Below are 72,089 nucleotides of genomic sequence, written 5' to 3' on the forward strand. Positions count from 1 at the left end.
CTAACCAAAGGCTGCGTTTTATTGGCAGGACACTTAGAAAATGTAACAAACCTACTAAGCAGACTGCCTACAATACGCTTGTCCGTCCTCTTTTAGAATACTGCTGCGCTGTGTAGGATCCTTACCAGATAGGACTGACGGAGTACATCGAAGAAGTTCAAAGAAAGGCAGCACGTTTTGTATTATCGCGAAATATGGGACCGAGTGTCACAGAAATGATACAGGATTTGGGCTGGAAATCATTAAAAGAAAGGCGTTTTTCGTTGCGACGGAATCTTCTCACGAAATTACAATCACCAACTTTCTCCTCCGAATATGAAAATATTTTCTTGACACCGACCTACATAGGGCGGAACGATCACCACGATGAAATAAGGGAAATCAGAGCTCGTACGGAAAGATATAGGTGTTCATTCTATGCGCGCGCTGTACGGGTTTGGAATAATAGAGAATTGTGAAGGTAGTTCAATGAACCCTCTGCCAGGCACTTAAATGTGATTTGCAGAGTATCCATGTAGAAAATGTAACATTTAGAAATGTAACAGATGAGTCACAAAGCGTGAGGTCTGGAGACCTGGGAGGCCACAGGCGATGAAGTTTACTTTCTGCTCCTCCTCTTACAATCCAACGTCCAGCCTTGTGACTTATCTGTGGGGTTACGTAAAAGACCGTGTTTTCGTCAGCCCTTTGCCTGACACTCTTGAAAGTCTGCGACATCGCATTCATATAATGGAAAATATTTCAAACAGTTAAGGGGGGTAGGACGTCAAACGGGTCGACTTGGAGCAGGGGAGGCACCACAGGAAATTTTAATTTCACCTGCCTGTAGTTTTGTAAATAAATTCACAAAACGTTGTCAGCACTACCAGGAAAAATTCAGGATTCACACTCATAGCAGTGGGAGTTCAAAAGCATAATAAAATAATTTCTTTTACGTGTTAAATTTCATCGTTTTTTCACTTAGTATTGGATGCTTTGTTGCTGTAGGTACAGTTTTCTTCATGAGTAAGAGAGATTCTTCGATGAATTTTGCACAGTATTCAAACCATACATAAAGGTGTATGAAACACTACAACTTATGAAAAAATGAATGAGCTGTTACATTTTAAATTTCATGTTTGGAAAAAAAACTCAAATTTTATAGTTAATTGTCTCAATTTTTTACACAGTTTTTAATAGATTAGGAAAATGCTAGAGTTTAATACACCTGTAAGTATGGTTTGTATGCTGAGCAAAATACATCGAAAAATATCTCTTGCTTATGAACAAAAGTGTACCTATAGCTATAAATAAAGGCAATAAGTGAAAAATGATGAAATTTCACGCGTAAAAAATTTATTTTGTTATGTTTTTGAACTTGAATCCTTCCTCGTCATGCTGCTCCAAGACGGCCCGTTTGATGTCCTACTCCTTCCCCCCCCCCTCCCCCTCCATTAAAGTTATGCAACAGAACATACGCCACCCTGTAGTTCCTTGTGCCCAATCAAGGTCACGGAGGCATGGTTTCCATTGAATGTTGAGGAATGGGGATACGTAGGTGCACGAAGTTTTCCTTTGATGCGGTAGCGTGTATACGTCAGGGCTTGAGGATGCGCCAAAGCACAAGAAAGGAATAGAAAGGCAAACACTGCCTAGAGCAATTTTTATTTCTTTATTTTTGCATAACCGCTTTACACCAGTTTTTAGTTCATTCTCAGATCCGTTTCTGCGAAGCGTAAGTATTTAAACGTCAAAGAATCAGTTAACTGAGTTATTGTTTTTAACGGGACATTTGCCAACTGATTTGTGCTTTGCAGTAGCTCTGAAGATGACCTAGAAAAGCTCGAACACTGGTTGTCCAATAAAGTAAAGAAGTGAACTAGAATGTTATTCTCTTTCAGTACACCGGAAGTCGTCACGATTCTCTGCGGATATTGTGCATTCCATTGTATGACATGAAAGGGAACTTCAAAAATTCCAAGCTTTAGTTATACAGCGAGTGAGGTGACGCAGACGTTAAGACACGGACATTCATTCGGGAAGCATGCTGACCAACTGAAGCCTTTAATAAGAAGCAACGCATCAAAAACGTCTCGTGATCGAGTAGTGAAACTTACCGACACGTTCAGAGCTACTTAAATGTACCACAGGTGTCAAGCACACACACTATTTCCCCGTTTTTCTGACGCATTTCCGTTTATCTCTAATTACTTTTTAAGGAAATGATGGTTCAAATTACTCTAAGCCCTATGGAACTTACTGTCTGTGGTCATCAGTCCCCTAGACTTAGAAACTACTTAAACCCAACTAACCTAAGGACATCACACACATCCATGCCGGAGGCAGGATTCGAACCTGCGACCGTAGCAGTCGCGCGGTTCAGGACTGAAACCCCTAGAACCGCTCGGCCACAGCGGCGGTTAAGGAAATGAAACAAGCATTTTGAAACCGTCTAAAAAATTACTCCTGGTAATTTAGCCAGGTTGTTAATAAAATCTCCCAAATTTTCAGTTGATTCGAACCTATGAAAAGGAAACCAGTTCCTGAAATCTAAGACGAGCTGGATGCGACACCAGAACGGTATGGTGGGTGTCATCGTAATTTGATTCCCGCCTAAATTTTCAGCTGAATTTTCTTGATTATGTGGCTTCCGTGTCCAACGAGAGGAGGGAGATAAAAAATGATAGCTAATTTCTCCACTCTTCGTCTTTTTAATGGAAAAGCGATCAAATTTTCGTAAATATTGCTCAACTTATGTACTGTATTGTTATTGTTCGAAGTTTCATCAAGACCAGTTTCTTAACAAAAAGCGTTTTATGAACTGGTCACTGAAATAGGGTTATACATTATTCGAATCTGTAGAACTCTCTGAGATTAATGGAAAAGTGCGTTCGGGATGCATTACCAAAGTAAAACCTCTACTTCGTCTGCTGATATTTCCATAAAATGGAAACAAGGTGCATGACAGCTGCACTGATGTCAGGCACGACATCCATGGGCGTGGGTTCGAGTTCGTCGATGACTGTACATGTTTTTTTCTTTCACCGTTCTTTTCACGTCCGGTAGTATCTTGCGTAAGTGAAAGAAAAAAGAACATTATACTGCACGCTTGTTGTGTGAGACGATTCTGCGCGGTTGAGCTAATCTCGTCTTTAAGGGAGCTCCGTTAGGTAGAGAGCTGCATTCAACTTCCTGTTGTTTTGTACAAACTAGTTATTTCCGAACAATAAAATTCGAATCACTTCTTTGTTGATAATGTGTTTCTTTAGCTGGATGCTGTGGATACTGAAGGACGTCTGAAACGATACGAATGCAAACAGAGGTCTAGTAAAACTCTGTTTGCTCTAATCGTCAGTGACATACAGACCGGCGAAGGAAAAACGTTCCAGTTGATGCCGTATTTGTTGATTTCCAGACGGAATTCGACACAGTTCCGCACATTTGTATCGGACTAGATTTTTAATTTCATAAGGACGTCTTTGCAGTTAGAAGTCAACACCATTGTTTTTAACGGAGCAAAGCCGACAAACGTTAAGGTGTATTAGGGTGTACGTCAAGGAAGTATTATTGTATCACCGCATTCTAGTCCTGATGAGGCAATCGGGACCGTCCGACCACTGTGTCATCTTCTGCCAATACACGTTTTGAGGCTGTGATTTGACGTGGTGCGTGGTTGTCACACCGTAGTCCCGCTCGTTGTCGGCTTTTTTGACCCTGCAGTCGCTACTTCTCTCTCGAGTAGCTCTCAGTCGACATCACGAGGCTGAAGGCACCCTGGTCCTGACTTTCCACTTAGAAAGAATCCCTGGCAGTAGCGAGAATCGAACTCTGGTCCTCCGCTTAGGAGCCAGTCACGCTAACTACTGAGATACAGTGGAGGAAGCGTGTTATGGGGCCGCTTCTGATAACAGTTCATCATGATGAACTGGTGGATTAAGCTGTAGGCTCCATGAGACTATTTCCGTTGATGCTGTTTTCTGCAGGGAGGCTACAATTCCAGAAGTCTGTAGCTAAAAACAGAGACTTGCAGGCGATCGACGATTGGTGCAGAGATTTGCAGTTGACCCGAAGCGTATTGAGACGTAGCATGGAGCTTGTAGGTAGCTGAAGAGATTACTGTTAGATTACGCTAACTTTCGTAGAAAATGTAGGAGTAACCACTCGGAATGTTCTAAGCTCGAACGACCACATACAACAAATAATATAAAAAGTAGATACCAGGCTGACACTAATTGGGAGAATCTTAAGGAACTGTGCCTCATTCACAAAAGAAGGGGTTTGCAGAATAATCGTTCGGCTGATTCCTGAATACTGTTGATAAATCTGGGACTTTTGCCAAGGAGAACTAACGGAAGATAAGGAGATCCAACAAAGAGTAGCGTGTTTCGTCACGGGATCGGCGGAAGTGTGTTACAACAGACGCTCAACATATGTTCCCGTGGCAGGCGTTACAAGAGAGTCGTCGTGCGTCATTGTGAGATTTTTTGTTTAAATTTCGAAAGCGTACCTTCAAAGAAGAGCCGGACAACACATTACTTTCTTCCACATAGAACGCGCGAAATGACCACGGCGACAAAATTAGATGTCACACGGATCTCCAACGACAGTCGTTCTTCACATGCACCTTTCGTCAGTGGAATAGGGACGGGGGAGGAGAGAGAGAGAGAGAGAGAGAGAGAGAGAGAGAGAGATACTGGTAGCAGAATTATGCTTCTTCACACGCCGTAGTGTGACCTGCGGGGTATACACGTAGAGATAGACCGGTAAACAAACTATCGTGTTATTCAAACCATTCACAAAACCGGCACAATATTCTTATAAACTGATGAGGTTGATTATAATTCAAGAGTAATCGTCGATAATATGACTGTAGTTTTCGATTCGAAACAGCGTTTGGAGCTCCTTGTCTCACAGGCGAATTTTGCTCTCTGTTCTGTACCTGCAACAGATTCTGGAAATTAAAACACTGAACATACAATAGTGGTTCACAACAGTGAGCTATTGTGTCACCTTGGTACAGCAGGCAGTAGCTGGCGAATGACTTATTTCAACATGTCACAGCGTGCGTTCTTTTTTCGCTGTCGTAAGTAAATGCAAGAAAACCCAATCTAAGCCAAATGAATACTGCCTTGTTTTTCTAAGCGCTCCGATTAATCGGTTTAGGAGGGCTGAAAACGTTTTACCACATCATCTACACCGAAAATACACTCTAATATGGTCACAATGTGAACAGAGGTGTTCCTAAGTCTTGTTTCAGTGAGACTCGTATACATACCAAAATTATTTTTTTTTTTTTTTGCTAAACGAGAACGCTTGCTGTGCTCAGCACATTAAGAAATGCAACGAAAACATTTTCATTTTCAGTATCTTGTCACCAGTAAAAGCCGGCCAGTCAGAGATTACCCTTTTATAAGCTCTGAACAATTAAATACTACGAAATGTTACTGCTACCAAAACTACTCTCTGTCCCACACTGTAAGGTGGCCTGCTCGATAGAGACGCCGGTGCAGAGGCTCAAATGGCTCTGAGCACTATGGGACTCAACTGCTGTGGTCATAAGTCCCCTAGAACTTAGAACTACTTAAACCCAACTAACCTAAGGACATCACACACATCCATGCCCGAGGCAGGATTCGAACCTGCGACCGTAGCGGTCGTGCGGTTCCAGACTGTAGCGTCTTTAACCGCTCGGCCACTCCGGCCGGCACCGGTGCAGAGGTAGACCGATAAATGCAGTACTGGCCATTAAAATTGCTACACCAAGAAGAAATGCAGATGATAAACGGGTATTCAATGGACAAACATATTATACTAGAACAGACATGTGATTACATTTTCACGCAATTTGGGTGCATAGATCCTGAGAAATCAGTACCCAGAACAACCACCTCTGGCCGTACTAACGTCCTTGATACGCCTGGGCATTGAGTCAAACAGAGCTTGGATGGCGTGTACAGGTACAGCTGCCCATGCAGCTTCAACACGATACCAAAGTTCATCAAGAGCTGTGACTGGCGTATTGTGACGAGCCAGTTGCTCGGCCACCGTTGACCAGACGTTTTCAGTTGGTGAGAGATCTGCAGAATGTGATGGCCAGGGCAGCAGTAGAACATTTTCTGTATCCTGAAGGGCCCGTACAGGATCTGCAACATGCGGTAGTGCATTATTCTACTGAAATGTAGGGTTTCGTAGGGATCGAATGAAGGGTAGAGCCACGGGTTGTAACACATCTGAAATGTAACGTCCACTGTTCAAAGTGCCGTCAATGCGAACAAAAGGTGACCGAGACGTGTAATCAATGGCACCCCATACCGTCACGCCGTGTGATACGCCAGTATGGTGATGACGAATACACACTTCCAATGTGCGTTCACCGCGATGTCGCCAAGCACGGATGCGACCATCATGATGCTGTAAACAGAACCTGGATTCATCCGAAAAAAGTGACGTTATCATTTGTGCACCCGGGTTCGTCGTTGAGTACACCATCGCAGGCGCCTGTCTGTGATGCTGCGTCAAGGGTAAGTCCATGCTGCTGCAAACGTCGTCGACTGTTCGTGCAGATGGTTGTTGTCTTGCAAACGTTCCCATCTGTAGCCTCAGAGATCGAGACGATGCTGCACGATCCGTTACAGCCATGCGGATAAGATGCCTGTCATCTCGACTGCTAGTGATACGAGGCCGTTGGGATCCAGCACGGCGTTCCGTATTACCCTCCTGAACCCACCGATTCCATATTCTGCTAACAGTCATTGGATCTCGACCAATGCGTGCAGCAGTGTCGCGATACGATAAACAGCAATCGCGACAGGCTCCAATCCGACGTTTATCAAAGTCGGAAACGTGATGGTACGCATTTCTCCTCCTTACACGAGGTATCACAACAACGTTTCACCAGGCAACGCCGGTCAACTGCTGTCTGTGTATGAGAAATCGGTTGGAAACTGTCCTCATGTCCATCACGTGTAGGTGTCGCCACCGGCGCCAACCTTGAGTGAATGCTCTGAAAAGCCAATCATTTGCATATCACAGCATCTTTTTCCTGTCGCAGCATCTTTTTCCTGTCGGTTAAATTTCGCGTCTGCAGCACGTCATCTTCGTGGTGTAGCAATTTTAATGGCCAGTAGTGTAAATCTGGCCGCGCGGGGTAGCCGCGCGTTCTTAGGGCGTCTTGTCACGGTCTGTGCGGGTCTTCCCGTCGGAGGTTCGAGTCCTACGTCTGGCATGGGTGTGTGTGTGTTTTCGTTAGCCTAAGTTAAAGTAGTGCGTGACCTCCGCAATTTGGTCCCATAAGAACTTACCACAAATTACCAAATATCCAAATAAACATGTAGTATCAATTTTATGTGATAGGGACCGCAATCCAGTTCAATACAGTCCACAACACGGCGCTCTTATTCGATTCTATATACAGATTATTTCCTTACCTGGCAGGGCAAATATTCTGTAATTGAATACTAAAGTAGTTTCTCACGACAGTGAGCTCTTTTGCTCACCTTGGTATTGCACACAAGTAGCTGGCTACTCATTGTGTTTCACATGTCGCAGTATGCATTCTTTTGCTCCTCTGTCGTAAGTAAACGTAATACGCTTGCATAACAGAGTGCCATACTCAGAAAATGGACGTAGAGCGCAGACGAAGGAATCCTGTGTCGCCGTCCTGGACTAGCTTCTGGAGGCGGTGGTTCGCCAGCGCCTTCCTTCGACGTGTTATGAAGTGTCGTCTGGATGTCTGTGGTGAGTGCTTGTACAGAGTTGGGGGTTTGTTTTGTTATGGACGAACTGAAGGGAGAGTGTGAAGCCTGTTGTGGGCATATAGCTTGCTCCTATCGAATAGCGCCAGGGGAGCATTCGAGCTTGACGCCCACATATGGCGGATGGATCTCGATGAACAATGTCGCATGCCCCCATTTCGTGACAGACTGGGAAGAGCTTTGAAATTCAGGGACTTTGCTGCAAAGGATAGCGATCAGGAACTTCACAATGTCATCTCTCTTCTCCTGTCCGGGTAAATACTGGCAGTGTAAATTTTCCACCATCAGGATTCGAAGCGGCGCCTCCCCGAATCGAGAGCAGTCGCAGAAGCGTGTCTTGGCGACCTCTACTACAATGGCAGTGCAGTGTAGGAAAACGCTAAAGCCGACCGGAGTGGCCGTGCGGTTCTAGGCGCTACAGTCTGGAGCCGAGCGACCGCTACGGTCGCAGGTTCGAATCCTGCCTCGGGCATGGATGTATGTGATGTCCTTAGGTTAGTTAGGTTTAATTGGTTCTAAGTTCTAGGCGACTGATGACCACAGAAGTTGCATAGTGCTCAGAGCCCGCTAAGCTTTGTGATGTATGAATACGTTTTAGCACATCAGCTCTACCGAAAACAGTTTATGACGGTCCCAATGTAAACACTGTTGTACGTCCAGTTTGGTTCCGAAAGAATATACATGTTTGCTAAAATCTGTTACTGTAGCGTGTGCACGCACGAAAGTCGGAATGCCAGATTGCTGTAGTCCAGAGGCAACATTCGAAGCTTCCATGAACTCCAGCAGAATATTAAGGAAAGGTTTCTCTGAAAAATCTAAGAAAACGAAAGGATAAGAAAACGAAAGGATAATCAGGCAGCGTTGTATCGCTTCTCTCTCTCTCTCTCTCTCTCTCTCTCTCTCTCTCTCTCTCTCTCTCTCTCTCTCTCTCTCTCTCTCTCTCTGTGTGTGTGTGTGTGTGTGTGTGTGTGTGTGTGTGTGTGTGTGTGTGTGTGTGTGTGTTTCTCAAAGCTTCCTGCAGTACAGTCAGATAGCTATACACCTATTACATGTGCTGTAAAAGGGATTGTCACTTAATACTCAATTCATTCATATTAAATAAAAGACAAAGAAATGTAAGATTCTAGCATTTATTTTCCGCTGTCTTCTTTACATGAGTTATCTCTGTATCGATGGGAGGAGGTAGACAGTTCCGGCATTCGCCTTACAACCAAGGAAAACCTCCCGAAAACCTTGGTCGGAACTGAGGGGCCGGCTGCCCGTAGACACCTCGACGAACTGCAGGGGGACCACGACGCTTGGTACTGGTCACGTAGAGTCGTCGGCCAACGGTGAGTGTCAGACGCGAGGAGATGGTGGAGTCTCTCAGCTGTCGCGTAGAGCGGCCGACACGTAGCAGACTATCGCCGACCGGCAGGGTGTGTCGTGTCGCCCAGAAATTCAGTCCAATACAGTCCAGTTCAGTCCAGCAGAAGAGGGCAACACGGGGCAGCTTTACACATCTGAGATTCACACGCCTGCACGCCTGCACGCCTGCACGCCTGCACGCCTGCACGCCTGCACGCCTACCGGGTTGGGACTCATGTATTTAGGACTACTCGTCTAGCCCTCCCACGTATCTGTACTCTACACCTCTGCGTCTCAATTCGTCGGGGACCGTTACGGTGTGTCAGAGAATCTTCGCTGTGAGTCCGCGTTCTGAGAGTCTGTGCTATGCATCCACGAGGTTAAGTATCTGGTACCCTCCAAATCCACGAATCTACGCTATGCTGTCTACGCTACACATTCACGAGACTACGCTTTCTTGTCCACTCACCGACGGTCAGCCCCGACAGTCTGAAGCACTAACCGTGAAGACCCTCCTGCGAAAGACCGACGAACGGTCCAGCAAGGCGACGCATGGCCTAGAAGGTCCAGCGTAAGGTCTTCTGGGTGTTACACGTGGTAGCAACAGGACTGGCATCGCGCTATAAGGCGTTTGCCATTGCCCTTGCAGTGTTCTTCTCCTGACCGAAGCATCACGTAAGCTCGCAGACACACAGTGCAGGCTCGTGGACGGTTAGTTTAGACAATTGGATGCTTAGCATATACTCACGGATGCGTATGTAAGAGTAGCAGATGCGTAGACTCGTGGGTAAATAGCACAGACTACCAGACGGCGGACTGCTGACAGATTCTCAGACGCGCAGCTTGGAGTCCCGAACGACTTAATTCACAGACATGTAGAATATAGAATCATGCTGCTTAGATATGGAGTCCTAAATACGTCCAAGTCACACCGCTGTAGCTCAAATGGTAGAATCCTAGACGTAGCACTGCCCTAGTAAACAGGAGTCACAGAAGAGCAGTCCCAGACAGATGTGTTGAACCACAGACGCGTGAAGTCACGAACGTGTTGTCGTGTAGGTGTGTCAGTCGTAGATGTGAAGAGCCGCAGATGTGATGAACAGCGAACTCGTATCCACCGACGAACCTGTAGACACAGACGAAGCTGCAGCCACGTGAAAACTCGCAGTTGCCGTCACCCCATGTTGCCCTCAACTGCTTCTGAACTGGACTGAATTCCAGGGGTAGCGTGTCTCCTTATATAGCCATCGCGCCTTTGTTGAGCGGCCGTTTCCGCGGAAACCGGGTGCGATATTGTTGCTTAACCGCCCTGGTACTAATATTACAATAATCAGTAATATTTTTCACATCTATCCTCCTTATAACACCTGTACGCCACAGCTGATTAAAACATTTCAGAGGACGTAAACTTTCAGCTGTTCCGATCTATTTAACTGCTGATAGCGATTTGCAACCTGTAAGCAACTGCAGAAACATATTCTCTAATCTTGATCCTCATAATAATTTTGCAACATCTGCTCGGATTTTCACGTCGAAAGCAGCAGACATTCGTCTGCGCTTCTAAAGTCCTTGTCGTCTGTATGTTCTGGATGAAAAAGAAATACGCCACTAGATTCGTAACCTGTGTGAAATGAAATACCTTATCGTTCATAAGAAAATTCACACCTGCTTTCATTTCATAACATCCATAAAATGGAGATTACTTCTGTAGACACTGAGAAGTTGATACTACAGTACATTGAGAACGCATAACCAACATAAACACGGATTTTTGTTTAATCTTTCATTACGTTTGTAGAAATTTCGGTGTGTGAAATGAGGTGTAATGAGTCAGAACACGAAGTCCAACGCTGTACCACTGAAACAAATTCGTGTAGATAATACACAGGCAATATCACCTAATACAATGAGATTATAACAACACTAGAGGTGCAGACCAGTCATTAGTCATACTACCTGAACAGAGAAAGAAGAAATTTGTTGTTTTTCGTTACATCTGTCAGTCAGGTCGTCCTGATTTACGAACTCTAAAAGAGTATCACAAAAATTGTGAGGAGTGCCAAATACTGTAAGCCGTTTCCTGTAGTGTCTTACGAAAGTCGCAGTCAGGCTCTGAAATAGTTAACTTGGAAAAATGTTAGATGTCCACAACCCAATCCCCGAAAATAGATGTCATAGTTGTGATCGTTGCATGAAGCAGAATGCGTAGCAACATGAGGCAGAACTGACAGAGAATTATAGTGATCGAGACAGCAAAAGCGATTTGGAATAGTGAATACGTTATATCACGTAACTGGCCGAATAAGAATTCCAAGTCTTCCACGAGGACACCTATTCGATAAACGTATCATGGGGCAGGCGCAGATGGCTATAGTATTACCGTGTGGGAACATTGAAATCCGATACGTTCACAAGGCATGAATATTACCTCTAACGTTCTGAATCCCTCAATCAATTATGTCGTTCCTACAGGGCGCTACATTTTTCAACCACTGCAATCAGTGTTCTGGCATCCGAGTCTGATGAGCTTCTACGCTACCCAAACATATAGAATGGCATAAAACGCCATCACCACAGAAATCACAAACCATCACTTAGTAACCTATGAGAAATGACCGTTCTGTTTGTACGTTTATGGCGCCATGTATCTCCCAATACATTCTGGACCATTCCATACCAGACAGCTTGCTGTTATTTTGAACACCAGACGCTGGGCAACATGCTCATAATATTGTGGCATAACACTATACAGAGTTTATCAGTTTACGGCAAGTAGCGCGACGTTAGATCAGCATTCCGATATTAATCCACAGGGGCAGAATAACCTTAGTCTTATTCTGAACAGTTATGAAAATTAGTGGAGAAAATTTGCAGAAATGAAGTTGTGGGGCTTGTTGTGAAAGGTGTCTAGTTGCTTAATTCGGGAAGAACATAGTCCGTCAAAATCAAGATTCCGGTTAGAGTCGCGGGAGTTTCATAGCAGTGTGCTGAAGTGTAGAGATGTTTTCTAGGGTTCCAAGACAGGTGTCACAGTAAGTAACAGGTAACAAAGGGTCGTAAATTACAGTGTACACCTGAGAAATGTCCTAAACCTTAATTTGCAACTCGTACACGTCAGCAAATGTTCCAACTTCAACAAGAACAGGCGTTACATCACTTGATCTTATCAACGGTATCATACAGGGGCAGGTGACGTTCTAAATTAACACAGAAACGAAAAAAACAGATTTCAGCAGTTGGATATATAGACCCAGCAGCTACTAATGCCATGTACAGTCATGCTCAAAAGTATCCGAACGAACTGAATTGAATTTCGCCTGATTCACATGCAACCCACATAACGCAGCTGTCTAGCAGGTCCTCTAATCGCTCCATGGTACGGTCGTTTGTCTATCGAAAATGGCTCCAACAAGTCACCACTAGAAAACTCTGCTCTGTATCGCAATAACTCAAGATGTAAAGTAATACCACGATACTAGAAGTATCAGGGAACACCTTATCACCGATAAGACTGTCCTTAAGGCTTGTAAGCTCACATTTATTGCAATAAATGAAGTACCTGAAATGTTACAACTCTCATTATTTCGTCAGCTAGGTAATGCACGTAGTAAGTTCGTTGTATTCATAATTTCATCTTCAAAGTAACATACCGTACTAGTTATTCAACACAGGGTGACACTAAAAATTTAACTTATTCACGAGCAGCTAGTTGAGAATATGTATGAACTCCAAATGACACGACGAACCGTCTCGATCTGCATATGGATTCAAACCCAGGTCATGCAGACTAAGATTTCGTGACTAACGGAAACTAATAGTCATCCCTGATTAGGCATACAGAGAGTGATATACCTCGATTTTAGACAGTATCAGTTAGTAAATATCAACGTTAAATTACACAACGTAAACATTTTTTACGGACGCGAATTCCTACCCAGCATCTATTGTCCCTGTTAACGAACCACGAGAGATGTTACGTATTGCTTCTTCACAAGTAACTTACTTGAAATGCCGAAATGCCATCAGGTAAAGCTTTGAGTTGGACTGGGATTCTAACCCAGAACCTAATTGGATTGCTATCGAAGCACAATCAACTGTGACATATCGGATTTTCTCGGCAGTAGCTAGATGTTTTAACTGAAACGACGCGACAAAACATTAATTTTTTCCTTCCCAGGACTCGAACCCGGAACCTATCACTGTTATATTCTAGAGATAACGAACGTTAAATATGGATTTGTTACATCAGCAGCGACATGTGGGCATGTTTGAACTAGAAATAATATGACGAAGAGTTCAGTGCTGACTGGGAATCAAACCCAACTCATACCATTGTTGACTACATACAAAGAGACGTCAGGTACCGAATTTTTCTCCACCAGCAGCTCGGAATAACATCCTTGAACTTACAGTGATCTCTCAAATAGTTCTGTGTCTCACTGGGAGTCAAATACGTCACATATCGTTAGTGTTGACAACGAATGAAAATGCATTAAAAATCGAAAATATTATCCACCAGCATGTAGGTGTTCTCATGCTGGAGCTTGATAATACATAATGAAACCTTTGGTGCCGGGCCAGCATTCGAACTCATTCAAGCGCAATATGTTGAGGAATCTGCAGTTTGGAAGAAACAACAAATTGCAGTCTAGCTGTATTGTCACGAAGGGATCAAATTCCGCATTAAGGGCTGTCAGAGTTGCATTCCAAGTTCAGATCCAGATTTATCAACATAAAGAAGCTCAAGTAAAAGATGGAATGAGGGTCCTGTGCCCCTACATAGCGTTTTTTACGTCAGTAGAAATAAATAACTAGTATAAGAAAGGTTACTGGTGATAGAGTTCCCACATTTCGCCACTCCTGACTTTATTGTGGTTCAGCCTAACGTCTACTTGGTAGAGAAAGATTATCATGTTTAATGTGAATTTCAGACCACAATGCCATTATACCTTCTTCACTTGGCGTAGCCAGAAGGGAATAGAACCTGTCTCTCACTATTAAAAGCCATCGGCAGAAGTTGGAATCAAATCCAGAGCATCATCACAGGAACCTATCATCAATCCAACAGACCACCAAATCCTCTTCTGTTTGAATCATTTTTCTATCATAACACCGTTGCGACATACTCGATGAGAATTCCGACAGACAGGCTCCCTGTAGTGGTTTGCAGCATGTTCAGTACATTCATTTACATGGTTGACCGAATCGCCATGAACTAGCTTCCTCGGCTACCCAGTGCATACATTCGACTCTATTTCGTAATCACCGAAATAAAATCACGTAACTGCCACCTACACAGAACTGCCAACAGCGTAGGATGCAGAAATTTAAATAGGAAGTGTTTCTTTCCAATTGAGCTACGCTATTGCGCTATCTGTTTGTTGAAAACGTCCTGCAGTGCAAAAGAAAAGCTGTAACTGTCTGTCTCCTAGAAGTCTAGATCTGGCCGTATGCATTATCTCACAGCACTGTCGAACGCGGAAATTCTGGAGGAACTGTTGTTGACTTCTGGAGGTGCTGCAGCTGGATGACAGGTAGGAGCGTCACGGAAGTTTTCGCGCATCGTAGATAAGACGTCGCGAGTTCTATTACATTCAATGCTACTTTTCTAACCAAGCAATTCTGCTGTTTGCTGAAGTACAAATTTAATGGAACTTTGAACATAATTCCCTTCACTTCTCAGTCCAAAATTGCCGCATGTGGAAAAAGGGCTAATTTCTGCGACATTTTGTTCTTTTCAGGTTTAATAGACGCCAGGCAGGAGATGCATCTCGAAGCATTTGTATTATGTATGGGGAGAGCGCATCGCGCCAAAGTAGTCAGAAAAGTATTTTCTACATTGTCTGTCGTCTGGTAGAGGCATTTTATTCTTCTTCATACCTTGTTTGAGAGATTTAACTCAGAACAAGTTTTCTACATGCATGCAATCAATAAACTGCATGTGCATTGTCCGACTGTTATAGATCTGTTTTGATAAAATTGAGTATCTGTAGACGAGCGTGCCTCTATCGGTACGAATTAGTAAAATACTACTCAATTAGATTTCGATTGGGTCTGTGTTTAATTGGTATGCTGTTTCATATTCAACAGGTATGCAAATGTGGCAATTCATATATAAAGTTATGTATTCCTAGAAACCCAAAATTTGCTTGTCAGCAACGGAAAGAGGCGTTGCCTGTTGTGCAGCAATGTAAGTTTTTCACCTTTGTACTAAGAGCTAAAAGTATTTGCTTGCATTTCCTATCGATGTTTGATCTGACTGCATTTAGCTCTTTCACAGAGGGGTTAAAAGAGTTGCATTCAGGGAGACTGGAACCGCGAACCATAACAGACGCTTTATCACAGTTAAGCGCGTCACCACAAAGCTAGCGAAGAGGTATGTGACGTGCTTTCCTCTTACGAGGCTAATAGTCGCTAGAACTCGTAAACCGCTATTTAAAGGACGAGGTTAATTTGCGATTTCCACATGCTACGACTTTCCTGGGCTGAAAACCGTAAATTTACAATCTTCTGTTGCACCTCAAGCGATAATAACTCAGATTATTCAATGGAAATGACAGGAAAAATCAAGTGAACTTTGAGGCTTAATTCCGTGCACACCAGGAAGTAATCGTCGATCACAGAGTTGCCAAATATACCTTGCCTTGTTGCCAAATCTCAGTTACAGTACTAGCAGGAAGAAGACGAGCCGATGTGATCCTACAGCGGGCTGGGAAGTGACCATAGCTGGCCTCTCAAAGACGTGGCTGCTACGGTCTAGAATACGTAATGCGTCTGATTCGCATTTCTGTAACTAGGTTTAGGGACTGGAGCGTAGTTACTAATAATACTCAGAACTGACTGTAAACTTAGCATCGTAAATCATTAACTCTCATAGATGTTTTTATATCTCTTTCATAACTGTAGTCAAAATCAAGAAATTCATTCACGGACGTTTTCGTGCCTTGCTGATAGTCGAGCACACTAAACAAATAAAAAAAAAATAAATAATGTGTTTGTGTGTGTGTGTGTGTGTGTGTGTGTGTGTGTGTGTGTGTGGTTAGAGAGAGAGAGAGAGAGAGAGAGAGAGAGAGAGAGAGAGAGAGAGAGAGAGGGAGGGAGAGATAAAGATATAAAAGAATGAGAGAGAGGGTAGAAAATTATTGTAAAGAAATTGAATGCTGGGAGGAAAGAAATCATTCATAAAAATGACAAGTTCCACATCATTACGAAAAGTCGTATTCATGATCTACGGAACAATTATTAATCTAATCTAATCATATCATATTGCTGATTAGCCGTGAAGAGTCATGAATTACCGAAATTTTCGCCAATATCAGTACCCAAATCTAAACTTGGGAATAAAAGACGACATTTTTGTAATTAACCGGGACTGCTATCAAGACCTTTTCGCCCCTGTTAGCTAACCACGAAAGATGTCTGATATACCTCCATTCAGAAGTAACAAAGTGTGTATGCATTTAAAGATGAAGTGCATGATGTGAAGTTTTGTGACGGAGGTACGAACCCAACACGTATTCGGTTTGTTAACTAAGTAAAATGAAATGTCACGTATCGGTTTTTCATATTATGAATATTTTTGTTCTGGATCAGGAATCGCACCCACATACTTACCTTTGGGGGAGACCTAGAGAAAATTGCAGTCTTGGAAAAAGGAACGAGATAATGGAACTATAATTTTCCGAGGGACTCAGTTCCTCGAAAGAGGAGATACTAATTCGAATCACAGTCCAGCACCAAATTTTTTAACGTCCCTAGTTCAATCAGGTACAAGTATAATAAGAGACCCGTTCCTTTAAATGTAATGTAAGTAAGTTTACTGGCTCACTATTTCTGTATACAATGACCTCCGCCTATGTCATTTCCCAAAGCAAACCGGCTCTTTCCAGATGGGAATGAAGGATCGTGATGTTTAATGCGGATTCTGGATTATAACGTCTTTCTCTTTAGGTTACCAGAGGTAAAGTAAATCGGTTTGTGCCTCTTAAAAGTAAATACCTGAACCGACGCATTGCATCTGTGATAGTTCGTTCCACCAGACCATTGTGGCCACATTTCCCAGCCTCAGGAGTGTGCTGTAACGGATTATGTGCTTAGCTGACAAAATTAGTCACGGTGGAAAAGATACATGTCTATTAAAAGGTTAAGTGGAAGCAAGCTTCTGACGTGGAGATTGTACTATTCTCTCGTCAGCAGGATGTAAAGACTCTTCTAGGCATCATAGCCTCGATGTGAAGCCATTTTGAAATTTTCACTAATTCAGGAAATTTCTTAGTTCGAGAAAATCCACTGTGAAGTTACCTGATAATTCGATTATTTCCGTCACTATTACTATCATTTTCTTTATACCGCTACTGGAACTCATGTGCTTGAAGATCATTTAATGCCTTTTGGTCGTTATGGAAGTAGTTGCCCAAGAACAGGTTCTTTCCCTGTCTACGGAATCCTTTTCATGTTAATATCAAACATCAGCAATTACTCGTACATTACATTAAAACTAAAGTAATTGATGAAGACGTTACTTGATAACTAAAACGCGCTTCCTTTCTTCATTTACTTGCGCCTAGAAATTGCTGTCGAAGACTGCCAAATCAAAAGCCGAGGGATCTTCCAGCTTTGCGATATACGTCGTCGTCAGTTCTTCCATATGATTTGGCCGACGCGACCTGTTTCAAGTTGTCTGTAACAGAGAATGAATTAGAAAAATCAGTTGTTTTCCTTTACAATAAGTAGAAAGATTTTCATTTTAAGCTATCCAAGTCAAAATTTGCGCAATATTAGTTCAAATTTAATATTCGCTTCTATAATGAAGGAATGTATTTCACAGTTGCGAAACCTGCATCCGACTCATAGTCTAGCTCAGAGTGACACCAGTTTACGTAACCTAATGTAGCGAGGACTATTTCGCAGTGCTCTTTCTCACCGGAAAATATGAAATTCACTCATTGGGCTCCATAAACACACTGTAACAGTAATTTCTGTGTGTACGCAATGCATACTGATTGTAGAATTTAGTGGTGCTCTCTCTTCCACTTCTGTATACAATATGCCTGACCTAAATGGGCGCTTTATCATTACAGGCTCTGGACTGTGCAACATCATACTGACAACAGTAATGTGCTTATACTGACAACCTCACTGTTCGTTTTACCTGATTTTGTAATCATTTAAATAAAACAACATGACCTTCCAGTGGGAGACATTTCGTTCCCCTTTTCCTTCTGTGAAATTTGTCAGCAAGGTTTTTGCCTTCCAGCCAGCGAAAGCAGTAGAGTACGGCCGGTAAACGATTCACAAATCACAATTTAGTGCCGTTAAGACGATTTCTTTAACATTGGCGTAGCTTAAGGAATTTAGTTTCTTCTTAAATCGTCTTACTCATCAGCGTTCACAGATATCTCAAATAGGAAAAGCTGTTTATCCAGGTACGAAGGTTGTAAAATAAGCTTCCCATTGTATGCGTCAGGTTGATCTTTTCGTCTGATGACACTGCGTAAGTATTTTGTCTAAGAGGTATCACAAGTAGTGTTCCTGTAGCTGTGGGAATAATTGGTTGAAAACAAGTTTAACACCATTGGGTACAGCACTGCTAAATATTCAAAATGATCATCAACCTGAGTTCATCCTCAAACTGAGGCGTATTTATAATATTGTAGCTAAACTGTGTATCCTTGTCTTCCTTGGTTGGGAATTGGAATGCGTTGACACACACATATACAATACAATGAGTACTTCGAACGCTATCGATAACGTTGCTGTCATAAACTAATATTGTTTTTTTCAATTCATCTGGTTCTTATGCGTGCAGTGTGTGTTGTAGATATAGTCTTAGAGAAAAAACCGACCGCCAAGTGGTTCACGTAAGATGGACAATACAGTCGTGCTCCCCTCTGAATTCTATGTTCGGCAATATTCTCGACCTGGCAACATTGTAGACTGCTACACTTCCCGTAGGAACTCTTGACTGCAGTCACAGTACATCACTCTTGTCTACGACCATTGTCTTGATGTAAAACGCGAGACTAGCTAATACGACGTCTGGTAACCAAAAGCACACGTCGACAAAATTTTTATCGCCCCTTTCCTCATGGTGCTGCAGCTATGAGTATAATTCAAGCGGCGGTCGGTGTGACCGTGCGGTTCTAGGCGCTTCAGTCTGTAACCGCGTGACTGCTACGGTCGCAGGTTCACATCCTGCCTCGGGCATGGATGTGTGTGATGTCCTTAGGTTAGTTAGGTTTAAGTAGTTCTATGTTCTAGGGGACTGATGACTACAGATGTTAAATCCCATAGTGCTCAGAGCCATTTGAACCATTTTAATAGTTCAAGCGAATCATTCAAATGGAAAGGGAATTTCAAGTAAATTTAGCGAGTCAAATCAGTACCATACGCGGAAGTGACTGCACTGTCACAGTGTTGCCAAATGTTTGTGACGATGTTGCCAATTTTCAGCTGTGCTCGGAACGGCTCTGTAGCGTTATGGGAGGAGAATCCCATGCTCGTGTCATAGGACGATACAGAGAGGAGGAGAGGGGTTTGGTTAATATACAGCATTTTCTCCTACCAGTTGTGTCAAACATTCAGGTGTGTAATCTTCCATCACGATTTCAGTTTCCCACAAAATAGATACGAATAAAACACTTACCTTGTTACTTTGTGTCAAAAGATTATTTCAGTACAATAAAAAGTCTTTGCAAATCAACTTTGCCCACCTGTCACGAAAAGTAAGATAATAAACACTTTGCACCTCGAAATCTATGTGCAGTCTTGTGATCATAGAAGTAGAATTTCATGACTGTAGAAAAATGTTGGTGCGAATGAAATCTGTAAGAAACGCAGTTAACTAATTATTCTGTACCACGTAATAATCAATTGATTTGAAAATTCAGAAGAGAATAGACTAAAAATTATGCCCATTAAGACAGAAATTAAAGTGCAGATTCGGGCACTGTGCAGATCTGCGCTTTTTCATCTTCAAATCTATACAAATAATGTATACTAACCAGGGTATTCATTGCTTTCGTAATGTTTCCCTCTTGTTTAGTCTTCTAGTGATGAACTGGATCCACACCCATGAGTCTGATTATTTCTTCGTATCCTTCCATCCCCTATCTTTGTGTGTTATTGTTCGGTGTTCAAAAAGCAAAATATTATGCCTGCTCCCTCAAGGCTAACGAATTATAATCAAATTACAGTGAGACGCCAATTTGTCTGTCGTCATGGTGTTAAGTCAACAGAAATAGTAAGGTGTTATTGCCTCCATCACCGGCATCCCGCTGTCGTCTTCTCTTATTGAGAGTTTCATATTACCCTGAACACAAGACGCCGAGATAAATGTGTATTCTCCGTGACGAAACATCCCATATTCCATTCATCGTGATCCATTCGTTACATGCATCGGCAGCAATGAGTGATAGGGAAGCTGTTGTGAGGTGACGAATAACAATAAAAATGGTAGTAATAACGAATCAGTAATCAAGGATGTTACTGCATTACAGACGATTAAAAAAACAAGAAAAGCTGAGTGTTTAATTGGCCCACTGCGTAGGTGTCCTTACCACTTTGTTACTGAATTCTGTTCTGGTTGTTTGCAGAGAGAAAGGAAAAAACCCTGTAGCCATATATATCACTGCTACAACGAGATATTACCTATCAACTATCCTTCCTTTACATCACGAGACGAACATGGCGTCACCGAGCTGATATTTGAAATACATTTCTGTTTTCTCTCTCTGTCTCTCTTTTTTATTTTTGTTTTTATTTTTGGAGGAAAGCATCGCGACGCGCGAATAATACGCAAGTAGGCATATAAGCTGTTTACTGGTATTTCCATTGGGATATATAATGCAGAAATACAACTTTTAAGAGTATTATTGCGTAATTCAGATTTCAATTAGGATGCGTACCGAGTGTATAAAAGTATATCTTGAAATACGCAGAAACTCACATAGAGGTACTAAACTGAAACATAGCCATGACCAAGACTGTAACTGGGGTCGACAGCATCGTCGTCTACCACCTTGACAACTCGAACGGTGACAGTGCCCGGCCGGTTACTTACGTTTACTGGTATCAAGGCTACAGCATGAAAGCACAAAAATGTTGATAATCAGAAGATCATTAACTTTGGAACCCATAGCAACTAAAGCAGTCATTAGTCGGAAGATTGGTTTGAGCACCACAGTGCTTTAATAGGCACGGTCTTGTTGGAGGTGGTATGCCGTTGCTTTCCTCGGACCTTTGAGTTGACTTACCTAGCCAGTTAATAGGGGAACCCACAGTTTTAACGTGACTTCCGGACCACAGTGCAACTCGGCATTTTTCACATCAACAAACACTGGCGGGAAATAAGTGTAAAATGGCACATAAAAACCATGGGCCTAACGAGGGATTGAACCTGAGACCTTCGTATCGATCCTCTTGCTCTTTATCACTTCACCACCATGCAACTACTACTGTGGTTTCTAATTAGCATTAAAATTAAGGATCTCAAGTTTGTGCCTGCGTTGGCACATGAGTGTTCCTTAGGAGACCTTACTTTTGGGATTACCCTCGTATACGTGTGTGTAAACCCCTTCCGATGCCCACTCAAGGAAGACAAGGATACACCGGCTAGCTGCAATATTATAAATACACCTCGTCTTAACGGCACTAAATCGTGGTTTATGAATCGTTTACCGGTCATACTCAGCCGCATTTCGTTGGTTGGAAGGCAAAACGCTTACTGACATATTTCACAGAAGGAAAAGGGGAACGAAATGTCTCCCACTGGAAGGTCATGTTGTTTTATTCAAACGATTACAAAATCAGGTAAAACGGACAGTGAGGTTGTCAGTATAAGCACATTACTGTTGTCATTATGATGTTGCACCACCTAGGGCCTGTAATGACAAAGGGCCCGTTTAGGTCAGGCATATTGTATACAGACGTGGAAGAGAGAGCACCACTAAATTCTGCAATCAGTATGCTTTGCGTACACACAGAAATTACTGTTACAGTGTACTTACGGTGCCCAATGAGTGAACTGCACATTTTCCGGTGAGAAAGAGCACTTGGAACAGTCTTCCCTACATTAGGTTACGTAAACTGGTGTCACTCTGAGCTAGAATTTTGGTCAAATGGTTCAAATGGCTCTGAGCACTATGGGACTTAACATCTATGGTCATCAGTCCCCTAGAACTTAGAACTACTTAAACCTAACTAACCTAAGGACAGCACACAACACCCAGCCATCACGAGGCAGAGAAAATCCCTGACCCCGCCGGGAATCGAACCCGGAATTTTTGGTCAGCGACTAAGTGTAAGGACAGTGAGTCGGACTGCGGGTTTTTGCAACTGTGAAATACTTTTGCTTCATTATAGAAGCGAATATTAAATTTGAACTAATATTGTCAAAATTTTGAACTTGGATAGCGTAAAATGAAAATCTTTCAGTTTATTGTAAAGGAAAACAACAGATTTTTCTAATTCATTCTCTGTTACAGACAACTTGAAACAGGTCGCGCCGGCCAAATCATATGGAAGAACTGACAACGACGTATATCGCAAAGCAGGAAGATCCCTCGGCTTTTGGTTTGGCAGTCTTCGACAGCCATTTCTAGGCGCAAGTAAATGAAGAAAGGAAGCGCGTTTTAGTTATCAAGTAACGTCTTCATCAATTACTTTAGTTTTAATGTAATCTACGAGTAATTGCTGATGTTTGATATTAACATGAAAAGGATTCCGTAGACAGGGAACGAACCTGTTCTTGGGCAACTACTTCCATAACGACCAAAAGGCATTAAATGATCTTCAAGCACATGTGTTCCAGTAGCGGTACGAAGAAAATGATAGTAATAGTGACGGAAATAATCGAATTATCAGGTAACTTCACAGTTCACAGTGGATTTTCTCGAACTAAGAAATTTCCTGAATAAGCGAAAATTTCAAAATGGCTTCACATTGAGGCTATGATCCCTAGAAGAGTCTTTACATCCTTCTGACGTGAGAATAGCATAATCTCCGCTTCAGAAACTTGCTTCCACTTAACCATTTAATAGACTCGTATAATTTCCACCGTGACTTATTTTGCAAGCTAAGCACATAATCCGTTACAGCACACTCCTGGGGCTTGGAATTGTGGCCACAATGGTCTGGTGGAACGAACTATCATAGATGCAATGCGACGGTTCATGCATTTACTTTTAAGAGGCACAAAGAGATTTGCTTTACCTCTGGTAACCTCAAGAGAAAGACGATATAATCCAGTATCCGCATTAAACATCACGTTCCTTCATCCTCAACTGGACAGAGCCGGTTTGCCCTGGGAAATGACATAGGCGGAGGTCATTGTAAATAGAAATACTGTCGCCAGTAAACTCACTTACATTACATTTAAAGGAACAGGGCTCTTAGTTTACATGTACTTGATTGAACTAGAGACGTTGAAAAATTTGGTGCTGGACTGTGATTCGAATTAGTATCTCCTCTTTCGAGGATCTGAATCCCTCGGAACAGTATAGTTCAATCATTTCGTTCTTTTTTCCAAGACTGCAATTTTCTCTAGGTCTCCCCCAAAGGTAAGTATGTGGGTCCGATTAACGTGTATTTTTAATGTCTGTTCATGTGTTGCCAACAATTTCTGGTCAAACACGCACACATGTTACTGTTGGTGAGTAGGCAATTGACACTTCAGCTATATTCGTGGACGTTAAAGAAGAATGATAGGAGATCGGTTCGATTGTCGCTCAGGCACAAATATTTGTATCCTTATTTTAGATTCCAACACCCAGCATTCAATTCCTTTACAGTAATTTTCTGTCCTCTCTCTCATTCATTTATATATATATCACACCACAATATTCTGTTATTTTTATTTGTTTGGTGTGCTCGACTATCAGCGAGGAACGAAAACGTCCGTGAATGAATTTCTTAGTTTTGACTACAGTTATGATAGAAATATAAAAGCAACTATGAGAGTTACTGACTTATGATGCTTAGTTTGCAGTCAGTTGTGAGTATTATTAGTAACTACGCTCCAGTCCCTAAACCTAGTTACAGAAATGCGCAGACGCATTACGTATTCCAGACCATAGCAGCCGCGTCTTTGAGAGGCCAGCTATGGTCACTTCCCAGCCCGCTGTAGGATCACATCGGTTCGTCTTCTTCCTGCTAGTACTGTAACTGAGATTTGGCAACAAGGCAAGGTATATTTGGCAACTCTGTGATCGACGATTACTTCCTGGTGTGCACGGAATTAAGCCTCAAAGTTCACTTGATTTTTCCTGTCATTTCCACTTAATAATCTGAGTTATTATCGCTTGAGGTGTAACAAAAGATTGTAAATTTACGGTATTCAGCCCAGGAAAGTTGTAGCATATGGAAATCGCAAATTAACTTCGTCCTTTAAATAGCGGTTTACGAGTTCTAGTGACTATTAGCCTCGTAAGAGGAAAGCACATTACATACCTCATCGCTAGCTCTGAGGTGATGCGCTTACCTGTGATAAAGCGTCTGTTATGGTTCGCGGTTCCAGTCTCCCTGAAGGCAACTCTTTTATCCCCTCTGTGAAAGAGCTACAAGCAGTCAGATTAAACATCGATAGGAAATCGCAAGAAAATACTTTTAGCTCATAGTGCAATGGTGAAGAACTTACAATGCTGCACAACAGGCAACGCCTCTTTCCGTTGCTGACAAGCAAATTTTGGGTTTCTAGGAATACATAACTTTATTAATGAATTGTCGCATTTGCATACCTGTTGAGTATGAAACAGCATACCAATTAAACACAGACCCAATCGAAATCTAAGTGAGTAGTATTTTACCAATTCGTACCGATAGAGGTTCAAAATGGTTCAAATGGCTCTGAGCACTATGGGACTCAACTTCTGAGGTCATTAGTCCCCTAGAACTTAGAACTAGTTAAACCTAACTAACCTACGGACATCACACACATCCATTCCCGAGGCAGGATTCGAACCTGCGACCTTAGCGGTCTCGTGGCTCCATACTGCAGCGCCTAGAGCCGCACGGCCACACCGGCCGGCGTACCGATAGAGGCACGCTCGTCTACAGATACTCAGTTTTATCAAAACAGACTTTCGTCGTAAGGTTATCGTGGATAGTTTTACTTCATTTCTTATAATACAGTGCACAATTTTCGTAAGGTTTCTTTTAGTGTTGATAAAACAATACTAAACATGAGAGAACATCAACGATATATGCGAATTTACTGATGTTATCTATAACAGTCGGACAATGCACATGCAGTTTATTGATTACATGCATGTAGAAAACTTGTTCTGAGTTAAATCTCTCAAACAAGGTATGAAGAAGAATAAAATGCCTCTACCTGACGACAGACAATGTAGAAAATACTTCTCCGACTACTTTGGCACGATGCGCTCTCCCCATACATAATACAAATGCTTCGAGATGCATCTCCTGCCTGGCCGTCCATTAAACCTGAAAAGAACAAAATGTCGCAGAAATTAGCCCTTTTTCCACATGCGGCTATTTTCTGTTGATAAGTGAAGGGAATTATGTTCAAAGTTCCATTAAATTTGTACTTCAGCAAACAGTAGAATTGCTTGGCTAGAAAAGTAGCATTGAATGTAATAGAACTCGCGACGTCTTATCTACGATGCGCGAAAACTTCCGTGACGCTCCTACCTGTCATCCAGCTGCAGCACCTCCACAATTCAACAACAGTTCCTCCAGAATTTCCGCGTTCGACAGTGCTGTGAGATAATGCATAGGGCCAGATCTAGACTTCTAGGAGACAGACAGTTACAGCTTTTCTTTTGCACTGCAGGACGTTTTCAACAAACAGATAGTGCAATAGCGTAGCTCAATTGGAAAGAAACACTTCCTATTTAAATTTCTGCATCCTACAATGTTGGCAGTTCTGTGTAGGTGGCAGTTACGTGATTTTATTTCGGTGATTACAAAATAGAGTCGAATGTATGCACTGGGTGGCCGAGGCAGCTAGTTCATGTCGATTCGGTCAATCACGTAAATTAATGTACTGAACATGCTGCAAACCACTACAGGGAGCCTGTGTGTCGGAATTCTCATCGAGTATGTCGCAGCGGTGTTATGGTAGAAAAATGATTCAAACAGAAGAGGATTTGGTGGTCTGTTGGATTGATGATAGGTTCCTGTGATGATGCTCTGGATTCGATTCCAACTTCTGCCAATGGCTTTTAATAGTGAGAGACAGATTCTATTCTCTTCTGGCTACGCCAAGTGAGGAAGGTATAATGGCATTGTGGTCTGAAATTCACATTAAACATGATATTCTTTCTCTACGTAGTAGACGTTAGGCTGAACCACAATAAAGTCAGGAGTGGCGAAATGTGGGAACTCTATCACCAGTAACCTTTCTTATACTACTTATTTATTTCTACTGACGAAAAAAACGCTATGTAGGGGCACAGGACCCTTATTCCATCTTTTATTTGAGCTTCTTTATGTTGATAAATCTGGTTCAGAACTTGGAATGCTACTCTGACAGCCCTTAATGCGGAATTTGATCCCTTCGTGACAATACAGCTAGACTGCAATTTGTTGTGTGTTCAAAACTGCAGATTCCTCAACATATTGCGCTTGAATGGGTTCGAATGCTGGCCCGGCACCAAAGGTTTCATTATGTATTATCAAGCTCCAGCATGAGAACACCTATCTGCCGGTGGATTATATTTTTGATTTTTAATGCATTTTCATTCGTTGTTAACACTAACGATATGTGACGTTTTTGACTCCCAGTGAGACACAGAACTATTTGAGAGATCACTGTAAGTTCAAGGATGTTATTCCGAGCTGCTGGTGGAGGAAAATTCGGTACCTGACGTCTCTTTGTGTGTAGTCAACAATGGTACGAGTGGGGTTTGATTGCCAGTCAGCACTGAACTCTTCGTCATATTATTTCTACACTCCTGGAAATGGAAAAAAGAACACATTGACACCGGTGTGTCAGACCCACCATACTTCCTCCGGACACTGCGAGAGGGCTGTACAAGCAATGATCACACGCACGGCACAGCGGACACACCAGGAACCGCGGTGTTGGCCGTCGAATGGCGCTAGCTGCGCAGCATTTGTGCACCGCCGCCGTCAGTGTCAGCCAGTTTGCCGTGGCATACGGAGCTCCATCGCAGTCTTTAACACTGGTAGCATGCCGCGACAGCGTGGACGTGAACCGTAAGTGCAGTTGACGGACTTTGAGCGAGGGCGTATAGTGGGCATGCGGGAGGCCGGGTGGACGTACCGCCGAATTGCTCAACACGTGGGGCGTGAGGTCTTCACAGTACATCGATGTTGTCGCCAGTGGTCGGCGGAAGGTGCACGTGCCCGTCGACCTGGGACTGGACCGCAGCGACGTACGGATGCATGCCAAGACCGTAGGATCCTACGCAGTGCCGTAGGGGACCGCACCGCCACTTCCCAGCATATTAGGGACACTGTTGCTCCTGGGGTATCGTCGAGGACCATTCGCAACCGTCTCCATGCAGCTGGGCTACGGTCCCGCACACCGTTAGGCCGTCTTCCGCTCACGCCCCAACATCGTGCAGCCCGCCTCCAGTGGTGTCGCGACAGGCGTGAATGGAGGGACGAATGGAGACGTGTCGCCTTCAGCGATGAGAGTCGCTTCTGCCTTGGTGTCAATGATGGTCGTATGCGTGTTTGTCGCCGTGCCGGTGAGCGCCACAATCAGGACTGCATACGACCGAGGCACACAGGGCCAACACCCGGCATCATGGTGTGGGGAGCGATCTCCTACACTGGCCGTACACCACTGGTGATCGTCGAGGGGACACTGAATAGTGCACGGTACATCCAAACCGTCATCGAACCCATCGTTCTACCATTCCTAGACCGGCAAGGGAACTTGCTGTTCCAACAGGACAATGCACGTCCGCATGTATCCCGTGCCACCCAACGTGCTCTAGAAGGTGTAAGACAACTACCCTGGCCAGCAAGATCTCCGGATCTGTCCCCCATTGAGCATGTTTGGGACTGGATGAAGCGTCGTCTCACGCGGTCTGCACGTCCAGCACGAACGCTGGTCCAACTGAGGCGCCAGGTGGAAATGGCATGGCAAGCCGTTCCACAGGACTACATCCAGCATCTCTACGATCGTCTCCATGGGGGAATAGCAGCCTGCATTGCTGCGAAAGGTGGATATACACTGTACTAGTGCCGACATTGTGCATGCTCTGTTGCCCGTGTGTATGTGCCTGTGGTTCTGTCAGTGTGATCATGTGATGTATCTGACCCCAGTAATGTGTCAATAAAGTTTCCCCTTCCTGGGACAATGAATTCACGGTGTTCTTATTTCAATTTCCAGGAGTGCAGTTCAAACATGCTCACAAGCCGCTGCTGATGTAACAAATCCATATTTAACGTTTGTTTTCTCTAGAATATAATAGCGATAGGTTCCGGGTTGGAGTCCTGGGAAGGAAAAAATTAATGTTTCGTCTCGTCGTTTCAGTTAAAACATCTAGCTACTGCCGAGAAAATCCGATATGTCACAGTTGATTGTGCTTCGATAGCAATCCGATTCGGTTCTAGGTTAGAATCCCTGTCCAACTCAAAGCTTTACCTGATGGCATTTCGGCATTTCAAGTAAGTTACTTGTGAAGAAGCAATATGTAACATCTCTCGTAGTTCGTTAACAGGGACAATAGATGCTGGGTAGGAATTCGCGTCCGTGAAAAATGTTTTCGTTATGTAATTTAACGTTGATATTTGCTAACTGATACTGTCTAAAATCGAGGTATATTACTCTCTGTATGCCTAATCAGGGATGACTGTTAGTTTCCGTCAGTCACGAAATCTTAGTCTGCATGACCTGGGTTTGAATCCATACGCTGAACGAGACGGTTCGTCGTGTCATTTGAAGTTCATACATATTCTCAACTAGCTGCTCGTGAATAAGTTAAATATTTAGTGTCATTTTGTGTTGAATAACTAGTACGGTATGTTACTTTGAAGAGGAAATTATGAATACAACGTACTTACTACGTGCATTACCTAGCTGACGAAATAATGAGAGTTGTAACATTTCAGGTACGTCATTTATTGCAATGAATGTGAGCTTACAAGCCCTAAGGACAGTCTTATCTGTGATAAGGTGTTCCCTGATACTTCTAGTATCGTGGTATTACTTCACATCTTGAGTTATTGCGATACAGAGCAGAGTTTTCTAGTGGTGACTTGTTGGAGCCATTTTCAATAGTCAAACGACTGTACCATGGAGCGATTAGAGCACCTGCTAGACATCTGCGTTATGTGGGTTGCATGTGAATCAGGCGAAATGCAATTCAGGTCGTTCGGATACTTTTGGGCAAGACTGTACATAGATATAAGGAAGAGGGAACATTATGGAAGACAATAGACAAACTGGGGCGACTGTAAAATGGAGATAAAAACCGTAAAAAAGTAGAGCATACAAAACACCACACACTGGGACAATTAAAAGAACACAAGGCGAAGTATGACCGGTGCATAAAAGTATTGACGGACGGCGTAGCACATAATAGTCACACTATGTACAAGTCCAGCACACAATTAGAATCACACCTCTTGACACACAAGATAAGAGCACCAAACACAACACTGACGTAGCACACTGATGGCGATGAGCAAATCGGAGGTTTTCCCAGACGCAAGGCCGTGGGGGCCGGGAAGAACGTGGAAGGGAATTCGGCGTGGATGGGGTGCAGGGACTCGGGTGGGGTGGGGGGGGGGGGGGGGGAATGACGGAATAGTCTCTCTTTTTTTTTTTACTTTATTGTTCTCTTAAAGCCTGTACAACAGGCAGGCTGTCAGCAGCACACTACACTGCTCTTCAGCCATAGAAGACACAAGCAGCAAAAACAGTCAGAAGACGCAAGTTACAGAACGGTGGGCAATAAAACAGGAGACACATAGAGACAAACACGGAGCCGGTCACACTCGTCGATAATCCACACTGCTAACTGATGAGACGACGCACGAACACTGAAGATGACGATGGCATTGGTGAACGAGGGAGTGTGACGGTGAACACTGAACACTAAACACGACGGCACACACGAAACACAGATGGCGTTGATCTCCGGCGCGCGAATGTCCCGGCCAAGAGGGGAACAGGGGTGAGGTGGGGGAGAGGGGAGAAAAAGGATGCCAATGGCTGACGAGACGGGGGCAGGAGGAGTGGGACAGGCGAGGGAAGGCCCGGGGGAGGAGGGGGGAGAAAAGGAGGAGGGAGGGAAATGGGAGAGAAGGGAGGGAGGGTGCCCAGAGGAGCAAACACAGGAGGAGGGCGGGAGGATCAAAGTTTGTAGGAGGGGGGAAAAGTCTTTAAGAAAACGTTAATATATACTAAGAGGGAACAGGATTCCGATGTGTGCAAACTGAGCAAAACGTTAGCTGAGGTTACACATTCCGTCAGAGTAGAAATCAAAGATCTGCAGGAACGACTAGTCCAAGAGATTACGACCGTAAAGCAAGATATAATCATAATCAAGTAGAAAATCCAAACAGAAAGCTTATATGTGACTTAAATAGCGTACCAAATGCTAGTGGTATTTGCAGTATCATCGATGTCCACACGGTGGCGCATAGCGATTCGGGGCCAGGAATCAGACGGCGTTCAGCTCACGGCCGATAGGCGGCGGCACCACCGCAGCTTAACAGCGCAGGCGCGACCACCCCTAAGCCGCTTCCCGGTAACCCCTGCAACGCCAGCCGGTCTACATACGGAAAGTAGTCACTTACCGGCTACAGGCCAGTCACTTCATGCCATACCCCCGCGGGCTCACCGGCGGCCTGTGTACTCCTGCGCCGCCGGACTAGTTACAAGTGCACAGACGACAGTGCGAAATCAGGCTGCAGTCTGGCGAAGTGTCTGGACTCATCGCTTGTAACTACCGATATACACTCCTGGAAATTGAAATAAGAACACCGTGAATTCATTGCCCCAGGAAGGGGAAGCTTTATTGACACATGCCTGGGGTCAGATACATCGCATGATCACACTGACAGAACCACAGGCACATAGACACAGGCAACAGAGCATGCACAATGTCGGCACTAGTACAGTGTATATCCACCTTTCGCAGCAATGCAGGCTGCTATTCTCCTATGGAGACGATCGTAGAGATGCTGGATGTAGTCCTGTGGAACGGCTTGCCATGCCATTTCCACCTGGCGCCTCAGTTGGACCAGCGTTAGTGCTGGACGTGCAGACCGCGTGAGACGACGCTTCATCCAGTCCCAAACATGCTCAATGGGGGACAGATCCGGAGATCTTGCTGGCCAGGGTAGTTGCCTTACACCTTCTAGAGCACGTTGGGTGGCACGGGATAAATGCGGACGTGCATTGTCCTGTTGGAACAGCAAGTTCCCTTGCCGGTCTAGGAATGGTAGAACGATGGGTTCGATGACGGTTTGGATGTACCGTGCACTATTCAGTGTCCCCTCGACGATCACCAATGGTGTACGGCCAGTGTAGGAGATCGCTCCCCACACCATGATGCCGGGTGTTGGCCCTGTGTGCCTCGGTCGTATGCAGTCCTGATTGTGGCGCTCACCTGCACGGCGCCAAACACGCATACGACCATCATTGGCACCAAGGCAGAAGCGACTCTCATCGCTGAAGACGACACGTCTCCATTCGTCCCTCCATTCACGCCTGTCGCGATTCCACTGGAGGCGGGCTGCACGATGTTGGGGCGTGAGCGGAAGACGGCCTAACGGTGTGCGGCACCGTAGCCCAGCTTCATGGAGACGGTTGCGAATGGTCCTCGCCGATACCCCAGGAGCAACAGTGTCCCTAATTTGCTGGGAAGTGGCGGTGCGGTCCCCTACGGCACTGCGTAGGATCCTACGGTCTTGGCGTGCATCCGTGCGTCGCTGCGGTCCGGTCCCAGGTCGACGGGCACGTGCACCTTCCGCCGACCACTGGCGACAACATCGATGTACTGTGGAGACCTCACGCCCCACGTGTTGAGCAATTCGGCGGTACGTCCACCCGGCCTCCCGCATGCCCACTATACGCCCTCGCTCAAAGTCCGTCAACTGCACATACGGTTCACGTCCACGCTGTCGCGGCATGCTACTAGTGTTAAAGACTGCGATGGAGCTCCGTATGCCACGGCAAACTGGCTGACACTGACGGCGGCGGTGCACAAATGCTGCGCAGCTAGCGCCATTCGACGGCCAACACCGCGGTTCCTGGTGTGTCCGCTGTGCCGTGCGTGTGATCATTGCTTGTACAGCCCTCTCGCAGTGTCCGGAGGAAGTATGGTGGGTCTGACACACCGGTGTCAATGTGTTCTTTTTTCCATTTCCAGGAGTGTATTTCCAGGAGTGTATCTACTTGAAGTGACAACGTTGTATAATTGTGATAGGGACACAGTGCACCATTCCGTCCGACAGTGTTTGTATTCTGATCTTGTGTGATCTTCAGTTTAGAAATTAACTTGTTTTTCCACTCACGCACCAAGTCTCTGTCGTTCCACATTTCCCGGTTGCAACAAGTTGGTGGCGTAAAAGGCTGGTTGTTGGTTTCGATTTCGGTTTTTGTTTCGTCGGTATTCTCTTGCTTCTAGTCAGGTGTCTCATAGCCTCAGACGAGGGGGTCACTGTGCGATTCCTTTCTTCTCTCGTTTTGTGCAAACGGCTTTGGGAGACATCCACTTGTTACTTTGTTTTCGTCTTCCTCGTTTCTTCTCTCATTTTCACCGTGGTGCTCCCAAACCTGAGGAACCTGTGTCACTCGAAGATCTTTTGAAATGCAATTCTCTCAACTGATGGCGAAGGTGACATTGCCGTTGGACAACCGGCAGTTACAGCAGCAAGCCTTGCATCAGAGTATCACCCAGACTGATCACACCGGCAGCCGGCACCGACTGGCCACTTCGTTTCTGAAGTTCACTGTGCAGTGCAAGAAAGGGACAAATATAAACGGCAATTGTTTCAACACTTTGCCGCCTACAACATTTTAGGTGATATTCAGCGCACTTATGTCTTTTCTTGGGTTGGTGTTGATATCCTGCGCATCTGCTTTAAGCTGTTTCCCCCTATTCGACTGTAATCATTTTCAATTCTCGGAGGTCATTGATGCTCTTGTTAAGTATTTCGAAACTCAGATGTTGGTCACCTCTGCTCGTTATAAGTTTTTTGCACAAAACGCCAACATTCCCAGTCATACCGGCAATGGTTTATCGATTTACGTGGTATGACCCGCACGTGCAAATTCATCTGTCCTGTCCTGTGTGCTGATTTTTAATCCACCGTTAACAGTCATAGAGGGCTATCCTCTCCCTCACTCTGAGCAGCTAATGGACAAATTACAAAACAGCGTGTTCTTTTCCAAGATCGATTTCGAGAATGCTTACTTGCAACTTCCATTGGATGATGAGACGAAGTCCTTTCTAGTCGTCAACACTCAAATCGGGCTGTTCCAATGTCACCGTCTCCTCTTTGGCAAATTTCTGACTCGCCCACCCTCTAACTCCAATTATAAGGACGACATCGTCGTTCCCGGCAGGACTCCAGAGGTGCATATAGAAGTACGGCCTTGAGACTTCTTTTGTTATAATCTATAAACAGCCTCCATTCAAGCATGTCTTATTTAACACCATACCTTTACAACACCCTCAATTTTTTACAATAAGTAAGAGAGCCTTCTGTTGCGAAATACTCAAGATATGCCCATTTTTTTGATAGAAACAGGTAGAATGTTTTGCCTGGGGCAATAATATGTTTTTCCTTTATCGACGCCCCTAAAACCTGCGCTGCACCTTTTTACAGAGCCCGATCTCTTACCAAGTTATTCAGTTCTTCTGGTATAAACTGCTACGGTTGTCCTCTTAAGGCAGAGAAGACATAATCAGGATATGTGGTTTCACTTGATGGTGACGATGTTCAAGATTTTAAGGTAGAGGGCGGTTCAGGCACTGAAATGTTAGGACCATGTGGTATAAGTCTTACGGCTGATTGTAGTTTCCGATAAACAGTTCCTTTCCCATTGTTCTTGTTATGCCCGTCAACTTTCGAATTCCAAAAATATCAATCATCTAAAGTGTATTCTTGTTCTCCCCGTATCATTGAAATCCCGAATGGTAAAGATTTCTGCTTGCCTTATGTCCATTATCTCAAACCTGAAATTCATGAATGGCAAACAGTTTGTGGCGTGTAAATTTTTTTCCTTGTCTCCTAACTTTATACACTGAAATAAGATAGGTGTGCATCTTTGACAGATGTTGTTATGTTCTTTCTCCTGCTTTTGAGAGTGAGAGAGCCGCAGATGTAACAAAACGCATCAGGGTCATTCACACCTGATCTTCTTGATGAAGTCGCCATTATTAGACTGATTTAAAATAACGTGGTAAGTCGACGCACGCAAATTTCACTTCAATTATATTTTCAAATGACTGTGATGCGTTTGTGTACTATTACCTCGCTTGGTACTGCATGGTCAACAGTGCCCGCGTCCTCCACTGCATAGCGTAATTCTGCTGCGAGTTGGAGGCCGTGAGTGCTGGCTAAGAGGTCTGTATGAAGTACTACGGCCTGAACAAAGTAATAGTATTGCACGCTCTAGTAGTCATAATGCAGCTTGAAAACATGCAGCTTGCCCATTTGGATACGCATCTTGGCACAAACAAACACATTTCCTGGTGCTAGGTATGTAACGGGGCTGCACTTCCTGCACGGTCGAGTGAACAATATATCTGCGCTCTCGGGTTCTAGTCACATGGCACCATTGAAATCTAGCATGACATTGATGACATTGATTAGGACCCACCTGAATCCATCGGTTCCATATTCGTATGACAACAGAGGGGTCCTGCTAACGCGACCAGCAGTATCTTGGAACTCTAAACAGGTCTCCAGTGGCCACGATCTTCCCCCTGTTGAATTAAGACATGGGTGTTAATCATATCTTTTTGCATGAGAAAGCATTTAGTAATCCTCGAGCCAATTACCAAATTCTAACTTTTTTTTTTACATTCCACCTTCATGGTGTTACAGTTTTGATGGCCAGGAATCTAACTTAGTCTATTAAGTACTGTTCTTGCTTTCTAGACAAGTGTTTAATGATATTAAACATTTCTTTGTTCGAAGAGAGAACACGTCATACTGCAACATTGGAACTGTGTACTTGGTTTGATGTTTGACTGTCTCTTCTTCTTCTTTCCGGAAGTTTCCATCTTCTTCTATCTTTCCACTTCTCTTATTACATGGCTCTATGATGCATCGCCCGTCACACTCCATCATTCCAGTGTTGACAGGGTTTGTCTCCTTTCTACGTTGTGAAGGTTCACAGTGCTATATTTTAAAAGGCCGTTTTCCTCTGACATTCTACTAAAATGTCAGTACCATTTTAGCTGTTTATTTTCTATTGTGTCTACAATATTCTTGATAACATCAATCTGCTTCCGTAGAACTTCATTTCTTATTTTGTCTCTTCTTGTTACTTCAAAACTTCGCCTCCGAAATTCCATTTACATTGCCTGCACTTTCTTGCCGTAAACCTTGCAAATTTACCACAGTTCAGCACCATACAGAGCAATGCTCTCAACTACAATGTCGTATATCCTCCTTTTCAAATTGTTTGACGTAGCTTTATTCCAAATTGAAGATTAACTGCTTAGTTACCATCTCCCGCTTTCCTATTCTGGTCTTTGTTTCCTCCTTCTTTTCACATTTAACCGCGCGACCGCTACGGTCGCACGTTCGAATCTTGCCTCGGGCATGGATGTGTGTGATGTACTTAGGTTAGTTAGGTTTAAGTAGTTCTATGTTCTAGGGGACTGCTGACCTCAGAAGTCCTATAGTGCTCAGAGCCATTTGAACCATTTGAACCTTTCACATTTATCTGAAATAATTGTCCCTATATATTTATATTATCGAATACACTTTACCATAGGCCAAGCATCCATGACGAGATCGCTTCCTACACCTCCTGACAACCAAGTAGACATCCTTTGTGAAGTGAATTTTCATGCCACACTAACAAAGTTCTTCTTTAAGCTTTCGTAACATATAAAGCACATCACCTTCTTCCTCAGCGAAAGTAACCTGATCGCCGGTGAAATTTAGGGAGATCGGGGTATCATCATTGTGGTGTCACCGCCAGACACCACACTTGCTAGGTGGCAGCCTTTAAATCGGCCGCGGTCCGTTAGTATACGTCGGATCCGCGTGTCGCCACTGTCAGTGATTGCAGACCGAGCGCCGCCACACGGCACGTCTAGTCTAGAGAGACTCCCTAGCACTCGCCCAGTTGTACAGCCGACTTTGCTAGCGATGGTTCACTGTCTACATACGCTCTCATTTGCCGAGACGACAGTTTAGCATAGCCTTCAGCTACGTCATTTGCTACGGCCTAGCAAGGCGCCATATTCAGTTACTATATGTCTTCTGAACAGATAATATTGTGAATCATGTACAGTCAAGAGCGACGTTCATCGTTAATGGATTAAAGTTAAGTATCAAACTAGCTACATCTGCTTTCTGAATTCTAATTCCTTGTCATGTTACAGACCTCACGTCAGTATAGTTCTTCCCTCCTCACGCGTAAGCAAATACGCGTGTATTTCGGCCTCCTCTAGTAACATGGTGGTGGCTCTTCTGCCAACACAACAATCATCTACTCTAATTCCCACGTTTTCACACTTTCTTTCCTCAGTTTTCAGAGTTTCCTTCAAAAATATTTTAAAGATGGCAGACGCTAAGCATCATCCTTGTCTCAGTCCTTTGCTAATCCGACTGATTGTGCTATCGGGAAGGAAAGTAATCGTACCAAATTGAAGGGCTGCAGACTCTCCAGGGCAGCGGAATGTGGACGTAGCCATCTACTGATTCGACGTGCCCTTTGGTTCCGCTTTCAAAAAATTATTACAAGCCAGAACATTCGTAATAAGAATAGAGAGGAAATGGAGTAACAACAGTTAAATTAAGTTTGCTGCAGGGTCTTTCCATTTTCTTCTTATACAACCTTTAATTGAAAGGAAGCTGCATCAGTTGGGTGATACGACGGTGAAAGTAGCGAATAAAACAATTGTGGTAACTATTCACCTCATCGAAAGTCTCTGAGTAGTTGAGAGCACACAACGGACGTGGCACAGAAATTCACGAGATAACAACAATGAAGGTACAGAATACAGCTAAACTATTCGAAAGTGGCAAAACACTAGGAGCGGCAACTGTTTATGAGAAGTTGTTTAAGGCCGGGCGAAATGTGTTATTTGAATATTTCGCAAAACTTTTTAATCACGCAATCTTAAAGTTAGCGAGGAACTGAGACAAGTGGAAGGTATTATTATTATCAATATTTCTGCAAACTGAGCGATGTGGCGAAGAAGTTAGGATACAGGAATCGCATTTGGGAGGACAACGGTACAATTTCGCATTCGGCCATCCAGATTTAAGTTTTCCGCGACTTTCCTAAATCACTCCAGGCAAATGTCGGGATGATTACTTCGAAAAAGCACGGCCGATTTCCTTCTCTATCCAATACAATCCGAGCTTCTGGACCGTCTCTAATGACCTCGATGTCGACGGGACGTTAAAACCAAACTCCCTTCCCACCATACTTTCAATATTTCTTTAACGTGGTTCTTCACGCAGGCGAATGTCTCTGTGATGGACTGCCATATTACTTACGGCATGACCAGTATTCGTGACCCGTTCCTCATGAAACGTTATTTGAAATTCACCTGAAATAATGACTTTGTGTTTTGGACCTCTACACTGTATATAAAGTACGCAAGAATTTTTGTTTGTGTTCATCTTCTCACGAGACAGTGTGTGCGTACGTCAAAACTATTTTCTAAAAACTATTGACACCAGATAGATCACATCTTGGTGGACCAGCGCTATAGCCATAGAGTCATCGACGTCAGGTCGAATAGAGGAGCCGACTGTGCGTCAGACCACTTCCTCGTTGTGTACAAGCTTAAACTCTTGTTCACCTACATGCATAAGAAGAAGGTGACACTAGAACCTTTTTTGAATGTCGAGAAACTACGAGAAAGTGCCATTAAAGTACAATATGCTATAGAAATCAAAAATAGTTTTGAGCTCGTAGAGACCCTAGATCCAAGAGAGAACGTGGAGGAAAGGTGGAAAGAAATAAAGTCCACGGTACTAAGTGTAGCGGACAATATATTGGTAAGAAAGAAGATAATGAAGAAGAGGAAATGGTTGAACGAGACATGCCAGAAGGCTACAGAAAAGAGAAGGAAGATGAGAGAGAGGTGGCTAGCTGAAAGGGAGAATGAGCAGAAAAGAGAACATTTTATCAACATCAGAAGGGAGACAAAGAAGTGAAACCTAAGAGCAGAGAAGAGAACATATCTAACCAGTTTGCTAGAAGAAGTTGAGGCAGAGAGCCAAATCAAGAACTCAAGTCAATTCTTCCAATATATAAAAAATCGGAAACATGGATTTCAGAGCCCAACTTTTTTCATTAGAGATAAGAACGGCAACTTCATAAATGCCAAGGAAAGAATTGTAGAAAGATGGAAAGAATACTTCTCAGAACTGTTGAATCGCCCAGACCAAGATGAGATATTACCTGCAAACACTTCGGAGGAAAGGATAGATGAAGAAAATGCGAAGCTAGTGAAGAAGACGTGAAAATCAAAGGACTCAGAAACAACAAAGCCTCAGGGGAGTACGGAATAACATCAGAATTAATCAAGGAGGGAGGTGAGAGCTTACACTCAGAGATATTTAAACTGATCCAGATGATATGGGAGAAGGAGAGACTGCCAGAAGAATTGAAATTGGCTATAATATGCCCGATATACAAGAAGGGAAGCAAGATGGAATACGGTAACTACGGAGGAATCAGCTTGTTGAATGTAACGTATAAGGTGCTGTCCATCATTTTTCTCAGAAAATTGCAACTATTCATAGAGAACAACATACAGGAGTCCCAAGCTGGCTTTCGAACAAACCGATCGACAATAGATCACATTTTCACACTAGGACAATTGTTTGAAAAACATTGCGAATATGATAAAGATATCTACAGCCTGTTCATCGATTTTCAACGTGCATATGACAGCATTCACAGGAATAGCCTATACAATGCAATGCGGGTCTTCAGAATCCCTGAGAAGCTGGTGAGAATGGTACAAGATTCTATGGAAGGGTCAAAGGCAGCAGTACGTTTCCGAGGAGCTATATCAGAAACATTCGAGACTGAGACAGGCCTCAGACAAGGGGATGCTCTCTCACGTGTTCTGCTCAATGTCATCTCAGAGAAAGTAATAAAAGAGTGTAGGCAACAGGAGTGGGCTGGGGTAGTGATGGACGGTAACTTTAATTATCTCGCATATGCAGATGACATAGTACTATTAAGTGAATCAAAGCACGAGTTGAAAGAAATGTACCAGAAAATGGACAATTATGCACCGAGGAAAGGGCTCAAAGTGAATCGAGAAAAAACAGAGTTCATGCAATTAGGAAGAAGACAAGAGCACATAGAATTTCTTGAGATAGATGGCAGGAGGTTCAAGAGAGTAGACCAGTTCAAATACTTGGTATCGTGGTTTACCACGGACAACAACATAAAAATGGGCATCAAGGGAAGAATAGCAGTGGGAACGGAGTGCATGCATACCCTCAGAGAGACGCTTGGCTCTAAATCTATCTCAGTGAACACGAAGATGAAAATATACAACACAGTGGTACGCCCAGCAGTAATGTACGGTTCAGAAACATGGAGCATGACTAAGCGAGAATGGGAAAACTATTAATATTTGAAAGAAGAGTAATGAGGAAGATATGGGGACCAGTTTTACATAATGGAGAATGGAGAAGGAGGAAAAACGGGGAAATCTACCTTCTGATGCGACAACCAACTATCCTACAGAAGATAACGAGCAAAACAATACAATGGATGAGCCATGTAGCCCGTAGGCCAGATGGAAGACAGGCGAAGATGACACTAGCGAAGAAACCAAAAACCAAACGCCCCATTGGTCGACCAAGGCAGCGCTGGATGGACGACCTGGCGAAGGACCTAGCAGCCCTGAGAGTTGAAGACAGCTGGTGGAACCGGTCAAAAACAGGAAGGAATGGAGACAGTTTGTGGAAGCAGTGCGTGGTCTGCACGACCTGTGATCACTAAATATCTATTAGTATCTATATCTATCTACTGACAAAATTTGAAGAGTGTGCTGTTAGCACTGATTCCTCTTTCTAGCCCATGACTTTTAATTGCTACCGTGGCAGTTCACATGCTACGGATGTAGGTCACGAGAATGAGAGGCATTCTTCCCCTCATTCTGTATCACTGCATGAGGGCTTTTGTTTTGAACAGTAGGAGCCTTCCTAAGGGAGCACGAAAGTTTTATTCAATGCCTTTGTTTCTCTTAGCAGGAGCAATCTCGCTTCGCTGTAGGTCCCGCTGTGAATTAGTGAGGAGGCGTTAACCCGCGTCAGCCTGCGGCACTATGGTGGAGCTGCCTTGAAGACCACCCATCACACGCACCACGCAGGCAGTTAATTACACGGCCCCCAATGACAGCGACTTTTTAGCGGCAGCGGCGCCGAGTCACGTGGCTGCGCCACAGCTCCTGCTCATAACGAATCGAATCTTGTGCAAGCTGCAACAACGAACACAAGTCAGCTATAACGAACACGACACCTTGTTTTATTGCGTTACCATTTTTTCACCTTGAGATATTTATGTATTGTTATGTTCTGACAAGGATGGCATATTTGGCAATATACACTGATGGAAAATAAAAAATCGCAACACGAAAAAGTAATTAATGTAGAGTAGTGAAATTTCTGGAATCCATTTGTCTAGGTTACATATTTAAGGGATTAACATTGTAAATTCACAGGTTAATGTATGCACGAGATAAGAAATGGTAAGTGCTGGTATATTAATAACCGGCGTAGTCGCCAGAGTGTTGAAAGCAATCATGCAAATGTGAGTGTATTGTGTTGCTCAGGTGTGGGAGTCAGTTTGGGGGCTGGAGTTCCATGCCTTTTGTACTTAGTTGGTCAGAACAGGGACGCTTGATACTACGCTTGAGCTGTCGTCCTGTGATGTCCCGTATATGCTGGATTGGAGATAGGTCTGGTGATCGAGTAGGTCAAGGCAACTATTCGACACTGTTTAGAGGATATTGGGCTATAACAAAGGTATGTGGACGAGAGCTGTCCTGTTGGGAAACATACCCCTGGATTGCTGTTCATGAAAGGCAGAACAGCAGGTCGATTTACCTGACTATCACCAGATTGACGTACAAATTTGCATTCAGGGTACATGGGAAAACCACAAGAGCACTCAAGCTGTCATACGAATCGCAACCTAGACCATAATTCCTGGTGAAGGTCCAGTGTTTCTAACACTGGCTTCCTTCTAACCAACAAAAATGGCTCTAATCACTATGGGACTTAACATCGAAGGTCATCAGTCCCCTAAACTTAAAACTACTTAAACCTAACTAAACTAAGGACATCACACACATCCATGCGCGAGGCCATCACTGGCCACGGGGTGAAACTAGCTTTCGGCAGATAACACAACCTGCCCCCTTCCCCCAACGACACCACTGAAGTCGCGAGTGGCGGTCATTACGTGTCAGTGTGCCACACACTAAAAGATGTGTGGCTCGGAGCTGCTCTTGAAGTAATCGATTTTCAACAGCTCATTGAGCCACTGTGGTCCCAAATGCTACTCAGCTTACTGCTGCAGATGCAGTACGATACTCCAGAGCCATAAGCCAAACACGAAGGTCTTCCCTCTCGGTCATTCCATGTGGCTGTCCGGAACCCGTTCTTCTTGCGATCGTACATTCTCGTGACCACTGCTTCCAGCAGTCATGTACAGTGACTGCATTCCTACCATATCGCTCTACATTATCGCAGAAGGAACTTACGACTTCTCGTAGCCCTATGACGCGAACTCACTGAACCTCAGTTACGTGTTGGCAAAGGCATCTTTGTCGCCCTCAAGGCATTCTTGGCTAACACCAGCTCACCACGTCCAATGTCAAAAGTAGCTAATGCTTACGACCATTACAGCATGTACTGAAAGTGAACATGATTTTCACCTCTCGTATTCGACTGCTGCGAAATTTGAATATAATTCATCTTTCAAATGTAGGAACACGCCTGCCCACTTTCCTTTTTATGGCTTAGCGCCTTCTTGGTGTTGCGAATCCTGAATAAATTTTATTAGTCCGTAATATTATTCGATTCCTTCGCCTTGATAATACCTTAGCGGTTAATTTCCGTAAACCATGCTGCTGTAGTTCTGAAAGCCCTTAGGCCTCTCTGAAATTGTGTTGACCCTCTTGATCGAATAAAGCTCATTAGTCGTTTTGTTATAACAAGTTCTTCCTCTTTTCCAAAGGATCCTAGTGTTCAGTCTATAGATAAGTGTGCAGGCACTGTCTCCTGACGATTTTCGTGAGAACTCATTACTGCTTCTATGAAGATGGGCTTTTAACTTTTTTGGTACCCAACATGAAGCTTTTTCGGTATTACTCCTGGTTAATAATTAACTAAATATTTCTCAAAAAATGGTTCAAATGGCTTTGAGCACTATGCGACGTAACCTTTGAGGTCATCAGTCGCCTAGAACTAAGAACAAATTAAACCTAGCTAACCTAAGGACTTCACACACATCTATGTCCGAGGCAGGATTCGACCCTGCGACCGTAGAGGTCGCTCGGTTCCAGACCGTAGCGCCTAGAACCGCACGGCCACTCCGGCCGGCATTTCTCTGCTACGCGACCGCAGAGCAGCCTTCGCAAGGATCACTCGTGGGTTGCTACATGAACGCCGCTGTCATAGAGCCGCAACATGCAAATGCAGAAGCTGCGCCCCTTGGGTGCGAAGCCGCCAAGACGTCGCACTACCTAGCGTCCGACTCAGAGCGTAGTTCCACGGTGCCGTCGCCGACGTCTGCGGCCGTTTGGGGCTAGTCCCTGATTGATTATATGACCTTCATACTGCGGTAAGTCATCCTGATATCACGATAAAATGTCAGCGTGCCAGCGTGAGCAAGCCAGTAAGCTTACAGCCAGCTCCCATTAAGAAGCATCGTACTACCCGTGTTTACTTCTAAGCAAATGTTGATAATCGGACCTCCGTGTACACAGCCGGCGTTGTGTATTTCTCTAGACTCTCCAACCACCACAGCAAATACTGTGAGAGTTCAGCAGAAATTCCGCGTCCCTCGTGCAGCTCGTACTCAAAACGCTAACCCTAAAGTTTGAAACTTTCCAACCAATATACTTCAAGATACTTCACTTCAATGCTGGCATGGTCGCCGTGTGGCAGCTCCTTTCTAAATGAAATGAGGATCGAATTCCGAGCACTTACGTTCAATAAAACTTTAAACTGTTAGAGTGTGTCTCGGTTGAACCACAGCTACAACGCTACTAAAATAAAAATCCCCTGGAAAGTTTAAATTACCAGTAACAGAACCATAAATGTGGCGATAGAAATCGCTTGTGACTATTTTCAATAAAGTTCTCTTGCTCCGAGTGCCGCTAACTACCAAAGAATACTAAAAGACAAAACACAGCGAAAGTAATTGTCTCAGCTTCATTCAACAATAAGAAAACTGCACCCTTCCCTAGTTTACAGGAAACAAAAAGTGAATAGTAAAATTACATATCGATTTGTAAAGAAAACGAGTGACTGCTCAGGCCATAACAGAAAGTACACTGAAGTGAAAAGAGTAATGGGATGCCTGCTAATATGGTTTCGGACCCCCTTTCTCCCGGAATAGTGCAGCAACTCGACGTAGCAGAGACTCAACAAATCGTTTGAAGTCCACTGCAGAAATATTGAGCCATGTTGCCTCTATAGCCTTCCGTAATTGCGAAAGGGTTGCCGTCGCTGTATTTTTTTGCTCGGAACGTCCCCTCGATTATCTCTTATAAATGTTCGAAAGTCTTCATATTGAGTGATCTGGGTGGCCAAATGGTTCTCCTGAACTGTCCATAATGTTCTTCAAACAAATCAAGAATAATTGTGGGCGGGTGGAATGGCGCATTGTTATCATAAAAATTCCATAGTTGTTTGGGTACATAAAGTCCAATGTGTCCAGGTAGCCGAAAATCACCGTTTCCAGTCAAATATCGAGCCCAGGAAAGGCGTTGCAGAAGATGCCGTGCTGTTACCAACGGCAGTCGCTCGGTCTTCTGCTGCCATAGCCCATTAACGCCACATTTCGCAGCACTGTCCTAACGCATACGTTCGTCGTACGTCTCACATTGATTTCTGCGGTTATTTTGCGCTGTGTTGTCTGTGTGTTAGCACTGGCTACCTTACGCAAACACCGCTGATCTCGGTCGTTAAGTGAAGGCGTGAGGCGCTGCGCTATCCGTGGTGAGAGGTAATGCTTGAAACTTGGTATTCTTGGCTCATTCTTGAGACTCTTGATCCCGGAAACCCGATTCCCTCACGTTTTCCGAAGTGGAACGTCCCATGCGTCTAGCTCCCACTACCATATCGCATTCAAAGTATTTACATTCCATCGTGCGGTCATAATCATGTCGGAAATCTTTTCACATGAAACATCTGAGTACAAAAGACAGTTCCGCGAATGCACTGCCATTTTATACCTTTTGTACGTGATATTACCATCTGCTTATGTGCTTATCGCTACCCTATGACTATTATAGAGGCTCATCTTAATACCTCCCTAACAGTTTTTCAAGACAAATCAATTGCAACTATAATGGCTCTGCCACAAGCATAAATCTTTTAGTCCAGAACCAATAAAAAGCAGTTACTGGCTAATAGTAAGTCATAATGTTCTAGTTTCTGTGCGAGAATGTCGAGTTGTACATTCCAGGCCATTTCTCTGCACCTTCACAGAATTTGCAGTTCCCATCAGTGCAACATTCCTCGGAACTCGAAGTTGGGTGGCGGCTCAGAAGTTCTCTTGCTACTTACATGAGACAAAGTTTTTCACACATGAAACTTCCTGGCAGATTAAAACTGTGTGCCGGGCCGAGACTCGAACTCGGGACCTTCGCCTGTCGGGGGCAAGTGCTCTACAAACTGAGCTACCCAAGCACGATTCACGCCTCGTCGTCACACCTTTTCAATTCCGCCAGTACGTCGTCTCCTATCTTCCAGACTTCGCAGACGGGACGGGGCGTGAGTCGTGCTTGGGTAGCTCAGTTGGTAGAGCACTTGCCCGTAGAAGGCAAAGGTCTCGAGTTCGAGTCTCGGTCCGACTCACAGTTTTAACCTGCCAGGAAGTTTCGTATCAGCGCACACTTCGCTGCAGAGTGAAAATTTCATTCTTTTTCACACTTACTGATAAAATGATTTTTCAAATGGTTCTAATGGCTCTGAGCACTATTTGACTTAACATTTGAGGTCACCAGTCCCCTAGACTTAGAAATACTTAAACCGAACTAACCTAAGGACATCAACACACATCCATGCCCGAGGCCCAGTCTGCCTTCGGCAGGACAACAGAGCGGACGCGTACGTGTTGACTTCGTGCGGAGCGCGAGCTCGCCTTGTTTACAATCTGACGGGCGTTGGTTAATTGCCGGCTTACCTTGTACGACCCATGGCGAACCGTTACCGTAAATCAACACTCCGATTTACTTTCTGCAACGATTATGCCCGACCCAAAGCACTCGAGGTGGAGCGTTTTCTGCGAGAGGAAGTGAAGATCCCGGCGACCGATATTATCGGCATACATTTGTCAATCGTGAGCAGCACGGTCTATGTGAAAATCATTAACGACGCGACGTGCGAACGCATACTACGTGAGACCAAACAGGGGCTCCGCTTCTGTCATGCTGATGGGAATGTGGGGGAGGAAACCATCGACCACGCAGGCTTAGGTATGCGAACGATACGCATTTTCGAATTGCCATTCGAACTTCCTGCTCAGAAAGTCGTCGTGGCACTACGCCCATACTGGCCCCACGGCCACACTGCGGAGAAGTGGACACAGTTTCGGACGTATCCTGTCCTAAACGGGATCCGACAGGTCACCATTGATCTCCGAAGCCACGTCCCGTCCTACTTACAGATCGGCGGGTGCCGTGCAATAATTATATACGACGGCCAGCCTCGGACCTGTTCCGGGTGCGGCTAAGAAGGCCACCTTAGATCCGAATGCCTACACCGGCGTATTACGCAACTTCCAGCTGCCAAAAAACCACCCACGTCGCAACCTACAGTGCTACCGGTGACCTATGCCGCTGCTCTAGCTTCTCCTACCGCTTTGGAACGTCGCACATCACCACAAACGACGCCACCAACGAGCCCGACCAGACACCGACGGAGAGCGCCTCGGACGGCCCGCCGCCTCGGCCGGCCATCGACGCCGCTGCGACGATGCCGACGCAACCGGACGCCGACCCTGACCTCGGAAACACGATGGAGATCGACTCGCTCATCGTTCCTATAGCGGCCTTTCTGCCAGAACGACGCGACTCCCTTACGTCGTCGGACACGGAGGGTCGCACAAGGGAACAACGTTCTCCGAAACGTCGCAAGCGAAGACGTCGCACAGTTTCCGGCCAAGAGGAGACGTTACAAGTCGAGGAGGAGGTAACCGTCGACCAGCACGAGACCTCAGAACCCGCTACTGCTGTCGAAGACGTTATGAGCGCGGAGACATCTTTAGGTGTGCCTGCGCCCCGTGCTGACGCTGAACTAAATATGAACGTATGGCAGGCGACACTACACCACGCACCATTGCAACATCTTCTGCAGACAAAATGGAAGATACACCAGTGTCCGCTTCCACGGCGTGGCACGAGGAGGAGGTCGAGGAGCAGGACCCGTTACGGGACCCTGCGCCGTCACGGCCGCACCACTAATCATACTCTCACCAGACTCCCCTGCGGGCCAGCGGGATAACGTTCCGCTGCGACGCCCACACCCTTGCGCGGACAGTGGAGTGGACCAGCCTCCAGCAATCCGACACCAGGCCTACCGGATAGCAACCATCAACACCAACAACATCCGTTCTAGGGTGAAAATCCGCCTTATGCAGGAGATGTTCTTGGCTTCGGATATTGATTTCGCCCTTCTGCAGGAAGTTCATTTAGCTAGTCTCCCGGATATCAATGGGTATACCGCCCAAGCCTCCGCGAGTGATCTTATGGGCCGCGGGGTGGCCATCTACGTCCGCCACGGGATTTCTGTGACCGATGTCGCCTTCCTTCCATCAGCTCGGGGCATTGCACTCACTGCCTTGGGGACACGCATCATTAATGTCTACGCTCCCTCAGGCACCGACCGACGGCATGAAAGAGCCCAGTTTTATTCCGATGAAATCGCTCCCCTGTTTTTAGGGCGTTATGACCATTGCCTACTAGGAGGTGATTTTAACTGCGTTCTGCATCCTGAAGATCAGATTCCCCACTATACCACATGCCAGGAACTACGTATAGTGGTGCGAGACCTCCTGCTTCACGACACCTGGGAAGTTCAACACGGCGACCGTTATGGCCATACCTTTCTTACCAGTCATTCCGCAAGCCTACTAGACAGGATACATGTGTCACAAACTCTTAGATCTGCGATACGGGGCGCCGAACGCTGGCCGCTGGCCTTTTCCGACCATTGCGCTTACATCTGTACGGTCCTCCTTCCGCCGCAATCAGTATGGCGCAACCGTGCGCCATGGAAACTCAATACTTCACACTTGCATGACCTGGCGTGTCGCCAACAAGTCACTGAAACGTGGACAGCCTGCGAACGGCGCCTTCCCCGCTACCAATCGACATTGACATGGTGGTTGGACTGCGCCAAGCCGGCGATCCTGAGGACACTGATGAAATACGGGAAGGACATGACCGACTGGCATCGCACCACTGTTGACTTCTATTATGCCATTCTCCAAGATATGGACGCTCAACCGCCAACCCCGGACAATCAGTAGGAACGTCAAAGAACTAAGGCGAAGATAATTGCACTGGCACGCCGGAAACTGCAAGGGGTCGTGATACGGACGCGACGCCACGATCACGCGGATTTAGAAATTCCATCCATGCATCATATAGTGTCCGACAAACGACGGCGTCGTCGACGGATCATCAGCACTCTGACCACGCCTCATGGCACGCAGGTGACTACTCAGAATGACATCGTCCACGCCTTCGTCGAGCACTACCGTCGTACTTATAGTGAAGAAGACGCTGAAACTGCAGCAGACGACTCCATTTTGGATTACGTCACGCGCACCCTCCCCCACACGGAGGCGGATGCTTTGACAGTGGCGGTCAAGCTAGACGAAGTCAACAGCGCAATCGCCAAGGATGCTGTCAACAGATCGCCCGGCATTGACGGATTACCGATTGAGTTTTACCGTACCTTTCGGGACCTCATGGCACCACGGTGGACGACTATGTATCAAGAACTGATGAAATCTGACCAAGCAATCCCACCCGCCTTTGCTGAGGGCACCATCATACCAGTCCACAAACCAGCCCGTGGTTCGATGGTCACGAGTTACAGACCGCTCACCCTACTCAATGCCGATTACAAGATTTTCGCGCGCTTACTGGCAATGCGGCTCCGAACAATACTCCCTCATATCCTCTCGCCAGAGCAAACGACGCCTGGAGGACAGGTTAACATACAGACTGCCACAGGGGAATGCCGCGACTTAATTGCGATGGCGGCGGCCTGCAGACTCCGTGCGGCGGTCGTCGCTATAAACTTTGACAGCGCCTTCGATAAAGTGCGTCATCGTTTCCTGTTTTCAGTGGCAGCCCGAATGGGCATCCCCCCTCCGTTTCTCGACGTCACCCGGCGTCTTTACGACGGTGCCAGTTCACGTGTCGAAGTCAATGGACGTTTAGCAGGGGTGCCCCCTCTCTACCCTCCTGTATGCCATTGCCCTTGAGCCCCTTATTGGGGGCTTGACAACCAAGCTCTCTGGCCTCACCCTACGCCAACACACTTTTCGATGTCGGGCATATGCTGATGACCTCCTCCTCCTCATTCGCACCGGCTCTGAGGTTCGAGAAGTCCTCGAATTGATTACCCGTAATGGGGCTGCCGCTGGCAGTGCCATGAATGTCGCCAAATCTTCTGCAATGCACATTGCACGAGGCCTCCAGGAGGGTGAAGTGGCACCCCTGCCGCTTGTGCGGACTTTCCGGTACCTGGGCATTACCTTTACCCCCACGGTCACACGCACAGCGGCAACGAATTTCCGTCTCCTGTTACACGTCATCCGCAACGACGTCCGCCAGAACCTCTTGCGCCGCCAGGACACACTTCAACGGGTTGAGTTTCTTAATCTTTATGTGGCATCAAAATTGGTTCACATCGCGCAAGTTCTCCCTCTGCCAACTGCAATTGGGCGCAACCTGTAGGCAGCTTTTGGCTATTATCTCATGGCTGGTTCAATGTTTAAAGTCCGTTACGAGACACTTACCCTGCCCTCACGGTATGGTGGCGTCGGGCTCGTCAATGTCCGTATGCGAGCTGCAGCCTTGTACATGAGTACCACGAGAAAACAGTGGATTGGCCAGGGTACATCTCTAACACGCAGCTTGCTTGAGGTCCTCCTACCTGCTTCCACCTCACCACCGGTGTCTGTCGGCCATATCGTGCCTCATTTGTCCCATATTTCGACCTTTTTCATCGACTACAGTTACATACATACCAGTCTCCCAGATACACGCCCACCCAGGACTAAGGATTTTTACAGCCTGTTGTGGCGCTGTGTTCCCCGGAATGTGATGTGAGACCAAACATCCCTCCATCCAGTGGCCCATAATGTGGACTACCGTCCACCAGCCCTTCCTCCCTACGAACATCCGGGCACTGTGGTATCACATAGTCAACAGGAAATTTTCCACGAAGCAGCGCCTGCACAACATTGGCTCGTCAGAATCCCCTCTTTGTCTCCTTGGCCAGCAACTGGACACTGATGAACACCGTCTGACATGCGCCTCATCGCTAGATGTATGGCGCTTCGTGCAGCAAATCATTGCCTGCTATCTCCGGGTGCCACCAGACACAACCGAACCTCGAATGTTTCTCTACCCGGAGGACAGACATTTTCCCGCCGCCAAATGTCATGCTATTACGTGGGTCAAAGGGTGGGCGGTCGCTTATCTCTTTAATGAGGGACCTAAATCCCGCCTCGACTTCTGGACCCATTTACGAACAGCCCATGCAACTCTCGAAAACACGCCACGTTACCGAACATTAGTTGCTAACTATCTTCGAGCGGTCTTTGTTAGACCTCCACTGAGTTGGGGGGTGCCTGGCTCAGAGGGCACCTACCCCTCCTCCCCCGGCGGTGACTGAGTTTGAACCGCCTACGATCCATTCTACTTCTGACTTCCGCGGATGGGAGAGCGCGTCGCAGATTGCGCGGATTTTATTTCTTTTTGCTTTTCCTTTCTCCTTTCTTTTTCTTTGACCAGGATTTATATTTATTTTCTCTTTCGCCGATGTGTTCACATAATTTCATGATATTAGTGAATATTACAAAAACACATACAAATAAATAAATAACAACGCCTTCCAGTACTGTTGATTCCTACGTCTCCCATTTCCCTAAGCACCACAGGCTCGGTGGTGGTGAGGTTCGCTGGAGAGCTTCTGTAAAGTTTGGGAGGTAGGAGGCGAGGTACTGGCAGAAGTAAAGCTGTGAGGACGGGCCGTGACTCGTGCTTGGGTAACTCAGTTGGTAGAGCACTTGCCCGTGGAAGGCAAAGGTCTCGAGTTCGAGTCTCGGTCTGACTCACAGTTTTAACCTGCCAGGAAGTTTCGTATCAGCGCACACTTCGCTGCAGAGTGAAAATTTCATTCTTTTTCACACTTACTGGTAAAATGATTTTTCAAATGGTTATAATGGCTCTGAGCACTATGGGACTTAACATCTGAGGTCACCAGTCCCCTAGACTTAGAACTACTTAAACCGAACTAACCTAAGGACATCAACACACATCCATGCCCGAGGCAGGATTCGAAACTGCGACTGTAGCAGCAGCGCGGTTAATGACTGAAGCGTCTAGAACCGCTAGGCCAATGACTTTTCCCTTAATGTGTTCGCTCAGCAACAATCTGAAATTAACATTTTCGAAATTTTATATGTGAAATTAATATTTTAATGGGGAATAAAGAAAAGATATAGCTCTACAACTACAAACTTCCTACATTGCAGTACGAATGAGAAACGAATTAATTTCTGCAACTTATACCGCGTTAACTTTTTTTTTGTACTCAATGTGATGCAGAATATCTTATTTCCCGTGCACGAACCATGTGTAGAACAGAAAAGCGGAAATCTTTATACATCATGTGCCACCACCACACAGCTGCGGAGTAATTTACAAAGTTCGAGGTTCGGATTCCCGTCCGGCACACGTTTTAATCTGCCAAGAAGTTTCATATCAGCACACAATCCCCTGCAGAGTGCAGATTTATTCTGAGAACAATCCCCCAGTCTGCGACAAAACTACGCCTCTTGAGTACCCTTTCTTCCAGGATAGCTAGTCCCGCAAGCTACGTAGAAGAACTTCTGTGGAGTTTGGAAGGTAGGAGTTGAGGTACAGGGAGAAGTAAAACTCTGAGGACAAATGGTTGCAAAATGCACAGTCCATGGTTTCGAATGCCGGTCAGGCACTCAGTTTTAATTCCCCATATATCACAGATTGCAATGCAGAGTAGGAATCTTATTCTGGTTGGCGAAATTCAAATCGGTCTGTTTCCCCTGTAGTTGCGTAAGACCTACCGCCCCGTGATTGGAGACGCTTATTCCTTCAGTTCAGCTACTAGACAGGAATACTTTCCAAATACCTAATGAACGAACAGGGCGTTAAAGACAGTTGTTTCGTTTGTTCAGGATTTGCGACGATCGGTAGTGGAACAATGAAAGACGAATCACGTTACTGTTTCAAATAATTTATCTTGTTATTTCATGTATTAAATTATACCGTATAAAATAGATTCAAGGGAATGCGCACATTCTGCTTAATCATTTCTGCCTTTTAAGAATCGTCTTGCTGCATTTTCCTAATGATTTAAACTTTCAGACGATGTGGTTCATTCTCAATTCGGAAATACACTGCTGGGCAAAACTTACGGACAAAAGTAACTTTCACATGCTGAGCACTGCCAAGAAACATATCTTGGTAAACCCTGAAAAACACACAGAAAGAACTGCTACAGTGTAGTACGGAAGATAACCGAAAGACGAAAGTAACTTTCACATGCTGAGCACTGCCAAGTAACATATCTCGGTAAACCTTGGAACACACACAGAAAGAACTGCTACAGTATAGTACGGAAGATAACCGAAAGAAATACATAAAAAAAAAACAGAGACAATACTTTTATTCAAAGGTAACAATTACACTGACGTCACTGCGATTTTCTGTGGTCTCCTGGACGTTGCAAAAGACGGTAAGTAATCTCTAATAGGATGCGTCATCACTATAGACAGAAATACACATTTTGCAATTTGCTCCCTTGCTGATCACAGGGTTGGTAAGGAGTTCTTGTAGGAGGCTCCATTCCTCCACAAGCGCGGATGACAACACTTGATGGTAGTTGCTGCATGTGGGTGAAATGCATCTCCCTAATCGCTCACCGGCTTGATCGGATTATAGTCGAAGGAACGGGCAAGCCAGTACGTTCACCGAATGTCCTCTGATTCTGTCTTCCACATGCGCAGTTCGATTAGATCGCGATGTCATCCATGAAAACGAAGTCGGAGTTGAATTCACTCCTAATCAGACCCTCATAGAGAAGGAGAACAGTTTCACAATGACACATTCAAAGGTTTGAAGGTCGGTACGCCCATGCAGCATTACGCCTCCCCAGACCACGAAACACGGACCACCAAAACTATCACGTTAGATAACCAAACACGGCATTAAGAACCACGTCTCGCCTTTTGTGATGTACAGGTTACCATCATAAAACGTGGTGTTTTTGTCTTTCAATAAAAATGTCTTTTCTGTTCATCTCTATGCGTATTTCTTTCAGTTACCCTCTGTGCTATAGAGCAGCAGTTCTTTTTATGTAAGATCCAAGTTTTATCGATGTTTGCTTCGTGGTAGCAACATATAATGCAAAAGTTACTTTCGTCGTTAGGATTCACACACCAGACTAAAAGTTTGGTGGCTTGTGTCGAAATAAGTAACCAGAGAGATTCACATTTAAAATTACTCTTGCTCTGTGATTTTCCTTTACTGAAACATTAAAATACAGTGAAGTAGCACTGTCGGATGGCAGGATCGGTAAGCGACGACGTCGACGTGGGGCGATTCATATAATATAACATTTTTCTTGATCCCATTATGGAAATAAACGTCCTGAGGAGATAGTTGGAGGGCCGTTAGCTACTCGTACTAACTGTCGTATAGAGAGCAGACTATTGCACATACGAATGAGAAGTACAAGAACATCGGCACATCTTGGAATAATTTGGAAACGTGGTTCCTCGAACGGTAATGTACTCTACGACTGCATTGTAGAATTCATGACGTAATAAAACAGCAGATTCATTAAATTTTCCTATCATAACTTCCATGCAATGGTCGAGAATGTGAAATTTCATTTTCGATTGAGCGCACAGCATTTCACCCCTCTTGCTGCCTTGATCGTACGTCACAGTGATCTGGCTTTAAGGAGAAAATTTTTGTTAATCGCAGCAATAATTCAGTACACAAATTTGGCAGGTGCCATGACTCTCGATTTCTACCCACCGAACCATAATAAGTTTCCCTTAATTGTAACCAGCTGCCTTGTGTAGTGGCAGACAGGGCTAGCAACTAGACACAGAATGTGTGTATGGGTACTGGCCATGTAACTAACCCCATACTGTGACCTGTAGCGTTTTTTCACACACATGTCATACAAATGTCATAAAATTAATGAAGAAAGGAACAGGTAACTTGCAACTTGAGTCATGAAACAACTCCTACACGGAGGATCTATGCCTTTTATATCCATTCTAAATCTGCCGCGACTATGGGGGCAGCGTTTACCACAAAAATATTCGTGCGCTTATCTCCAGCGCGCGGTATAACCTTTACGGTATTATATGCGTATAATGAAACGTGGCCGAGATAAGGTCGCTCCGGTGCAATCTGTGCGGCGGTTCCTAATGATAGTCTCTGCGGGGAGGGCGATGCTATCGGCGTATACCACACACTAACAGCCGCGCCGCATTGTCGCTCCCTGAGCCGTGCTCGCTCATTTACATAGTCCCTCCAGGCGCGGCACAAAAAACGTCCTCGATTGGACCGTAACGAGCCGAAGAAATATGTTTCTGGCTGCCTAAATTGTCTACCGCTCTCTCCCTACGTTACCTCAGCCGAGAGTGTAAAGAATAGGACTGTGTTAAGGCGGATGTCCGGAGAGCGAGTTGAGTGAGGAGCTGCTGACGCGGAAACGTGAATACCATCTGATTGCGGCGGCGGCTAAGTGGCAGCGGAAAACCCGAGACGCAACTTGCAGGGCTCCGCGGTCAAAGGCGGCGTGTCGCTTGTTACACCGCTGAAACGGCTAACACGGCGAGGCGGCTGAACTCATTATTTCGTGGTGCTGGTGTCCGCGTTCACACGGTCGTCGCTACAGCCGCGTACACAGTGCTTCCTGTGTGAGATTCCAATCTCATCCGGCTCCGAGTGCAAAGCCTAAGATAATAGAGACATTTAAATTGAGCTAGAAAAGAGAACCACTTGTATGAATATCGAGAGCTCAGATGGAAACCCAGTTCTAAGCAAAGAAGGGAAAGCAGAAATGTGGAAGGAGTATATAGAGGGTCTATACAAGGGCGATGTACTTGAGGACAATATTATGAAAATGGAAGATGATGAAGATGAAATGGGAGATACGATACTGCGTGAAGAGTTTGACAGAGCACTGAAACATCTGAGTCGAAACAACGCCCCGGGAGTAGACAACATTCCATTAGAACTACTGACAGCCTTGAGAGAGCCAGTCATGACAAAACTCTACCATCTGGTGAGCAAGATATATGAGACAGGCAAAATGCCCTTAGACTTCAAGAAGAATATAATAATTCCAATCCCGAAGAAAGCGGGTTTTGACAGATGTGAAAAGTACCGAACTATCAGTTTAATAAGTCACGGCTGCAAAATACTAACGCGAATTCTTGACAGACGAATGGAAAAACTAGTAGAAGCCGACCTCAGGGAAGATCTGTTTGGATTCCGTAGAAATATTGGAACACGTGAGGCAATACTGACCCTACGACTTATCTTAGAAGCTAGATTAAGGAAAGGCAAACCTACGTTTCTAGCATTTGTAGACTTAGAGAAAGCTTTTGACAATGTTGACTGGAATACTCTCTTTCAAATTCTGAAGGTGTCAGGGGTAAAAAACAGGGAGCGAAAGGCTATTTACAATTTGTACAGAAACCAGATGGCAGTTATAAGAGTCGAGGGACACGAAAGGGAAGCAGTGGTTGGGAAGGGAGTGAGACAGGGTTGTAGCCTCTCCCCGATGTTATTCAATCTGTATATTGACCAAGCAGTGAAGGAAACAAAAGAAAAATTCGGAGTAGGTATTAAAATCCATGGAGAAGAAACAAAAACTTTGAGGTTTGCCGATGACATCGTAATTCTGTCAGAAACAGCAAAGAACTTGGAAGAGCAGTTGAATGGAATGGATAGTGTCTTGAAAGGAGGATATAAGATGAACATCAACAAAAGCAAAACGAGGATAATGGAATGTAGTCGAATTAAGTCGGGTGATGCTGAGGGAATTAGATTAGGAAATGAGACACTTAAAGTAGTAAAGGAGTTTTTCTATTTGGGGAGCAAAATAACTGATGATGCTCGCAGTAGAGAGGATATAAAATACAGACTGGCAATGGGAAGAAAAGCGTTTCTGAAGAAGAGAAATTTTTTAACATCGAGTATAGATTTAAGTGTCAGGAAGTCGTTTTTGAAAGTATTTGTATGGAGTGTAGCCATGTATGGAAGTGAAACATGGACGATAAATAGTTTGGACAAGAAGAGAATAGAAGCTTTCGAAATGTGGTGCTACAGAAGACTGCTGAAGATTAGATGGGTAGATCACATAACTAATGAGGAGGTATTGAATAGAATTGGGAAGCAGAGGAGCTTGTGGCACAAGTTGACCAGAAGAAGGGATCAGTTGGTAGGACATGTTCTGAGACATCGAGGGATCACCAATTGGAGGGCAGCGTCGAGGGTAAAAACCGTAGAGGGAGACCAAGAGATGAATACACTAAGCAGATTAAGAAGGATGTAGGTTGCAGTAGTTACTGGGAGATAAAGAAGCTTGCAGAGGGTAGAGTAGCATGGAAAGCTGCATCAAACCAGTCTCAGGACTGAAGACCACAACAACAACCACATATTGAGCAGGGATATGCTATTTTCTCGACTCAATCTGCTGTCTTCATTCTTCTCCTTCAGATATGAAAAGAAGTAATGCTTTTCAATGCATAAATCGATCGCTCAGGTGATAGAATTTATAAATTCATTTCTTGCTTTATTAGCCCCAACGTACTTTGATATGTCAGTAATCGTATTAGGTTCTTAAAGTAGTGCGAGGCATTTAGAGAAATGCTACAATTTCATCATCTGTCAGGTACTGCAAGTCCGAGGGCCGACTGTGCCTCCATTGCGAACACGAAAACATACTAAGGCTTGGACTGCCCCTGCTAGAGAATCGGTTACACAACTGGTAGGTGAGGTTGACAGTTGGATGAGGGTGACCGTATATTTCCGTTATCTTCCCATTAGTACCCCACGTAAAACTTAAATCTGATTAATGGTTTTAACTACCTTCTAACAGGCCGCAAGAAGTATTATGAACTATGTTGCCTCACGATATTTTTGCAATGTTTTCTCTGTTCCCCAAGGAGCAGAATTTTTATTATTATTTTCATTTCTGCTTTCTTTCCATTCATTTAGACGAGAGATGGTTTTCGAGCAATATTAAAGGTGGTTAGAAATTTTAACTCATTTGCCTTTGAAAATAACACATATTTTGTATTTAGAGAAAGTGCTGAGCTATTACTGACAGTTTGGCGCTTTTCTCATTGTTTTATGTAGCATTGTAATAGGCTGGCCGACACAGAAACAAATTCACCGATGTATAACTATTACGGCATCAGTTTTTTGTAGCACTTGATCAACAGACAAATTATTTATGACAAAGTATGTCACCATCGGTTGATGACATATTTAGGGTTGATGACGTATCTAGTTACTTAGTGAACTATTTTGCAAAAAAAAGATGGTTCAAATGGCTCTGAGCACTATGGGACTCAACTGCTGAGGTCATTAGTCCCCTAGAACTTAGAACTAGTTAAACCTAACTAACCTAAGGACATCACAAACATCCATGCCCGAGGCAGGATTCGAACCTGCGACCGTAGCGGTCTTGCGGTTCCAGACTGCAGCGCCTTTAACCGCACGGCCACTTCGGCCGGCATTTTGCAAAAACCGAATAGTTGTGCTCTCTTATTTTCTGAATGACACACTGTGATCCACGAGCTAAGCTGTGCCTCTGAGGTACGTTAACTAACGTGCTATCCTTTAGTAAACAGATATGTAGTGTGTTGAGCTACTATGAGTATTGAAGCTTGTAATGGCGTATCACAGCCTACGAACACTGTGCAAAGACTACAGTCCAGTTACTGAGTGACGGTTTCGTCGTACTGTAACTACATAGAAAATATTCAGACAAATAAAATCTGGAAGATAGTAGGACATTATTGATGTCTATGGTTGTAAGGGGCATTCTATTTAATACCTGTAGATTTTTCATTTCCTTAATGTCCGGTGGCGACGCATAACGGAAAATCTGAAGTTGCCATTGGCAAGACTACAACTTTAGTATCACAGAACTGAAGCGGGACGTCGATAAACAAAAGCAGAAATATTACATTTTGTCTTTAAAGGTTTTTTAGTAAGCAAAATAAAAACATGAAGCCATCATACAACAGCGGTTTTGCTGTTAAGATATGTTGTAATTAAATACAGTTTTCAGGAAGCGCTGTTTAAAGTTTAGCGTCCTGTCAAAAGTGACCCCTACGTGAAGTGGACCTTTGTTACCGCTCCGGTGTTTCCCTTCGAGGTCTTATCTTCATTTCTTTGTTTGGGAGCTTGTTGTTAGAGTAGAAGCTGATTATTTTTGGTTTGGCAGAACTTAGCTACAACCTCCAGTTACGGAAGGGTTTACCAACAATTTGTAGGTCTTCAGTCAAGACAGTAACGCCCAGGTCACTTTGGCTCGCAACAAGAGCCCAATCGTCAGCATATAAATATATAAAACGGTAATAAAACGTCCTATGAATTCACAATTGCGAGTAATGAATACCATCAGCTGTGGAATGGAATGATGACAATGAAGATTTGTGCCGAACCGGGACACGAACCTGGATTTCCCGCTCATCGCGAGCGGTCGCCTTACAATTTAGCTATCCGTGCACGACTCAAGGCCAGACCCGAACTGCCATTGTCGTCATTCCATTCTACAGCTGATGGTAGTCATTATTAGCTACTGCAAATTTATATTATGTGTTTAGTGACGGCTGTGCATCGTCATCAGTATAACACCGGCACTGCAATATCGGTAATAAAACAGGTCACAGCCGTCAACTGAAAAGTCATCTGCCTTTACCACACACATTCATTAATACGTAATCTCATAACATTGAATAAAATCATCCTCTCCATGGAAGTCACCATGGGTTGTGAAAGGAACGATCATGTGAAATACGATGCTATCTTATTGCACAGCGCATCCTCAGTGTCATAGATGTAGGAAACAAAGTGTATTCGGTAGTTCTAAACATTCAACAAGCTTCATTGCCACGCCGCTACCTTTTAAAACGCGTCGCTGCTGTGCAATATCTAACCAGGTATGCATCTGGGCCGAAAACTGCCGGACATGTAGAACACATTATATTAATCCTTGATGGAGAGAGATCTCCTGACACCGAAATAGTAACTGGTATGTCTCAGCAGACGGAGCATTACAAATATGCTATACGTTACTGGCTTAGTGGCTAATAGTAGCTGTGATTTCAGACGGTTCGAAGGTGATTCACCCATATATGAAAAAATTTCTCCTGAAAATAGTTCATTAACGTCTATTTCGGTCGCGACAAAGTATTCATCTATTGCAAAGGCTGACAATTAATACATAATGCGGAGAAGTACAAAGTTATGCAATTCGCGTAATCTAAACACCAGGTAACATTTGGCTAGCCGATTTATTTATCACTAAACAAAGCGCGAGGATGCGGGACTGCACACGTTTCTACTGCTGCAGGCCGTAATTTCGACACTGTGAACACTCCATCCCACCCAACAAGGGAACCTCAGTCAGTTGGTACGGTCACCTGAAAATTACTGAAATTTTCATCCTTCCTGCTAGATCATTCAGGGGTTTTCGCTGAGACACAACCACTCCGTTGCAGTTCTGAAATAGCTTTAGTGGGATGGCAGCTGACAGCACAGAAGAAAAACACACAATAAAAATGCTCTCTGTAGACCAATAGATATATTCGGAAAATAAAGAAACACTTCGAAGACATAACATGATCTAGCCCTGAATAAATTCAATGTAAGCAGAAATAAATCATAGTTCTCCCGTCACTGTTGACGTTAAGAATCCAAAGTCACATTTGTTCCTTGAATTAGTTCTTTGAACTGACGGAGAAGACCGAAGTTACGCTGGCAAAATTCGTTTCGCAACTCACATTAAAGTTCAGTTGGAGTTGCTTAATATGAAACGAATCTACTCGCCACACTGTGCCGTATGCTGAGTCACGCGAGATACGGTTCACAACGTTTATTGTGTTTCAGCCTCTCGACAGTGTTTAAAGAGTCCGAAAGCGAGTAGATCATTGCAAATCCCGTCATCTAACATGACGAACAATCTTCTGAGTTAATACACAACGTGGTTTCCCAGGCAGATCGCAGTCTAGTGCTGTGACGACGTCCTTATACGTCTTTCCGACCTCTGGCCGGTGATGTACGCAGCGTCTATCTCTCGGCGCAGCCGGCAAACGGCAGATCCACCCTCAACTTGCTACTTCCTGCGTTTCCCCATGTAAAACAAGGTGTATCCACCATCCGATCAACTAAGTCACTTACAGCGTTCGTTTTTGAGTCTCTGCTGCAAGCTGATAATTTTCTAACTTTCGAAGATCTTCCCCTCATTGAAACTCAGTGAAATGCATCACCCTAGTATGTTAAACGAAAGCACATGAATATTTTAAAGACTCGCCAGGTCAGCTGTGGGCTCTGAAGGAACTCACGGAAACTTAATTTCGGCTAGAGTAATAGCTTTACACTGATCCAAAATCACTCACCGATGCGATATTCTATAACGAATAACATATCAAAATATCTGCATTGACAGGTGAAGACGATGGGTACTTAATGTAAACAGGTTTTACAGTACTTAATGAAATCATTAATTTGAAAATAACTTTGTGAAATTGAAACACATTTTAAATGCGTCCATGGAATTCTTACTTTTTATGAAATAATATACACTTTACTTTTGCAGTTAAACTATCGAACGCCATTACCTAGCGGCCATTAACATATTAAAAGAAAGAGCAACATCGCCAAACGTATATGAAGAAACTTTGCGAAACATACTTTCTTATTACGCTCTTTGCATTGACAACACTATATTTATCGCAGAACTCTTCTTTAGCGGTTCTACGAAAAGTGTACAACAGGTTGTGATGTCACTATTAAGCTCTCTGCACGGACCACGACAGACGGAAGGCCGCACAACAGGGCTGACATAGGAAGAACGTGCGCCAGAGACCGAAGAGATATCATTCCTGTCCGAGATGATCAAACAAGAGGCATAAGCGTACAGCTGTCTGATGACCCTTGAGCGACGTGTCGTTTCAGAAGAAGATAGGTGACAGCAAGAGGCATGGGGGCATAACCTACTGTTACGACCATAGAGGTCAAAATCTACAGTTCCTTCATTTCTCGGATATAATTAGGCTGCATCGAGCGAAGCTAATTCGGTCTTGAATTGTTAGATTTCTTTTTTCTTTAAGAGGCAAATATGAAGAAGTCACACTATAACCGGGATGAAAACAACTTGTAGGACACTGTGGAAAATGTCAGATTTCTTGAAATGATAGGCAAACGAGTAAACAGAAAGTAAATAATAGGCCGACCCACAATCATCTAGAAGAAAGAAAGAATAAAGAAAACCTGAAAACTATTCCAATGAAATTGTACGGAAAAATGTCCCAACAAATATAAAAATGTTTGAATAAATCTAAGGTTAGATGTGGTTTTCAAATTAACAAGACTCTGAAACTCCGTTTAAAACACAGTTTGAGTAAAGATTTTGATAAACTTGACGGTTCTGGGATTTACAAAATCATTTGTAGTAGTTGAGACAAATTTTACATCGGTCAAACTGGCCGCTCTTTTAAAATTAGTTTCAGTGAGTATTCGCATTAGGAATACATTTAGCAGAAACCAGCCACACTGGAGACAATATCGAGAGATGTATGCGTATTTTACACAGGGCAGAGAAGAGTCGCGCTGTAGACTTGTTGGAATACTTAAAAACTTACAAATCCAAAAAGCATGAGCCCACTAGAATACACAACGCCAACTTTTTTTTTTTTTTTTGACCTCTGCCTTTCGCGGGCAAGTGCTCTACCAACGTTTTTTTTCTTTTTTTTTTTTTTGAACCGCTTTTTTTTATACAAATACATAAGTAAGAGTTACAGACAAGTTAAATGAAGGTGATAATAAAAAATAAAAATCCGTATTCCAAGCGGATTTTTTTAACTTGTTTCTGGGAGCAGGAAGGCAGGGTAAACAAACAATTTTTATTCGTACAATTGTACCATCTTAGGGATAAGAAAAGGATCGAGACAGCAAAAACAAAGCAAAAACAATTTGGAAACCAGAAAATCAACGTAAAGGCCGCCTTTTTTTTGTGTAACATGAATAAAGTAAATGACAATCCTAGTCACGGGCGGGAGTGAAAATGAAGTTATCATCTGCATCACAATCCCTGCAGCACACGGTGTCGCATCATAAATCTGGCAGACAGCCATATAATCTTGACCACTTCTGCCTTTGTGGGTGGCATATATTTATGTATTTCTCCTGCGTCGACCATGTAGGGGCCAGTTTTCTTCTCAGTGTGCTCTATGCCAATATAACTGAACCGCGCAGTATTGTCTCTAGTCGTTCTGCTGCAGGAATCTTCTCAGTTCTGGGACACCCCAGCTGTCGGGCGGATTGTGAAAAACACTTCCTAAAAAATTGGAAAAGTATGTCCTGTATTTCGTATGACTCCGTATGAGCTCGTGTTGTTCTTGTAAATACATCCAATAATCCATCACGGACTTAATATCGTACGAATACAAATATTTCGTCGCATGTCCAGCGATCCAATTGACCGCATACGTCTTTTGTTTGGGAAAAAAGGTCTTGTCCGGTAGAAAAAGTACATCCGATGTGATTTCTGTGTAGTTAGTGCGCCGAAGGAAGGCCAATATTCGACGCGTCAGCATCCAGACGTCCCTCGCTGCGCCACACACTAAACCATGTTCTTCCGCTGCTAACAGGCCACAGTTTGTGCAAAGAGGAGAATCGACCATATGAATTGTATGTAATCGACTCCTGGTCACAAGTTTACGGTTTATAAGAATGTACCACATCGATCTCGCTGCTGTTGACAGTAATGGAGTATGCACTGCACACCAAATGTGGTTCCACGTTCTCGACGGGTATTTGAATTCCATTACGTTGCGGGCATGGTGATCCATCAAGCACTTATAGATCTCCCGAGTCGTGGGTATTCTCGTCGAAGGTACTTCAGACGAACATAACCGTAATCAACAAGAAATGAGGCAATGTGTGCAAGAGAAGGCGAAATATTGCCCACCGCAATAGGGGGTTCGTACGAAGGCGGAACAAGTACTTCTATCAGAGCTGACGTTATGGTGTGCTTTCGTTGTTGCCAATTTCGTATCATCGCTCGCATGTAAAGCGCCAGAGCTTTGTTTCGCACGTTTGTGAGGTTGAGGCCACCGTTCCGGAATTGTAGCGTTAACGTGTCATATGTGATCTTAAATAACACCCCAGTACTAACATAGTGACCAAAGGCAGCCATGAGGCGGTCTGCAATACCCTTCAGTATTGGTAGGATCTGCGCTAAATGGGGCAGTCGTGACGCTATGTGAACGTTAGTGTATGTCACACGCTGGATCATGTCAAAGGCTCTCAGTGAGTTGTTCCGTATCGCCAGACGAACATTTTGCAGAAGCCGCCGAGAACTAGCCGCCGCCGACCGCCGTAGTGAACGGGTAAATGTGATCACCAGACATCTCAGCGATTCCACCGTCTGAAACGGTCCCGGTACGTCTTCCAGACCCCGTCCAACGTGCATAGTTTTGAATTTCGTCATGTTAATGACACTGCCCGCTGCCGTCCCGTAAGAGTCTAGATATTCAACAGACTGATGCACTTCATGACCTGATCTGACAAGAAGGATCAGGTCGTCCGCATATGCGCAACAAACGAAGGAGGTCTCATTAAGTGCTATCCCAGTAAGTGAGCGCCCCATAACACACATCAGCGGCACAAGCGCTATCGCAAACAGCATCATGGAGAGTGGGCACCCTTGTCGGACGGAGCTGTTAATAGGAACCGAGCCCGCTTCCCGACCGTTTACAATCACCTTCGATGTAGCCCCTCTTATTAGCCTCATAATGATGGAGATGAAAACAGGTGGAATCTCCATTCGGCTCATGACTGACGCCAAGAAGTCATGGTTTATCCTGTCGAACGCACGATCGGAGTCCACAGATATCATCGCTGCTCGCATTTTACAAGTTTCCGCAAGGGCGATAACGTCACGGTATTCACTTAACGCCGAGGAGATGTTGCTTCGCACCCCTAGGCAAGCCTGATCAGGGGATATTGTCCTGGATATCGCCAGCTTGAGATGAGACGCTAGTAGCCGTGCAAAAATTTTATAATCAGTGTTTAGCATAGTGAGAGGCCGATATTGATTAACACTGCGACTCCCCGCCATCTTCGGGATGGGAAGAAGAAAGCCCGTCACAAAATCCGACGGTAGGCGCATGTTCGGACTCATCGCCTCATTGTACATCGACACCAACTGTGGCATCATCATGTCCACGAATTCTCGATAAAACTCTAGCCAATAGAATGGTCCGCATCGGTGATGTCGTCGTCCTGCTTATACCAGCTGATGCTATTGGTGTGCTCCAAATTTTCCTGTGCGGCGTTGATGGGTGACATCCGTTGTTCTTTCGCAGCTGTAGACTCCACCGCCGAAGGGGTAGCAGGCCCCTGAGCGGATGCGTCGTCTGAACGATATGACATCATTTCACTGTCCGAATTCATATGATCTGCGACATCCGAAGCTTGTGGTTCCATGTCAGACAGGTCCATAGTGTTAGACTCGTCTGGGCTCCCTAGAAGAGAAGGGAGCGTCTCCGCAGAGTTTAGGCGGCGCTTCGTGCGGCGCTTTGGCGAGCGTTGTTTGCGGGCCCTAACCTCGGCCTCTGGTGTTGGCGCATCTTGCATCTCCTGCGTTCCCGCCGCCGCCACAATGCCCTGGGGACGTTACACTTCAGCTTCCATGCCTATTCTGATGCTCTCATCCTCTTTCTGCGCCACCTATAGTGTCTGAGATTGGAGGTTGGTCGGAGCCATTCCTTCTTCAGTGGCGTCCGAAGGCGTCTCAATCAACTGCGGCGTCGGTTCGATGGTGCGCTCCGACCTCGGCGTCACCTCCCCGCGAAGTGCCGTCACGTAAGTCATCGGCAGTGACGTTGGTGTAGTCGGATTCTGGAAGTCTCCGCTGGGGAGTTGCACGAGTCTCCTCTGCATACACGCTGATCGAAGATGTCCTTCACCACCACACCCGGAGCAAGTCCGGGGCTATCCATCATAGATGACAATAGCTCTACAGCCGCCGATGTTTATGTACGATGGCACATGTTTCGTAAGGGCAATTCGCACCTGTCGTACACCATTGAGCACTGGATACGTGCTAAAACTTGCCCAGCGTTCGGCCGTATCACTAATAACTCTGCCATATGCAGTGACCAATGATTCGGGTACCTCGAAAGGCAGCTCGAAGATTCGAATCGTACGCACGCCCAGGCCCGAATGAGCGACTAAAACTTCGCCAATATGACCATCGGAGTGTCGGAACTGGAATCCTCGTTTGGCGGCTTCAATGATCCTATCACATGCTGCGTCGTCAATCATCTTTACGTAAAGAGTGCTGCTCACGATTGATAAATGAATTCCAATAATTTCCGTGTAATTAAGATGCACTTCGTCCCTCAAGAAACGTTCGATTTCGAAAGCCTTCGGTCTTGCATACTCGTTACAGAACGTGAACTGTATCGTGGTTTTTCGGAAATTGTGTGCCATTGCGTTCGATTCAAACAGTAACGCACGCGAGTGACGACGGTGTAAACACCGCTTCTTCCGCGACCGTTTGCAGCCGAGACGTAAACAAGTCCGAGCTGCTCCGCGGCGAAAGACGTACTGCGCTTTGATAACATTCTACGATAACCAAATAATTCCTCGCGTATTTATACCTAGCCTTACTTGATGAGTTATGTTGTGAACACAAGGCATTTCCCTTACTTCTGCACAGTAGTCGCTCTAATCTTGTAACTGATTATCTCCTACCTACTCATGGAATGTATAGCCAAACTATATAATTTTATTTATTGAATGCTTATATGTTGTTTAAAAGTTTTCTGTGGGAGACATATCACGATGTATGTAAAGCCCTCTATTGTTTGAATTCTTACGATCGGTGTGCGCCTACACAAGATCCTAGCAGCCGACCCAACAGAGGGCGCTGTTCATTGATCTGTGTCTTTTTTCAGATGTCATATAGACATTTTATCTTTTATAAGTAATTTAATGGTTGCCACAGGAAATGTACTACGTTATGTTAATTGTTGACCGTAAATTCACCATGAAAAAAGAAGGTTCGGACCTATACTCTTCATATATTTTCTTTTAATAATTTTACATGGGTAACTGCATTCATCTTTTAATGTGTCACAATTGGTTTCTATTATAGCCATCAATTTTAGTAAGTCTGCTACGTGCATTTTATCTAATGTGCTTTTATCAGATTATGTTCTTGCGTAAATGATGACTACATACAAGCAAGCCCACAGTAGCGACATCTAGGGAGAGTGTAGGCAAACAGGTTTCTAGTTGCTACTGTACTTTAGTAGCTAGTTGGCAATAATCACTGTGTGGACGATGTGGCCTATTCTACACCATATCTTAAATCTATGTGACGATGCTATGCTGATTATATTTATTTGTTTTGACGATGCCATTGTGGCCGGATCACTTTAGGACATGGTGTGAAAATCTTACGTTGTACCATATTTTATCTGCACATTTCCCTGGTATATGACAGTATATTGTGATACATATTGCTGTTTTATGTTAAAAGACACACTGCACACTAGATTTATATTTTTATATGTTTTAGATCTGAAGATGGTCATTACAGACTGAAACCGGTTATCGTCTAAAGAAATCATTTGTGATCAGGGACTGGAATAAAAAAGCATAAACGAGTAAGAAATATCCAGTTCCCAGAAGAAAGTTCAGTGATAGACTTGAATAATTACAAGGAAAATAAAGCAATGTCCATATATAACAGGGCGATGAAAGGGGAATATTGTTTTACTACCAAGCTTCAAGTAAGACTATCTTCAATGCCACATTTAAGAGGGTTCGGCCCTTGAGAATAATGCTCATATAGAGTTAAACAGTCTTTAATCACTTGTGATAAATTTTTCACTAAAGATTAAACGAATATTCTGCTTTAGGCTTATTCTGTTGAAATCTCTAGCATATTAACTATATTACGGGTTTTTGCTTGTTTATGTTTACTTTCTCCCGATGCGAAATCTTAGTAGTAAGGTGCGTAATTTTGTTTCATTGTTACAGCCAATTACACTCCATTCAAACATATTTTGTAGCAAGAATGACTTCTTTGCACGCTACAATCTATTACCATATACAGCTCTCCAAAAATTTAAACGACCAGAATGCAAATGGAGAAAGAAATTTAAAAAAAATTCCATTGAATTACGAATTATAGTTTTATTTAGTGCAGAGGATGTCCCAATACACACTTCAGAAATTATATTATCGCTAAAGCTTACGTAACGAATACTACCCGTTCTTCATCTATATCATCGCTCATTTTAATCTTGGCGATCGAAAAGCCGGTAAACTCAACGAAAGAGTTATATAAAAATGAATAATCAAGAATCTTGCCTCTTTTTTGGATATAATTCTGAAGACGTCCAAGTTTCTGTGCTATAATTTGAAATCAACATCTACAGTAATCTCTGGAAAATACGCTTAGAGAATAGCAACTGTGTGGACTGATCCTACGCCCGGGTTCCCGGGTTCGATTACCGGCGGGGTCAGGTATTTTCTCTGCCTCGTGATGACTGGGTGTTGTATGCTGTCCTTAGGTTAGTTAGGTTTAAGCAGTTCTAAGTTCTAGGGGACTGATGACCATAGATGTTATTTCCCATAGTGGTCAGAGCCATTTTTTTGTGTGGACTGAAGAGAAGTTGTGGCGTCAATCTTTCCGATTTGATTCCACATTTCGACATAATGCCTAATGAGTGACTAAGAATTACGATGTCAGCGTAAGAGTGGCGAAGTCGTTAAGAGAATACAAAGTGCAGAAAGCAGCAGGCGGTAGCTAAAGAACTGCCTGTCGCGGTCCACCGCAGCGAGAGGTTAAACAGAGTGAGGGCAAAAGTTGGTGGCAGGAAGTTGCGGAGGCAGCGGCGGTGGCGGCGCCGGCAGGACAAGTTCCAGCAGCGGCACACACGCCGCGCCTGCGAGTTATGTGACAGCGCCGCCAGATGACTGCCGCAGATACGCCGCAACATTCGCCAGGGGCCGCAGCCCAGCACAGCGCGCCGCTGCTGCCTGCTACCGGCTGCCTGCCGTCCTACCTCAGGGCACAGTGCTGCGCCCTGCGCTAACGAAAATACAAGTAACACCAGCTGCCACCGAGCAGCCATGTCTCAACCAGCCATACGATACGTACTAGGACTAACATAAATTTTCCATTGGCGGAAATGATTCTGTAATCCATTTATAGTAATAAAACTCATAAATATAATGTTATCTGTTAAAAAGAGCCTGTATACTCCGCAAAATGTCATTTATTCCGTTTGTCACACTGAGACAAATTTTTGCCGGTATGCTAGACACATAAACATAAAGGGTCAACGAAAATATTGAATTACCACAAACACAACGAACTGCCACGCCTAATACACTGTAGGAAACCGTTGGCTTTCAAATCACCTTCCAGTCGTCTCGGTATGGATAAATGCAGGTCCTGGGTGGGTTTCAAAAGAATCATTCACGATTATTCCTGCAAAACAGTGGTAACTTCAGGCAACGATGATGGAGGTGGATAGCGATCGTGCAACCTTATCTCCAACGTTGACAACAAAGTTTAAATAATACTGAGATCCAGTGACTGGTGTCACAAGAGGAGATGAAAAAGTTCATCCTCATGCTCCCAAAATCAGTGCTGGATGATGCGAAGTGTGAACAACGGCTTTGAAACACAGCGTCACTATTGGGGAACAAACATTGTACCATGGGTTCAATGGACCTGATAAGTCAAAATGCTCACAAAACCAGTCCTGGACGGTGCGAGGTGTGTGAAGAGCTGCCCTGTTGTCTTTGAACACACCACTCTTGCGGAACGAACATCGCACAATGGGATGGATCCGATCAGCCAAAACGATCACATAATATTTGGTAGCAGTGTGACCGTGTAGAGTAACCATTGGGCCCATGATATATCACTAGAATAGATAGCAGGTGACAACCCGCCAGGATAGCCTAGAGCGCTAACGCGCTGCTTCCTGGACTCGGGTAGACGCGTCGGCCCCGGATCGAATCCGCCCGACAGATAACCCACGAGGGCCATGTGGTTTTAGGCGGTTTTCCACATCCCGCTAGGTGAACACCGGGCTGGTCCCCACGTTCCGCCTCAGTTACACGAATCACCGACATCTGAACATGTTCGCACTATTCCATGAATTACACTAGACGCAGACAGCTGGGATACAGTAATTCCGTCCTGGGGGGTACAGGTGTGGTGGCAGGAAGGGCATCTGGCCACCCCTTCATTCTAACCTTGCCAAACCCGTTCCTAACAATGCCGACCCTGCGTCAGTGCGGGACATGGCACCAGTGAAAGAAAGAATGAAATTGCAGGTGACACTGGACAACTCTGTGTAAGACTACAGAAGTGTTCTTTTGTCGAGGAATCTACAAAAGATACTGACTTTTTATCCAAGGTATTCAAGGTAATCTTACATGCCGTGTACGGGTGTGGCGAGGGGGTGGGGGTCATCAGAATTATTGAAATATAAAAAAAACGCATTACAATGCCCAATACTTTGCGGACAAACCGATGGCATTCAGAAAAGCTTCCAATCATCATGGTACAGTTACACACAAGTCCTCTGTGGTTTTCAAGTGACTTTTACCACACTACCATACTTTCTGCAAAACAACGCTAAGTGCAGATAATGATGACGTAGGTGGTGACTGGTGGTCAGGGGAGATGTGGCAATTCATCCTCGTGTTCAGAAAAAGAGTCCTTGGTAATGTATTGTGTATGAACACAAGTCTTGTCGTCTTGGAACGGAGAATCGCTACTGAGGAACAAACATTGTACGGAGGGATGGACACGATCAGCGAAAATGGTCGCATAATTCTCGGCAGTAATATGGCCCACCAAGGTAACTATGCGGCTAATGGAATACCACGACACGGCTGCCCAAATCACCTCCCATCTCCCGCCATGTGTCAATCTACATCTACATCTACATCTACACTCCGCGAGCCACCTTACGGTGTGTGGCGGAGGGTACTTATTGTACCACTATCTGATCCCCCCATCCCTGTTCCATTCACGAATTGTGCGTGGAAAGAACGACTGCTTGTAAGTCTCCGTATTTGCTCTAATTTCTCGGATCTTTTCGTTGTGATCATTACGCGAGATATATGTGGGCGGTAGTAATATGTTGCCCATCTCTTCCCGGAATGTGCTCTCTCGTAATTTCGATAATAAACTTCTCCGTATTGCGTAACGCCTTTCTTGAAGTGTCCGCCACTGGAGCTTGTTCAGCATCTCCGTAACGCTCTCGCGCTGACTAAATGTCCCCATGACGAATCGCGCTGCTTTTCGCTGGATCATGTCTATCTCTTCTATTAATCCAACCTGGTAAGGGTCCCATACTGATGAGCAATACTCAAGAATCGGACGAACAAGCGTTTTGTAAGCTACTTCTTTCGTCGATGAGTCACATTTTCTTAGAATTCTTCCTATGAATCTCAACCTGGCGCCTGCTTTTCCCACTATTTGTTTTATGTGATCATTCCACTTCAGATCGCTCCGGATAGTAACTCCTAAGTATTTTACGGTCGTTACCGCTTCCAATGATTTACCACCTATGGCATAATCGTACTGGAATGGATTTCTGCCCCTATGTATGCGCATTATATTACATTTATCTACGTTTAGGGAAAGCTGCCAGCTGTCGCACCATGCATTAATCCTCTGCAGGTCCTCCTGGAGTACGTACGAGTCTTCTGATGTTGCTACTTTCTTGTAGACAACCGTGTCATCTGCAAATAGCCTCACGGAGCTACCGATGTTGTCAACTAAGTCATTTATGTATATTGTAAACAATAAAGGTCCTATCACGCTTCCCTGCGGTACTCCCGAAATTACCTCTACATCTGCAGATTTTGAACCGTTAAGAATGACATGTTGTGTTCTTTCTTCTAGGAAATCCTGAATCCAATCACAAACCTGGTCCGATATTCCGTAAGCTCGTATTTTTTTCACTAAACGTAAGTGCGGAACCGTATCAAATGCCTTCCTGAAGTCCAGGAATACGGCATCAATCTGCTCGCCAGTGTCTACGGCACTGTGAATTTCTTGGGCAAATAGGGCGAGCTGAGTTTCACATGATCTCTGTTTGCGGAATCCATGTTGGTTATGATGAAGGAGATTTGTATTATCTAAGAACGTCATAATACGAGAACACAAAACATGTTCCATTATTCTACAACAGATTGACGTAAGCGAAATAGGCCTATAATTATTCGCATCTGATTTATGACCCTTCTTGAAAATGGGAACGACCTGCGCTTTCTTCCAGTCGCTAGGTACTTTACGTTCTTCCAGCGATCTACGATAAATTGCTGATAGAAAGGGGGCAAGTTCTTTAGCATAATCACTGTAGAATCTTAAGGGTATCTCGTCTGGTCCGGATGCTTTTCCGCTACTAAGTGATAGCAGTTGTTTTTCAATTCCGATATCGTTTATTTCAATATTTTCCATTTTGGCGTCCGTGCGACGGCTGAAGTCAGGGACCGTGTTACGATTTTCCGCAGTGAAACAGTTTCGGAACACTGAATTCAGTATTTCTGCCTTTCTTCGGTCGTCCTCTGTTTCGGTTCCATCGTGGTCAACGAGTGACTGAATCTTGGGACGTAAACTTGGCAAGTAATGTGTTACACAACACTCATCCGATCTAATGACCTTCTTCCATTGCTCGATAGCCCAGGTTTTATGGCTTTGGCATCAGGCTTTCCTCCTTTTATACAGCAATTTGCGTCACTCTTGAATGATTTTGGAATTCCAGTTAGCCTGAAATTCTCTGTTTATAGAGCTGCCTCCACGCCGTTTTCGTAATGACGGGGTTCACGAGTGCGATACTCAGTTCTGCAGTCAGTTTTGCAGTTGTCGTCCCTTCATTTTTCGTGAGAGTCCTTTTCAAAGACCGTCTGTCATTATCACGCAACACACACATTCATATGCATTATGACTTAGTGGATAACGATTTTCCGCTTTCCCTGTATACGGTACATATTTTCGATATGGCGCCTCTTCAAACGCCAAATATTTCGGCTACCCTGGTTACGGAAGCAACCACTATACGAC

The sequence above is a fragment of the Schistocerca serialis genome, chromosome 5, assembly GCF_023864345.2.
Source record: "Schistocerca serialis cubense isolate TAMUIC-IGC-003099 chromosome 5, iqSchSeri2.2, whole genome shotgun sequence".
In the NCBI taxonomy this organism is placed as follows: domain Eukaryota; kingdom Metazoa; phylum Arthropoda; class Insecta; order Orthoptera; family Acrididae; genus Schistocerca; species Schistocerca serialis.